The 58,957-nt window shown below is 43.1% G+C and overlaps 1 protein-coding gene across 1 annotated transcript; it reads right to left on the reverse strand.

Annotated features, from left to right (window-relative positions):
- Positions 1-1,326: 1,326 nt before the first annotated feature.
- On the reverse strand, positions 1,327-55,929 carry gle1 (GLE1 RNA export mediator). Its single transcript, XM_078226223.1, has 16 exons — positions 55,805-55,929; positions 54,146-54,358; positions 52,916-53,029; positions 48,607-48,755; positions 42,936-42,996; positions 37,922-38,176; positions 33,463-33,667; positions 31,567-31,679; positions 27,973-28,042; positions 24,163-24,305; positions 21,194-21,384; positions 13,939-14,068; positions 12,576-12,680; positions 7,827-7,909; positions 6,499-6,562; positions 1,327-4,283 (listed from the first exon to the last, which is right to left on the reverse strand). The coding sequence occupies exons 1-16, from the start codon at positions 55,901-55,903 to the stop codon at positions 4,215-4,217; spliced, it is 2,064 nt and encodes a 687-aa protein (XP_078082349.1). The 5' UTR covers positions 55,904-55,929; the 3' UTR covers positions 1,327-4,214.
- Positions 55,930-58,957: the final 3,028 nt, after the last annotated feature.

The following is a 58,957-nucleotide window of genomic DNA, read 5'->3' on the forward strand; positions in this document are numbered from 1 at the left end:
CCCCTTTTAAACAAAGTTACAAGGTTAGCAGTCCTTCAATCCTCCGGCAATACAACCTACCCAGTGAGGATTGGAAAATGTTGGTCAGATCTCCTGCTATTTCCTCCCTAGCTTATTTTATCAGCCTGGAGTACATTTCATCCTGCCCTGGTGATTTACTCACTTGCAAGGATGCAAACTATTGCAATCGTGCATTCAGACACAATGATACCACGTTATTATCCTCTTCAAAAATAACAAATATCTCGAATCTGGAAAATGAAGAATAATTTCAGTTTTAAGCACAAATGTAAATGCTATGGAACAGAGCAAAAGCGGTTCAAACCTTCAATAGTTGGTGATCTTAGCTTCGTCATCACGAAACAGATTAGAAAAAGAAAGAGCAAAACTTACGGAATTATTGTAGCCATCACTGAAAGAACAATCTAGGATGGCTACAAAGAACATCTCATCCTAGAATCATACTGCACAAATCGGGGCCCCATCTTTCCTCAAAGGTGGACATAAAGATTCCAATGGTTGCTGCTTCGATTACCTAGTCATTATCACACTATTTGTGGGAGCATGCAGCATGCAAATTGGCTGCTGCAAAGGTACTTTGCTGGCAGTGCTTTTGGGAATTCAGAGGTTGCGAAAGATGCAACACAGATGCAAGTTGTATTTCAAGAATGCACTTTTGCTATTAATTTCTGCAGAAATATAACATTTATTCATAACCCTTTTTCTCAAGATGGCGCCAGAGCGAGGCGACTTCTTGCAAGCTGTGCCCAGCGTACCTTCTAATTCAATCTTTTACACTCATTCTATGACTGTAATACTACATTCTGCACTCTCGTTTCCTTCTCTGTGAATGGTATGCTTTGTCTGTATAGTGTACAAGAAAAATACTATACTATATGTTAATACCTGTGACAGTAATAAATCAAATCAAATCATAACCTAGAAATGTTTCCTCCATTTACAAATACCTTAACCCTATTGTTTAAACACACAATATTTTAGGAGGGTGACAGAGGGAGGGTAATAGAGCTCATGCCTCTCTAGCTCAGATCAGGTAGTTTTGCAAAAGATGAGGAATTGAAACTGGAAACTAATTCCTATAGCCTGGCTACACATTGTACAATGGGCAAGAAGTAATCAGGGGAATCGGCATCAAACATACCAGGAATCTTGCAATGGAATATTAACTTGTGCATTATTGATAAGCAACCTGCTTTATATTAAAGGTTAATGTTTTAATCCCAACTGCTTGTTCCAGACTCTAACATTGTAGGGCCGTAACCAATCAATCCATGATGTAAAGGAAAACAGAGCACATACATTATATGTAGTATAGGATGCCAAATGTTTTATTCCGCATAAAGTAACAGATTTTAAACATCTTAGAACCAAATACATTAAAAGAAATGGTTTATTGTAATTCAGTAAATACAATGCTGAACTCTGTACATGATTAAATGAAGGAGGTCGCATAAACTTCCACGGGCAATTAACAGAGCAATTCATCATATATTGACACGTACTTTATAGCTATCCCCAAGTAGTGTTTGGCTGGAAACCTCTTGTCCCTAGCCCAGGAAGCCAGAGATCATTTGTAGAGTGCCATCCCTGACCTCGGGGAATCCAGGGATTGAACATACATTGACGTTGCAATGGCCTTTCCTGGTCCGCCGTCCTGGGGAAGGCTGATACACTGAAAGGCAAAGTCCACTACCTTAGAATGAATTCATGATGCATTTGAGTAGTCGATAAAGATGTGCACAGCCAACAGCTCTTTAAAAAGGATCACCCCATAAAATTTAAGGAAGTTTAAATGAATTCAGCAGAAACAAACTTTCTTCACGGAAAAACGCTTCAAATGGTGCTCTTTTCACAGCAAGCTGAGACTACGCATGCCTGGGAAGCAAACATTCATAAATTTTTGCTGGATTTCTCATCACTTTCCCTCCTGAGGTCTTTGGGATTACATCCGCGAGGTTCAGCCAATAACCCAATTTGTTCCCTCCCTGCTTTATGTCACCACTCCAGTAGTCTTGATGGAGAATTGGCCTACACGGGCAAGTCTCAGTCACTGTTACCCAAAGTCAGCAATAACTCCATCGGATTTTCTAGTGCTGGGTCAGTTCAGCCTATTGTCCCTTTTTGAACAGGCTGACCTTCCCCGTCCCACAGTAATCAAGTTCAATACTTCAAAATAAACACTTGTTATAACTTGGTCAAGGTTTCCATTCACAACCTTCAAGGGTGCGACAGCCTTTTCAGCAATTGTTTACAAATAGAATTCTATTTAGTTTGAGAATTTTGTCACAAAAATAAATATTTTTTGGTTACATATACAGCAATTCATCAGATTCATGTCCCATACCTACCTTCAGCTTCTGTAAATCTAATTAATCTCTATTTAAAAAAAACTAAAAAAATAAAATGTGATACCTAAAATTTTCAATTTTGTTTTAGATAAAAATATATTCAATCGCAGTTTCTCCAGGAGAGAAAGGCTGACAGGTGACCTGTTCAAGGTCTTCAAACTTAGAGAGACTTGATAGGGTAAGCGTAGAAAAAATTCCACTTGTGGACAAAGTCAGAATCAGGGGCTACGAACAGAAGATTGTCACAAATCAATCGAGAAAATTTACCCAGAGTGTGGCAAGAACATTGAACTCGCTACCACAGGGAGTGGTTGAGATGAATGATTGGATGCATTTAAGGGGGAAGCTAGATAAATATGAATGAGAAAAGGGATAGAAAGATAAGGTGATTGGATTAGAGTGGGAGGAAGTTTGTGTGATGCATAATTACTGGCATGGACCTGTTGGGCCAAATAGACACAAGAATACAATGCTGGAAAAACTCGGAGTCTGGCATCATCTGTAGGGAGGGAAAACAGAGTTAATGTTGTCTCTCTATGACTCTTCTTCAGAGATCTGAAGAGGTTTCCTCTCCTGACAAATGAGTTTTTCCAGCATTCCCTGTTTTTGCTTCAGATTCCAGCATCCACAGAATTTTGCTTTAGTTTTAGGGTCAACTAGACGTTTCTTTGCTAGAAACGTTAAGTAATTGAGAGGTTCAGTTTGGGCAGTGATTTCTATTAAAGGTGACTCCAAGTGTCTTCAGTTTGCATGAGGGAGAAAGGGACAGACAGATATGTTGACTGGGTTAGAAGGAAATAGAATGGGAGAAGGCCCACTTGGAGCATAAACAGCAGAATATTGGGCCAGGGTGAACATTCCTCCATGTAAATCTTGTGTAAGGGGCCCAGTGAGATGCAAACTGTTGCCCCATGTTACACCAGGGACGGGGCACAGCAACCATACTTCCATTTTCAGCTTTGTTTGAGGTGGCAATGATCTGCACTTTCCCTCGCCTTAAAAAGACAGCGGGGAGGGGTTCCTCAGTGGAGAAGGGCGTGGGAACATCAAAAGGCTGTTCTATTCTCCTGATTCTCCTCCTTACGAGGGGGTTGGTACTGGTGGAAAATGGGAACAGATTCTCAGGCACTCCTCCCATCTATTCATATTGCTTAGCGATGGGATAAACAATACTTTAAAAACAAGTCATGCCTTCAAAATAAAAAGCAACAAGAAAATGAAACAGACCCTTCATTAAGAAAAAAACAGTAAATTATTCTGCAGTTCACACAGAGGTCCATTAATGAGAATATTAATGTGCAATAGAAGGACATACGCAAGATGCCATTATCTCTTCACAAAGTTTAAACGTACACCACCACACAAGGTTTCCTCCAAATTGTTAAACTATGTACAACACAGCTACTCTGACTGGTTCTTGGTTTTCACTGCAATGGGTGTAATTTATAATTAAAGTGGACGGCTTCATGTCATGATCGTCACAAGGTCAATCCCATATTGCGTTATAATATCTAAACAAAGAACAATCAACAACCAAAATGAGACAGGTCAATTCTGATACACAGCATCCCAAATACCCTGCCAGTCATTTTTTTATGGTTCAGAGAATTACACAACTATTTTAACACTGCACAAAACATCATCAGCCCTAAGGACAGAGTGCAAAGCTTAAAGTATAGAATAGCCAAATAATGAAATGAGGTAAAACGGTCCAATGAGTCCAACATTCCCACTTAAGTTGATCGTTACTTTTAATGTTACTATAAAATTAATTTTAAAAAGTGATTTTGACTTGAGCAGCTCTGATTTCCATGGCTTTTTAATGAAATGCATCCTTTGGCTTATTCACGATCTCCAGAATGCAGGATGTAGATAACCCTTCGGGAGGGGAATATCTTTTTGCTTCAAGCATTTCTGAAACAAGAAGAAAGCAGAAATTAAAATAAATTTAAAGGGGAAGGCACTAATTTTTTTGCACATTCAAGCCAAGAGGCTACAAAATTATACTAAGTCTATCCAACGGTCCAATTCTCTTGGTTGAAATTTTGGTTTTTATTTACTCCCATCTCCATCTTAAGGTCTCATAGAAATTAGAAGCAGAAGTAGGCCATTCGGCCCTTCAAGCTTACTCCGCCATTCATTTGGATTGTGGCTGATCATCAAATTCAATATCCTGATCTCCCCTTCCCACCATATCCCTTGAGCCCCAAGAGCTATATCTAACGTTCTCACTGCTCTTTAGCAGCACATCTGTGTTACTGGTCACCAGGAAGATGGACAAATGCTTTTGATGATTTTCCCACAATCTTTATTCTAATGGAAAGAACTGCCCGTTTTTAACAAAAGCAGCTGGGAAATACCTGCCAATGGGCCAAAGATAAGAATAAGAGCATCTTTAACTTTGAAATATGTAGCTTGGACAATATGGAAAACTGAAACACAGCATTTTATAATAGAGAAACTACCATTTGGCCCAACTGGTCCACACCAGTGTACATGCTCCACAGGAACCTCCTTAGATCTCTAATCATATCCTTCTCTTCCTTTCACCCTCATGGTTATCTATGCATCTAAATGTATCTAAGCTACTCGCTTCAACTGGCCCTTGTGCTAGTGAGTTCCAGATTCTTTCTGGTTGTATCACAGCTTGGTATGGCTCCTGCTCTGCCCAAGACCACAAGAAACTACAAAAGGTCATGAATGTAGCGCAATCCATCACACAAACCAGTCTCCCACCCATTGACACTGTCTACACTTCCTGCTGCCTCGGCAAAGCAACCAGCATAATTAAGGGCCCCACGCACCCTGGACATTCTCTCTTTCAAAAGTCGTCTGAGGTCACGTATCAACCGGCAGCTTCTTCCCTGCTGCTGTCAGACTTCTGAATGGACCTACCTCGCATTAAGTTGATCTTTCTCTACACCCTAGCTATGACTGTTACACTACATTTTGCACTCTCTCCTTTCCTTCTCTATGAACGGTATGTAAATTGAGTTTGTGTCTTTATATGCCCTGTTTTGCTGTTTATGAGCAGATCTCCCACTCACCTGACGAAGGAGCAGCGCTCTGAAAGCTAGTGGCGTTTGCTACCAAATAAACCTGCTGGACTTTAACCTGGTGTTGTGAGACTTCTTACCATAAATAGCTGCCAGCTCACTTCAAAATACAAAAATTCTTAGGGTGTGAAATTTGTTATTTACTGCCTGCCCCTCATTAACTGCTTGGTGTGGGACTGGAGTCAAGTTGCTTACAGCAGGACAAGGTTTGCAAGTTCCCACCCCCAACACCGACTGTAACTGCTCCACCATTGGCAGCTGTGCTTTCGGCTGCCTGTGAATCACACATCAATTGTGTTCAATTACATGCAGGTGGGCGGCATCAACTGGAGTTTCACTTGAGCACATATTTTGATTTGATTTATTGTCAAATGTATTAGCATACAGTGAAAAGTATTGTTACTTGCGTGAGATACAGACAAAGCATACCGTTCATAGAGAAGGAAACGAGAGTGTGCAGAATATAGTGTTACAAAATGTGTCCATATAAGTGCTGTCTCATCCGACATGGATCCTGAGCGAACTTGCCAGGATAGGATAGTAAAGTGTCCAAAGGCACTTCACTGATGCAGTAACAAAAGGGAGGCAGTGAAATTTGGGGTGAATGTTTACAAAGTTCACTTCCTGTTAAATGTTATTTAAATGTAAATTTAAATAACATTTATTACAATTAAATGTTATCTAAAGAGACATCTAGTGAGACTATGATGTGGTTGAGTTAGGAGATGTAGGCTTGTAAAGTTTCACTCCGATTTAAAACATTAGACTGAGTAAAGATGGGTTCCAGTACTATCCTTCACTAAGCACCTTTCTAGGATATAACATTCCCCAGGAAGTGAACTTTGTAAACATTCACCTCTAATTCTCACTACCTGCCCTTTTGTTTGATACTGCATCAGTGAAGGGCCTTTGGACACTTTACTATCCTATTCTGGCAAGTTCGTTCAGAGAATCCATGTTGGATGAGACAGCACTTGTTTTATATGGACTCATCCTGAATAGTGATAGGTTTATAATATCTGAAATCACTTGGATGTGGAATTGAAGTTAATCACACAAAGAAGAGGTTGTACCTCCAGGAATTGGCGTAGTCGGATCACAGCCCCAACCTGTCCTGTACCTGTAACCGCTTCAATCCTACAGAAAGAAAGACATCAAACACAAGGTTTTATAAAAAAATGATATATACACTTGCATAGACACATTTTAAATTGCTTTGTAAATAACTAATAAAATGGAACTGAACTGCATAAACACCATTGCCTTTTTGAACTGTTGAAAATGAGTGAAGTCTATTTTTAGCTACTTTGTAGAAACAAAAGAAATAGGAGCAGGAAGAGGCCATTCAGCCTTTCAAGTGCTAGTCAATAAGATCACAGCTGATCTTCAAGCTCAACTCCATTTTCCTGCAATATCCCATATCCCTCAATTCTCTCAATACCCAAAAATCTAACAACCTCTGTCTTGAATATACTCAAAAACAGCATCAACAGCTCTTTGGGCTAGAGAACTCCAGAGATTCACAATCCTTTGATTGAAGGAATTTCGCATTGTAGTCCTAAATTGCTGCTCACAGATAGAGAGACTGTAACTCCTTGTTCTGGACACTGCAGCCAGGAAAAACATCCTCCCAACACCTAGCCTTCCAAGCTGCTTAAGAATTCTATATGTCCCAGTTAGATCATTCTAGGAAACATAGACCAGTCTACTCGATCTATCCTGATTAGATTATTCCCTCATCCCAGGACTCAGTCTAGTGAGCATTCATTGCACTCTCTAGTCAAGAAATCCTTCCTTAACGTAAGGATAGGGAAGCAACTTAAATGCAGTTCGAGGAGATATTGAGCTAATGGAAAGAAAAAGGCTTGCATTTCCATAGCGCCATTCATGGCATCAGGACATGTCAAGGTGCTTCACAGCCAATTATTAAGTGTGAGTTACTATTGCAACATTAAGAAATACAGCAGTAAATTTGCACACACCAAGCTCCTGCAATCAACATGACGATACTGATCAGATAATCTGTTTTTTTTAGTGATCTTGGTTGAGAGATAAATATTGGCCAAAGCACCAGTGATAATTCCCCTGATCTTTCAATCAATTTCAGGCAGCTCAACGTCATGAAAGGATCTACAGACTTGCAAGTCCTTTTTTTCGTATCAGAAACACGATGTCTGCAATTTAAGGCAATGCAGACTTAAAGTGGCAACAGAATAGTTACAGCGCACATTTTTGTACAGCCTTCTGCATATCATAAAGCTGTGGGTAAGGAAGGGACAGACAAGTTTGCCCATCAGTAAAGGGATGAGCTAAATTGCTTTTGCAAAGAGTTGGCATAGATTTGAATGGCATCCTTCTGCACTTTAATCATTCTACAATTCTATGATTAGGAGTTTTTTACCTGGAGAAGTAGTCGTTCTTGATCAGCAAGATCATCTTCCAGAACTGGTTCTGGTACTTTTTCATCAAGGCATTGCCGCAGACCTGTTGAGGAAGGAAATAATGGCAGACGGTGAAATGCTTGTGGTAACATGGTCTCTCGTGTAATCACGCAAGATTACATAGCTCAGATGAAACCATTTGGCCCAGAAAGCCTACGTCAGTTCTTTGACAGCTATCCAATTAGTTCCACAATCCTGTTCTTTTCCCATACCCCTTCAAGTGTATTCTTTTCAAGAATACATCCCATTCCATTATTGAATCGGCTTCCACCGGCCTTTCAGGCAGTGCATTCCAGATCACAATGACTCTCTGCATTAAAAAAAACAATTAACCTCTGGCTCTTTTGTCAAAATATCTGAAACCTGTGCCCTCTGGTTACGGATTGATGATGGAGATATCCACTCCATCTGAAGAAGGAGCAGCGCTCCGAAAGCTAATGGCATTTGCTACCAAATAAACCTGTTGGACTTTAACCTGGTGTTAAAACTCTTACTGTGTTTACAGATTTATCTGCCACTTGAAACATTTTCTCCTTACACTATAGAAATCCCTCATGATTATGAACACCTCTATTAAATCGTCTCTTAACCATCTCTGAAGTTCCTCATCTCTGGTATCATTCCAGGAAAACTCTGCACTCTCCCCAAGGTCTTGACATTTTTCCTAAAGTGCGATGTTCAGAATGGAATACAATAATCTGAGACCTAAAAAGCATTTTATAAAAGTTCAGCATCATCTCCTTGCTTTTGTACATGAGTCACTGCAGATGGATTCCATTTATCAAGACACTATTTTAAGTTTAATTCTTAGTGTCACAAGTAGGCTTACATTAACACTGCAATGAAGTTGCGAAAATCCCCTAGACGCCACACTCTGGCGCCTGTTCAGGTACACTGAGGGAGAATTTAGCATGGCCAATGCACCTAAACAGCAGGTCCTTTGGACTGTGGGAAGAAACTGGAGCACCCGGAGGAAACCCTCGCAGAACATGCAGACTCCGCACAGACAGTCACCCGAAGCAAACCCGGGTCCTTGGCGCTGAGGCAGCAGTGCTAACCACTGTGTCACCGTGCCTTTTCAATCTGATACACTAACCTCGAGTCAACATAGATAAGCTGACAAGAAAAATACACCAGGGATTTTGATGTGCTGGGGTCCGTTTTAAAGAGGAACCAAAATCCTAATTGATGGTCAATCATCCTACATTTTTTTGTTAAACATTTCCCCCAACTTTAAAATTTGATCTGTTTAAATATTTCCTGTGTATTGGACTTTAAAGTCCAGTTATTGAACACGAAATGGTATATAAAATACTGCCTTTTATTAATTGGTATTGCAAACCAAAGTTAAATCGATAACAAATGATAGCATGAGAAAGGAATCAGTCATCTCAATCTGGTTCGTTGCAAACACTTGAATGCAGCCCAATCAGCTCATTATCACTCGCAATGTTTCGGCATCAATACTTGTACCATTGATGTATTTTTTAAAAAATTCATTTGAGGGATGTGAGCTTCATTGGCTTGGCCAGCAATCACTGCCCACCCCCAACTGCCCTCAAGGTGGTGGCGAGCTACCTTCTTGAAACTTGGTAGTCTATGTGGTGTAGGTACACCCACAGTGCTGTTAGGAAGGGAGTTTCAGGATTCTGACCCAACGACAGTGAAGGAACAAACGATATATTTCCAAGTCAGGATGGTGAGTGGATTGGAAGGTGTGAAAGGTGGTTCTGAGTTAATTAGCAGAGCCACAGGCAGATTCTTAGTTTTAGCAACAGCTGGAAAGGAAAGAGTTAAGATGAATACATGAATAGGATGGGAATAGGTCCCCGGAAGGGTAGGGGGTTTTAGTTAAGTCGGGCAGCGTGGTCGGTGCAGGCTTGGAGGGCTGAAGGGCCTGTTCTTGTGCTGTAATTTCTTTTGTATGACTTTCACCTGACAAGATAATGTTAACAGTTTGCTCAAATGTGAACGCTATTAAAAGTGAAGAGATGATTTTAATGTTAAGTATCTATATTCATATATTAAGATCTAATATATTTAAGTTTAATAGAAAATATGTTCACCACAGTCAAAATGCGGGCACTGCAGAGAATATAGGAGTTTAGAAGTTCATAGCTAAAAGCCATTTAGTCAGCAGAAACATAACGAAGTTTCAAACTCAGGACAACTGCTGAAACATTTAATGTCAAAGTGAAAGGCCCTATTGTCTGGGCATAAGAATGTATCTGTCCAGAGGACCCTGGGCTGGTACAGTTGGTTGTCTTGGCAAAGTACCGCTGGGAAAGGTATTCTGATGATAGCGACCTTCGAGAGACATAGCAACAAGTAAACAAACCATGCCAGGGGATGGATATCTGGTTTTTGGGTTAGCAAATGAAAGATTATTAAGTCAAGCAGTGTTTCGCAATTGGCCCGAGGTATCTGTCATGCTTTTGGACTGACACGTTAATGTGAAATGAAATCAAGTCTAAGCTAATTAGAAGGAGTACCTTGGATATTGGCACGGTATAATTGTATTGAATTTTGGCTCAGTGCCTCAGACAGGCCCTTCGGCACAACATCGTGGGCCGAAGGGCCTGTTCTGTGCTGTACTGTTCTATGTTCTATCTTCGGAGGGGTCTTTAGCACCGACACAGAGCTACTTGACCATCTGAAGGCCTCCCACGGCTGAGGTTAATGTTTTGTTTGTCTTGTATGCCTTTTAGGTTTAAATACATTTTTAGTTACGTCTTGAACTGAGACTTCTTGCCTTTGCAAATTTAATTCTTAGTTTTCTTAAGTTTTTAAGAGAATCAGGCCACCCATAAAGAAAACCCCCATTACAGTATTTTTGTGTGGTGGTGTTTCCAGGTATCTGCTGCCTTTGTGGGTTTGGAAGGTGCTGTCTAAGCAGCCTTGGTGAGTTCCTGCAGTGTATCTTGTAGATGAACACAGCTACTGCACATCAGTGGTGGAGGAAATGAATGTTTGTGGGGGGGTGCCTAAAAAAAACCGACTTTGTTTTTATTAATGCTGTTAAGCTCGAGTGCTGTAAGCGCTGTATGCATCAGGCAAGAGGAGAGTATTCCATCAGACTCTTGACTTATCCTTGTAGGTTGTGGACGGGCTTTGGCGAGTGAGATGACTAACGCACCACAGGAATCCCAGCCTCTACCTGCTCTTGTAACCACAGTATTTATATAACAGTCCACCTCACCTCTGGAGTTCAGCTCTTTCAAAAGATTTATTTAAGCATATCACTATGAAAAACATGACCTCCATGCCAAAGAATAAATCTAACTTTGCATAATAATGGCTGAAATAGAACATTCAGTCTAAATACAAGTGGACCCAACACTAATAACGTACTTAAATATAGCATCACAAAACATCCCAGGCTGCTTTACAAAGTAGATGTCAGGAGTTGTACCCAAGCTGAAATTGAAAATAGTTAAGCAAGGTGGATGAAGGGAGAGTCGAACAGTTGAAGTTTTGATTTTGAAGGTGTATTTGGAGGGGGTGCTGTTTTCCTTTCAGTTTGTGCAGGCAAGGCCTCCTAGAATAAAAATCTGTTGTTGTTAGTTTGCATCTAGGTATGCAAACCACAGCTTTTCTTTTTGTTTAAAACTCACAAACCCTCACATGGTTAGAATATTGCACAGAAAGAAAATCAGTGACAAGGATGGGATTTTTTTTTCATCACCCCACGCATTTACCATGGTTAATCCACCCAACCCACACATCTCTGGACACTGAGGGGCAATTTAGCATGGCCAATCCACCTAACCTGCAATCTTTGGACTGAGGGGGGAAACTGGAGCACCCAGAGGAAACCAATGCAGACACAAGGAGAATGTGCAAATTCCACACAGTGACCCAAGGCCAGAATCTAACGCTGTGAGGCAGCAGTGCTAACCACTTTGCCATCCCCATAACCATACATATTCACAACCATATACATTCTTTTCAAATAATAATCCTTTGAATGCCTTGATTGAACCCTTCTTGCACCACTTGCAAAAGATTTTTCTCATGTCTCTTTTGCCAATTACTTTAAATATGCCCTATTGTTCGTGATCCTGTCACAAGCAGAAATAGTTTCTCCCCATCTATCATGTGTGGAGATCACATGGTCTGGAATGGGGGGGTGGGGGTAAGTTAATAGGTTGTAATGAACAAAGCATCGTAGCTGTGAGGGACAGCTCGGTGGATAGGATATTGGTATGTAGATAGGCTGGGAAATTGGGTGGGGATCCTGGATTCAGGATTCAATCCTGGACCGGGGAGCGGCGCGGGCTTGGAGGGCCGAAGGGCCTGTTCCTGTGCTGTATTGTTCTTTGTTCTTTATGTCCAGGCCTCTCATGGTTTTGAATACTTCTTTCCAATCTCTCCTCAGCCTTCCTTTCTCCAAGGAATAATGTCCCAAATTCTCTGATCTATCTCATAACTGAAGTTCCTTAATGAAATCCTTTCTAATGAGTTGTAACTGTAGAGCTGATATTCATTTCTGCATTTGGGACATCCCTTTTAATGTGACTACACTGCATGTCTCCCTCCTCCTCTTCCTTTATCTGTAATTATGAACACTCAAGACTAAGTCAAGCAATACTGGACCCATTCTCATGGATTGTTTCTGCATTCCAGGCAGCACTAACACATGCTGGACGTTGTAGAGAGCCAAACAGAAAATGCTAGCAAACAACATTGCGGTGCAAGCAGCATTATACCTCCAAGAAGTCAAAGAGTAGTGTAGCAGTAATGTCAGCCAGAGGTTCCATGTTCAACATCTGAGCCAGCCAGCGCCAAGCATAATTCAGCCCATGAGGATGCTCCTATGCACAGAAGACACAACAATTAAATACTGCAATTACTTGTCAACTTCAATTCATTGAAAGATTCAGGAAAAGACTGAATAGGCTGGAGCTCCTTGAAATGAGAATCTAAGCTGTGACATAATAGAAAGGGGTTTGACACGGTAGAGAATATCTTTTTAAAAGTAATGAATTTGAAGGAGTTAATGTTCACTGTGCTTGGACAAGGAATGGAAAAAGTTAGCTTCCAGTACAACAAACAAATAGGAAAGCCATGGCCTTTATAGCAAGGGGGTTGAATATAGGAATAAAAATAAGTCCTGCTGCAATTGAACAGGGTTTGGGCAGGACCACATCTGGAGTACCGGATACAGTTTTGGTCTTCACATGTAAGGAAGGATATACTTGCATTGGAGGCGGTACAGCAAAGGTTCACTAAACTGATCCCTGGGTGAGGGGTTGTCCTATAATGAGAGGTTGGGTAATTTGGGCCCATGAGGGCGGCATGGTGGCACAGTGGTTAGCACTGCTGCCTCACAGCACCAGAGACCCGGGTTTGATTCCTGGCTTGGGTCACTGTCTGTGCGGAGTTTGCAAGTTCTCCCCGTGTCTGCGTGGGCTTCCTCCGGGTGCTCCGGTTTCCTCCCACAGGCCGAAAAGACATGCTGGTTAGGTGCATTCGCCATGCTAAATTCTCCTTCAGTCTACCCGAACAGGCACCGGAGCATGGCAACTAGGGGATTTTCATAGTAACTTAATTGCAGTGTTAATATAAGCCTACTTGTGACACAAAACCTAAAACTTTTATTTATTAAAGTTTATTTATTAGTCACAAATAGGCTTACATTCACACTGACATGAAGTTACTGTGAAAATCCCCTAGTCGCCACACCACGGCGCCTCTTCGGGTACACGGAGGGAGAATTTAGCACGGCCAATCCACCTAACCTAGTTTGAGTTTAGAAAAATAAAAAAGTGATCGCATTGAAACATAAAATATTCCGAAGGGGTTTGACAGAGAGATTGTTTCCAGGGAATCTAAAACATGGGGCCATAATCATAGGATCAGGAGTTGATCATTTAGGACTGAGATGAGGAAAGATGACTTCACTCATAGGATTGTGAATCTTAGGAAAGCTCCACTCTACAGGGTTGTTGATGCTCCATTGTTGATTACATTTAAGGCTGGGATAGACAGATGCGTGTCAGGATTGATTCAGATTTGGACATTAATAGCTCATATTTGGGAAACTGTGTAGCATTTGGTTACTGCACATACAGCTTGTTTTGATCCACTCGGCCATCTTAGCAGCATGATGGCTGCATACAGACGGACCATCCCGGATATCCGTTTCAAAAAGTTGTCCTGCTGCTCAACACCAGTGTCCAGTACTCGATACCCCAATAACCTGCAGGAGAAAAAGGTTCAGACTTTAATTGCACTGCGAGTTTGAGAATATACAAATCTTCTGTCCCTCCTCTCTCCACAGCATGATGCACAAATTATCTCCCAAATTCATCCTTCCAATGGAAGGAGAATGACTGGAAACATTGTCTTTCAGGACATATAAACGAGGCAGCTTTGGAGAGGGATACAATTCAGCAAATAGTATGGAGAAGGTTGAGTGAAAAACTGATTCCAAATTATATGAGAATAGGATTAAACAAATTAAATTTAGCAGTGATGTGAAAACATGGGAACTGGGCAAGGCCATTCAGCTCATGAATCATATTCCATCTTAGTTAGATTGTGGTTGATCTGTAAGGAATAAGGAATGGATTTTTGTATAGAGTGGAAGTTGAAATGGTGTGATGGGATACACTTCTAGAAGGCTAGGCCGAAGGAATGGCTTTATTAATCTTGTAATTTTGCAAAGACCGACCAGAAGAGGGCAACAACAAAAAAAAAGCAAAAATATGTTAGGAAAACAAAAGTAGTTATAAGGGATCTATATTTGTAAACATCAGAAATAAGGTGTAGTTTTAGGTGGGTTTGATTTAATGTTTCTGTGTCTGAAAGGGAACTGTAGTTAGATTCATGCTGGTCAAAGGTGTTTATATGTGTGGGGTTGGTTTCAATAGCAAATGGGATCCTGTTGTGCTTAGAGAGTGCTATGGCGTGAAAAATCTAGTTGCAAGTGTTGTTTTGCAACTAGAGGCCCTCGTAAGGGGGGAAAAAAAATCCTTTGTCCATGGTGTAATGTCCTAATTTGGAATTGTGGGTTTTTTAAAAAGGCTGTGGTTTGCATACGTAGATTCAAACACACAACGGGTTTATTTTAAGAGGTCTGGACTGTACAAATGGAAAGTAAAACATCTGCAACACCCTAATGACACCACCATCAAATCATGTGATCAGCTCATAAAACATTCACGCAACTCAATTATATAACACTTCTCATTTACTTCTGTGGTCTTGATAATGAATGACTACGGTGTTATATAGATTAATACTCTAGACAGTACTATGCATCATTAATCATTATACACAGTCAATAGGAAAGTTGATCAGGAGGACGTCTATTCTTCTTTGGTTGTATAGGACATTCTGGAATTTGGTTCTCGTTGACCCTAGAAATAGGATTTGGGACTTCAGTAGACACTTCTTCTCTTGGAATTAATTCTGTATCATTTGCACTTGGTATAGTAGCAGAGAAACAATCAGGCAACTCAGATTCAACTGGGTTTCCCGTAGCAGTATTCACAATACTGAGGACTAAATAAGTTGGTACGTTTGGAGATGATTGGGATAAAATCATTGGTCAGCATGGCGTTTTTCAAACTAGTTTAGTTTGAACTGTGCAAGAAATTGGGCCTATCTTTGCTGAAACTATGGCTGGTACTGATTTCTCATTCATGGCATAATTATACACTGATACTCGATCTCCTGGTTGAAATGAACATTGTTTCACCCTCAATTCTCATCCAGCAACTTGAGATTGTTGTTGATGCTCTACTATTTCTAAAGTTTCTGGAAGTAATATTTGATTTATTGTCACATATTGGTATACAGTGAAAAGTATTGTTTCTTCAATGCTACTCAGACAAAGCAAACCGTACATAGGGAAGGAAAGGAGAGAGTGCAGAATGTAGTGTTACAGTCATAGCTAGGGTGTAGAGAAAGGTCAACTTAATGCGAGGTAGGTCCATTCAAAAGTCTGACAGCAGCAGGGAAGAAGCTGTTCTTGAGTCAGTTGGTACGTGTCCTCAGACTTTTGTATCTTTTTCCTGACGGAAGGTGGAAGAGAGCATGTCCGGGGACCTTGATTACACTGGCTGCTTTTCTGAGGCAGTGGGAAGTGTAGACATTGTCAATGGATGGGAGGCTGGTTCGTGTGATGGACTGGGCTTCGTTTACAACCCTTTGTAGTTTCTTGTGGTCTTGGACAGAGCAGGAGCCATACCAACCTGTGATACAACCAGAAAGAATGCTTTCTATGGCGCATCTGTAAAAGTTGGTGAGAGTAGCAGACATGCCAAATTTAGTCTTCTAGGTAGAAGCGTTGGTGGGTTTTAACTATACTGTCAGCATGGAGGGACCAGGACAGATTGTTGGTGATCCGAACACCTAAAATCGCGAAGCTCTCGACCATTTCTACTTCGTCCCCATTGACATAGGCGGGGCATGCTCTCCACTAAGCTTCCTGAAGTCAGTGACCATCTCCTTCATTTTGTTGACATTGAGGGAAAGATTAATGTCGACGCACCAGTTCACCAGATTCTCTGTGGCTCGTCATTGTGAGATCCAACACACTACGGTGGTGACATCAGCAAACTTGAAATTCGAGTTGGAGAGGAATTTGGTCATACAGTCAGAGGTGGAGAAGGAATATAGTAAGGGACTGAGGTCACAGCCTTGCGGAGCACCGGTGTTGCGGAGGTGTTGTTGTTGCCTATCCTTACTGATTGTGATCTGTGGGTTAGGAAGTCTAGGATCCAGTTGCAAAGGGAGGAGCCGAGCCCCAGGCCATGGAGTTTAGAGACAAGTCTGCTAGGAATAATGGTATTAAAGGCTGAGCTGTAGTCTATGAATAGGAGTCTGACATAGGTGTCTTGGTTATCTAATAACAAATCAAACGTAGTTCTCAACTTTCTCTAAGAGTAATGCAGGTGAACTTTGGGTAATTGCATAAGCAGAGTTTCTATCAGATGCCAAAAAGCTGTTCACAAGATATGAAGCTTCTGGAGCTTTGAAAGAATGTTTTGAGAATTGTACAAATCTTTCAGCTAATCTTTTGGTTGTTGGATAATAAGGTGCAAACTTTATTTAATTTGAAATAATCCTCTGACTCTTGTGGGGCAACATGGTAGCACAGTGGCCAGCAGTGCTGCCTCAGCGTCAGGGACCTGGGTTCAATTCCTGGCTTGGGTCACTGTCTGTGCGGAGTCAGCACGTTCTCCCCGTGTCTGCGTGGGTTTCCTCCGGGTGCTCCGGTTTCCTCCAACAGTCCAAAAGACGTGGCATTGGCCATGCTAAATTCTCTGTGTAACCCGAACAGGCGCTGGAATGTGGTGATTCAGGGATTTTCACAGTAACTTCATTGCAGTGTTAATGTAAACCTAGTTGTGACACTAATAAATAGACTTTAAAAAATAAACTGTGAACAATTATCAAACAAAATTTCGTCAAGTTTGTCAATGGTTTGTTTAGACATCATAGATCTCATGATAACCTCTGGCCACTTATGGCTGAAAAAAATGTAATCCTCAAATGGACCAGCAAAATCTACATGTGATCGTTGCCGTATCATGTTAGGCCACTCTTAAGGATGTAATGGAGACAATATGTGTACTTCTTATTCATGCACAGGATTGACACAACCATTTTTTCTTCAATCTAAGCATCAGACGTGGCCAAAAATAACTGCACGCTAATTCCTTCATTTGGACTATACTAGGATGTCCTTCATGTAGTTGTTCAAGAACTCATCCACACAGATGAGGAGGAATGACGACTCGGATTCCCCATAATAGACACCTGTCTGGGATGGTCAACTCAAAGCTTTTTTGACACATTATTTTAAATCAGGACGAGGCATTCCAGCTTTATTCCTTTCAATAACATACCCATCAGCTTTCCCATCACGGGATCATTTCTGGTCTGTCTCTGAATCTGAGAAGCTATCACAGGCAAATGATCTACTAATGAAAATAAAGAATATTTGCAAAACTAGTTGGTGGCATCTGCTCAGTAGGTAAAGGGAAAGTGTGATGATGCATCAGCATGGCACACTGATTGACAATATCATAAAAACATGCAGATAAGATCAGTGACTATCTTTGCAATTGGCTAGCAGCCAACGGTGGTTTGCCTTTATACAGCCCAAAAATATTAAAGGATATTAACTGATCGATGATCAGTTAATGTGAACTGACAACCACATAAATGATGAAACTTTCGTATGCCAAAGATTATGCTCATTGCTTCTTTTTCTAGCTGAACATAGTTAGATTCAGCACTACAGTCAGATACGCAAAGCAAAAGCTATTGGTTGTTCTTCTCCCAAAGGCATAATGTGTGAAACTACTGCCCCTGTGCCGTAAGGTGAAGGGTCGCAAGCAAGCAGTAATGGTAGCATTGGATTAAAATGAACCAATACTTCAGGCTTCTGCAAAGCATCTTTGACATCCTTGTATGCTTTCTCATGTTTTGTTGTCCAGTCCCATGACTGTTTTCACACACACCAAATTATGCAATGGCTTCAATAATGTAGCTAAGTTAGGAATAATTTACTAATCCTAGAAAAGACCTCAATTACATCACATTCATTGGGGGTGGTGCTTCTAGATCACTCAAAATTTGATTCATTCATCTATCTTTGGAATAATGCTGGTATGGATGTTATTCCAAAAGGCAATCATTTATAACGAAAAATACCTTTATGAGTAACGATGGTAAGCAATGGTTGCAATTCAGCAGCTACATGCATCTGTAAATATGCTTAAGAAAAATCAAGCTTGCAGAATTTCTGCCCACCCGATAACCCAGCAAACAAATCTTCAATTAAAGGAAGTGGATATTTATCAGCACACAACACTGGATTTAAAATCATCTTAAATATAAACTGAACCATCTGGTTTCATGACAGGTACGATAGGGGTAACTCAGTCACTGTAACCAGCTCTAACATACCAGTGTTAACAAATTAACAAGTTAGGGGGATGAGCGGGGTAAATACGTAGGCTTTGAGGGATGGGGCAGGCCTGGATGGGATGCTCTGTGAGACAGTTGGTGCAGACTCGGTGGACCAAATGGCCTCCTTCTGCACTGTTGGGTTTCTATGAAAAATCGTACTAAATCTTCTTCGACCTTGGGATAAATTGCAAATGGCACTACCTGTATTGAGACTTTATGGTTGACATTAGCCTTTATCTTGAGTTTCACTAGGATTCCCTTTATTGAGCCAAGTGTCTCTTCAAATATATGCTTGTGTTTATCCAGAAGATGCTGTAGATCTATTTTGGCACCAATTTGACGACAGCACTTCAGTTAAGCTTTAACTTCTCCAACCATGGTCTGCCAAATAGAGTTGGAAAATTACCACGGACCACAAGAAGAGGTTTGTTTACTCAACTCTACCTTGGACCACGATGTAACCTTTTAACGGCACGATCTCTTCCGCATATGTCCCTAAAATCACATCAGCTGATTTTAAAGGAAGATGCATGTTGATATGTAGTCTCAGGAATTAAAGATACAACAGCACCAGATTCAACCTCCATCCTAATAGATTGTCCATTTAACTTTTGTCATGTGATTCACCCTGTATGGACAAGATGTTCAGCCAGAGTTCTTCATATCTCTGGACATTCTGTTCTTCATAGTCATACTTCTTTTCTTTTATGTTGTAAATTACTTTTGTAGAATGCAACTGGTTCTTCTGGAAAGTACCCAGATTCTTCTGAATATTCTTCTTGGAGGAAGCTGGTCTAGCCCAAAAAACTTTTGCAATGTAATCCCATTTTGCCACAATACTTGCACAGACTATCCTTACTCCAGCATTCACTCACTTTGTCACATCTGTGACATGCTTGTTGCTGTTTTGCTTCTGATCGGCAATTCCTAACTTGTGGATCTTCATTCCTGCACCAAATTGTGAAGCATCTTTAGCAGCCAGTTCCATCGACACTGGTATTTCTACTGCTGTCTTTAAAGTCAAAGCATGTCCAGTAAGCAATCTTCTTTGGAAAGTGTAATTTGAGACCACAAACTAGACAATCTCAGATCATCTTCTAATGGCTCTCAATATTGTGCCAACCTTTTTAAGGCTGCCACAAACCGAGCATTGCTTTCTCCTGCCACTTGATTCCTTCAATGGAATCAGAACCGTCCCACGATGATCAATGGCTTTGGAGAGTAATGCTCTTCAAAGATCTTTGTCAAGTCATCTTAAGTTTTGGTTCCTGGCTGTGCTGGATGAACCAAGCTTTGCAGCATATTGTAGGTTTTACTTCTTATTGTATTGAGAAAAACTGGTACAAGCAACTCACTGGCAATTTTATTCACAAAGTACTGAAAACACACTGTATAGGAACCCCATGATTCATTTTCTTCATCATAAGGCCCATGGATCCTAATTGACCTGCCATTTCTCTTGCAGGCACTAGCTACTCGAGACTGCTCCGTATATTTTTTTTAAAACTATCGTCCCAGTATTCCCCCTTTTAATCTGGAGACTGCTGACTTGAGTATATTCTCTCTTTCAAATGACCCCAGCCATGCAGCAAGTATAGCTTTTTTAAAAAAAAAGCTCGTCTTCCTGCACTGGCACTTCAATGTACTTCGTCATCCGTGTTAATCGTGTATTGATTAAACCAAGGAGTAATGGACTATTGTATTATAATCCAATTTTTTCATGTTTAAATGTTTTGTTGTCAAAACTAATTAGCGGTCCTGTGATTCTGTTTCTCCACATTTGATAAAAGTATAAGTTACATTCTGGGATCTTCCTGTCCAGTTCTGGGATCGTATCAAAGAAGAAACTGGAAGGAGGCTAAAAGTAAATATGGAATGAAATAAACTCCACAGTTATTATAACCAGAAAATCAATGATACAATCTCAGCCACCTACCAACGCTAATTTGCATTCAGGTCCCGACAGCAGAAGGATGAAGGCAAGATTAGGAGTATTAACTTGAAGATTTAAAAAAAGAAAATTAATTCCATAACTTTTCTAAAAGTTAATTAATTTGCCACTAATTTGTTTTCATTTTACAAAATCTACAAATGTTTCCTCTTTATGGCTTCCTGGCAGCGAAGATCACAGATTGCGAATGGCTTTCTAAAATAGGGAACAAAGCAAAATAGTGCCCGAAATAATCGCAACCTGGAAACAGGAGATCCACAGCAAAACCAATATTCCCTTCTCTGAAGTAGAATAACCTTGGAAAGAGATTTACAGCATGAAACTTGCACTTTTACATTTTACATACCAGATTGGTTTCAACTAATAACCACCTAGTAGATAGAAAGCAGATATTAGATCAGTTATGTTTGCAGTTCTGAGGGCGTAATGTTGTTCAGGGAATTCTACCTTTGGTATTCTTCCTTTGGTTGCCCATCTTTCCACGAAGGGAAAAATGGTACTGCGTAGGGGCACTTTCGGTGCAAGTGGGCCAAGAAAAGATCGCCAACCTTCGGATGAGACTCCCAGATCCCTGAAGCAACCACTGCGATTGGAAATGCAGCTTCATGGTGAGATGCGACTTCCTCCTCGCCTTGTTTCTGAAAGTAATCGTGGAGAATTTAGATTTCCCAAAGACATTTGACAAGGTTCAGCATAAGAAACTGGCGCATAAAGTAAAAGCTGACTGAATTGGAGGAAGTGTGTTAGCATGGATTGAAAACTGGCTGTCACACAGAAAACAGACAATTGGAATAAAGTGGCCCTTTTCAGAGTGGAAAGATGTAACTAGTAGAGTGCCGCAAGGATCAGTTCTTGGCCTGCAATTGTTCACTATTTACATTAATGACCTGGAGGAAGGAACAACAGTATACAAGGTTTCCAAATTTGCCGATGAAACGAAGATAGATGGAACACAGGTCATGATGAGGATACTGTGATTCTGCAGCAGGATACAGATAGATTGGGTGACTGGACGAAAACCTGGCAAATGGAGTTTAATGTGGGGAAGTGCGAGGTCATGCACTTTGCAGGAGGAATCAAAAGGCAGATTATCTAAATAGAGAGAGATTGCAGGCGAGTGCAATACAGAGGGATGTGTGTGTTCTAGTGCACAAAAAGCTAGCAGGCAGGTCCAACAAGTAGTTATGAAGTCAAACAGCTTTTTGGCCTTTATTGTAAAGTGGTTGGACTTTAAAAATAGGGAGGCTTTGTTGCAGTTGTACAGGGTGTTGGTGAGGCCTCATCTGGAATACCGCGTACAGTTTTGGTCCCATTAAAAAGGACATTGGAGGCAGTTCAAAGGAGATTCACCAGGCTAACTCCTGGGATGAGAGGGTTGCCCTATCAAGAGTGATTAAATAGTCTGGGTCTTATTCCTTAGAGTTTAGAAGAATGAGGGTGACCTTATTCAAACATAAGATCCTGAGGGGGCTTGACAGGGTAGATGGTGAGATGTTTTCACTCGTGGGAGAGTCTAGAACAAGGGGACATAACTACAAGATAAAGAGCCGGTCATTCAAAACTGAGGTGTGTAGAAATTTATTCTCGAAGAGGGTGGTGAATCTCTGGATTTCTCTGTCCCAAAGGGTAGTGGAGGCTGGATTATTAGAAGTATTTAAAGTGGAGGTGAATAAATATTTGATAGATTGAGGAATAGAGGGCTATGGACGTCACAGTGGTTAGCACTGCTGCCTCACAGCGCCAGGGACCCAGGTTTGATTCCCGTCCTGGGTCACTGTCTGTGTGGAGTTTGCACATTCTCCCCGTGTCTACACAGGTGCTCCAGTTTCCTGCCATGGTCTGAAAGATGTGCTGGTTTGGTGCCTTGACCCAAACAGGCGCCGGAGTGTTACAACTAAGGGAATTTCACAGTAAGTTCATTGCAGTGTTAATGTAAGCCTTATTCATGACTAATAAATAAACTTTACTTTTACTCTATGGGGAACTGGCACACAATAGTAGTTGAGGCCAGCATAGATCAGCCATGATGGTATTGAATGACGAGACAGACTTGAAGGGCTTGATGGCCGACTCCTGCTTCTATTACTTGTCTTGCTAGGCTTGTCTTTCCATTCAAGGCTGAAGACATTTTATACCTGCCCTGGACCCCTTTAGAATGAAAGCTGGGACCCAGTCTCTGTAGTCTTCAGATGGTCAAGTTATCTGAATAAAGTTAACTTCAATATTCATACAGAGTAAGGCATCTGCCCAAATCTGTTGTGATCTGGAACGTACTGCCTGAAAAAGCATTGGAAGCAAATTCACCAGTAACTTGCAAAAGAGAATAAATACTTGAAGGGGAACAACTTACAAGTCAACGGTAAAGAGCAGAGAAGTGAGACAGTTTGGATAGCTCCACTAAAGAGCTGCCACAGGTATGATGGGCTGAATGGCCTTTTCCTGTGACCCAAGGCGGGAATCAAACCTGGGTCCCTGGCGCTGTGAGGCAGCAGTGCTAACCACTGTGCCGCTCATAGCTTTCTATTCCTCAATCTATCAAATATTTATCCACCTCCACTTTAAATACTTCTAATAATCTTATCGGTCATGGATTCAAGTCCCATTCCAAAGACCTGAGCACGTCCCCAGTTCAGTGCGCTGAGGGAGCTGGATGGCACGGTGACACAGTGGTTAGCACTGCTGCCTCACAGCGCTAGAGACCAGAGTTCGATTCCCGGCTTGGGTTACTGTTGTGTGGAGTTTGCACATTCTCCCCGTGTCTGCGTGGGTTTCATCCGGGTGCTCCGGTTTCCTCCCACGGTCTGAAAGACATGCTGGTTAGGTGCACTGACCCGAAAAGGCGCCGGAGAGTGGCGACTAGGGGAATTTCACAGTAACTTGATTGCAGCGTTAATGCAAGCCTGACTGGTGACTAATAAATAAACTTTTACTTTATAGTCCCAACATTGAGTTTAGGCGATCCTTCGAAGGATCATATAGATTCGAAACGTTGGCTCTTTTCTCTCCCCACAGATGCTGTCAGACCTGCTGAGATTTTCCAGCATTTTCTGTTTTTGTTTCAGATTCCAGCATCCGCAGCATTTTGCTTTTATTGGTCATGGATTCTAGTCCCATTCCAAAGACCTGAGCACATCCCCACTTCAGTGCACTGAGGGAGAGCTGTACTGCTGGAGGTGCAGTCTTTCAGCTGAAAGATTAAGGCAGAGGCCTCTCAGGCAGATGGAGAAAATTTCATTGCATTATTCTGAAGAGGAACAGGAGAGTTCTCCCTGATGTCCTGGCCAATATTTATCCCTGGACAAGATAATTGTTGGTCATTTACATTAGCGCTGTTTGTGGAAGCTAGCTGTGCTCAGGCTGGCTTCCATATTTCCTGTGCTACCACAGTGACTGCATCTCAAAAATAATTTACTCACCACAAATTTTTCAGCCAGTTTGTAACAGACAAAGTCCTGCCCTTGTGGGTGCTGGGAAATTGATACCAGCTTCCCACCTGATGATATTTGCTTGCCCAAAAGCAGATTATTGATTTTGTCAAAGATTTCACGGAGATGAGACCCTGGAGAAAAAACAATGGAGAAATCACTTGAATTATCCTTCACAATTCAAGCACTCATACAAGAATTGAGAGATTTCGTATGTGCAGTATTTTCACGAACAGCTTTGATCCCTTTCAATGCAAAAAGCCGCATAAGTGCAAGTCTTCCATTCCTGCTCCTTAGACAGCATGTTTCAGACCCGTGAGCTCGACCATCGACAAGGACAAGGGCAGAAAATGCGTGGCGACACCACCACCAAAGTCCAAAGATGTGCGGGTTAGGTTGATTGGCCATTCCCCTTGGTGTCCTGAGATGTGTAGGTTAGAGGGATTAGTGGGTAAATATGTAGGGATATGGGGGTAGGGCCTGGGTGGGATTGTGGTCGGTGCAGACTCGATGGGCCAAATGGCCTCTTTCTGCACTGTAGGGTATCTATCTATCTGAAAGTTCCCCTCCAAGCCAAAAAATATCCTGGCTTGGAAATATATCACCATTCCTTTGCTGTCACTGGGTCAAAATTGTGGAACTCCCTGCCTCACAGCACTGCAGGTGCTCCTGCAACACACGGACTGCAGCAGTTCATGAAGGCTTCAACCACCACCACCTTCGCAAGGGCAATTAGGGATGGGCAATAAATGCTGGCCCAGACAGCAACGCCCACATCCCATGAACTAGTTAAAGAAAAATTCACATTGTTTAATTAAATCACAAATTTGATAGAATTTTTTGAGGAGGTAACTAAGTGTGTTGATGAAGGTAGGGCAGTTGATGTCATATACATGGATTTTAGTAATCATAGAAATCATAGAAACCCTACAGTGCAGAAGGAGGCCATTCGGCCCATCGAGTCTGCACCGACCACAATCCCACCCAGGCCCTACCCCCACATATTTTACCCGCTAATCCCTTTAACCTACGCATCCCAGGACTCTAAGGGGCAATTTTTAACCTGGCCAATCAACCTAACCCGCACATCTTTGGACTGTGGGAGGAAACCGGAGCACCCGGAGAAAACCCACGCAGACACGAGGAGAATGTGCAAACTCCACACAGACAGTGACCCAAGCCGGGAATCGAACCTGGGACCCTGGAGCTGTGAAGCAGCAGTGCTAACCACTGTGCTACCGTGCCGCCCACGTTTGATAAGGTCCCCCATGGCGTTTGATAAGGTCCCCCATGGTCGGCTTATGATGAAAGTGAGGAGGTGTGGGATAGAGGGAAAGTTGGCCGATTGGATAGGTAACTGGCTGTCTGACCGAAGACAGAGGGTGGTGGTCGATGGAAAATTTTCGGATTGGAGGCAGGTTGCTAGCGGTGTGCCGCAGGGATCAGTGCTTGGTCCTCTGCTCTTTGTGATTTTTATTAATGACTTAGAGGAGGGGGCTGAAGGGTGGATCAGTAAATTTGCTGATGACACCAAGATTGGTGGAGTAGTGGATGAGGTGGAGGGCTGTTGTAGGCTGCAAAGAGACATAGATAGGATGCAAAGCTGGGCTGAAAAATGGCAAATGGAGTTTAACCCTGATAAATGTGAGGTGATTCATTTTGGTAGGACTAATTTAAATGTGGATTACAGGGTCAAAGGTAGGGTTCTGAAGACTGTGGAGGAAGAGAGATCTTGGGGTCCATATCCACAGATCTCCAAAGGTTGCCAGTCAAGTGGATAGAGCTGTGAAGAAGGCCTATAGTGTGTTAGCTTTTATTAACAGGGGGTTGGAGTTTAAGAGCCGTGGGGTTATGCTGCAACTGTACAGGACCTTGGTGAGACCACATTTGGAATATTGTGTGCAGTTCTGGTCACCTCACTATAAGAAGGATGTGGAAGCGCTGGAAAGAGTGCAGAGGAGATTTACCAGGATGCTGCCTGGTTTGGAGGGTAGGTCATATGAGGAAAGGTTGAGGGAGCTAGGGCTGTTCTCTCTGGAGCGGAGGAGGCTGAGGGGAGACTTAATAGAGGTGTATAAAATGATGAAGGGGATAGATAGAGTGAACATTCAAAGACTATTTCCTCGGGTGGATGGAGCTATTACAAGGGGGCATAACTATAGGGTTCGTGGTGGGAGATACAGGACGGATATCAGAGGTAGGTTCTTTACGCAGAGAGTGGTTGGGGTGTGGAATGGACTGCCTGCAGTGATAGTGGAGTCAGACACTTTAGAAACATTTAAGCGGTTATTGGATAGGCACATGGAGCACACCAGGATGATAGGGAGTGGGATAGCTTGATCTTGGTTTCAGATAAAGCTCGGCACAACATCGTGGGCCGAAGGGCCTGTTCTGTGCTGTACTGTTCTATGTTCTATGTTCTATAAATCAGTTTTGCTCCACATATGCAGCCCACTAACATTTTTGATCACCCTCATTTCACAAGGTCAACACAGACGATGAAGGCCAGACCTTCATGTAGATGATCTGGGTGCACAATGGCACAGCGGTTAGCACTGCTGCCTCACAGCGCCAGAGACCCGGGTTCAATTGCAACCTTGGATCACTGTCCGCGTGGAGTTTGCATGCTTGCCTTGTGTCTGTTTCCTCCCACAGTCCAGAGAGGTGCGGGTTAGCTTGATTGGCCACGCTAAGTTGTCCCTTAGTCATGGGGATAAGCATAGTAAATCCGTGGGGTCAAGGGATTAGGGCCTGGGTGTGATTATTGTCGGTGCAGGCTCGATGGGCCAGATGGGCTCCTTTTGCACTGTAGGGATTCTATGATTCTATGACAGATACAGTTCAGTAAAAAAGGATAAATGTAAAATTATTTAACTTCCTGACAGCAGATTTTCACAAGTAATAGCTGAACCACAATGGAGCCGGAAACTCCCAAGTTTAGTCCCCAGTCTTTGAGGTGAGATGATCGCAGCCAGGGTAGGAGTAGGAACCCTATAGCCAGCCACAGGGAAATACCAGGCAGCCATCCCTTCCAACCCACCACCACTCAGCATGGATTCCAGATGCAAGCACCTGGATCAGCCTCAGTTGTCTTTGGAGATCCTGCGCCTTACTCCTTTGAACAGCGACCAAAGATCAATGTTTATGAAGGAAAAATGTCCATTCAAGCATAATCCAGGAGAGCAGCCAGTGCTCTTGGAAACACACGACTCTGGCAAGGAGATGATATCTCCAAGGAAATGGGGAAGCAACAGGAGAAAAAGCAGCTAGAAAACAGATATCAAGTGGACCATAGCAAGGTATAGGCAGTGGCGTAGTGGTGTTGTCACTGGACTAGTAATCCAAAGACCCAGGGTAATGCTCTGGGGATCCAAGTTCAAACCCCACCACACAGATGGTGAAATTTGGATTCAATAAAAAAAATGGAATTAAAAGTCTAATGATGGCCCCAAAACCATTATCAATTGTCGTAAAAACCCATCTGGTTCACTAATGTTCTTTAGGGAAAGAAATCTGCTGTCCTTATCTGGTCTGGTCTACATGTGACTCCAGACCCACAGCAATGTGGTTGACTCTTAACTGCCCTCAGGGATGTGTAATAAATGCTGGCCCAGCCAGCGATGCTCACATCCCATGAATGAATAAAAAATAGGATAAAGAAATCAAACATAGATGCAAGGTGAAAAACAGCGAAACAACTCAAGGGAAGTGACCAGTTGGGGAAGAGGAACAACAATACTAAAGATATAAAGTATGCCATTATTGAATTGACAAAAAGTCTCAGGAACAACCTGCACTCACCTGCAATGGAGGAGATCTGACCAACAGGAATAGTTGCTGTTTTTTGAAGATCCATTTTAATCTTTTTCACCTGGAAATGAACGCATGTGTAATCTGCTTTAGCAACATCTTAATTGTCCCACCATTTAATGCTGGAAGTTTTTTTAGAAGTTATTTTGCCTGACATTTTGAAACCCCTCTCCCCTTGTATGGCAAGTCTCGAACCAGAGCAACTTTAGGTTGCTTTGTGCTGTAAGATGTCTGTGATGCTCACATTATTTAGCTGGCAGGAAGTCCTCCTTTAGGAGCTTCAAGGGTAGAATGAGACATCCTAAAAACCAACTGGACTGTAACCCAACAAAATTGATCAGGGGGAATAGGAAGGAATAGCTTACATTCCAGTTTCATCAGTTACCATCAAGACACCACAAACCTTGTTCAGGTGAAAACTTGCAATCCTGCCTTGCAACCACAATTGGAATTGTTCTTGCAAAAGCCAGACAAAGCAGCTATAAAGAAAACAGCAAGAAAGCTTGAAACCCAACCTCATGACTCTCCCAACACTGTTCCTTGAGCCATAGAGAGAGTTCCATCATACAGCCAGATTGCAGAACCCCTCCTCACAGAACAGAGCATCACTCTGACTTAGCAGCAAGAGTAAAACCCAAAAACACACTTTATGCCACCTCAAGACCATTGTTTCAGCAAATGCTTAGTGATGTTTATATTAGTGCCCAAGACTTCTTGGAATCAAATAACAGGTGGAGCCCATTTTGATCTCACAATATCTCGAGAAATGGGGTAAACACTGGCATTTAAAAAGTTACCAATCTGTCTCAAAAACAAACATCGATTCTACTTCCACCACTGTTTCTATATAGAAAAGAATATAGAATCCTACAGTGCAGAAGGAGGCCATTCAGCCCATCGAGTCTGCACCAACCACAATCCCACCCAGGCCCTATCCCCATAACCCCATGCTTTTACCCTAGCTAGGCCCCCTGACACTAAGGGGCAATTTAGCATGACCAATCAACCTAACCCACACACCTTTGGAGTGTGGGAGGAAACTGGAGCACCCGGAGGAAACCTACACAGACACGGGGAGAATGTGCAGAGTTTGCACAAAAAGTGACCCAAGCCAGGAATCGAACCCGGTTCCCTTGTGCTGAGAGGCAGCAATGCTAACCATTGTGCCGCCATTCCATGCCCCAACAACCTACGTGCAGTGCAGAGTCACTCGATTGATACTGGGAGGTAAAAGTTTAAAATTATGAGAATAGATTGCGTAGACTAGATTTGTATTCCCTTGAATAAATGAGCAGTTTTGGGTCCCGTATCGGAGGAAGGATGTGCTGGCCTTGGAAAGGGTCGAGAGGAGGTTCACAAGAACGATCCCTGCAATGAAGAGCTTGTCGTATGAGGAATAGTTGAAAATTCTGGGTCTGTACTCATTGGAGTTTAGAAGGATGAGGGGGGGATCTTATTGAAACTTACAGGACACTGCGAGGCCTGGATAGAGTGGACGTGGAGAGGATGTTTCCACTAATGGGAAAAACTGGAACCAGAGGGCACAACCTCAGGCTAACGGGACGATCCTTTAAAACAGAGCCGAGGAGGAATTTCTTCAGCCAGAGAGTGGTGAATCTGTGGAACTCTTTGCCGCAGAAGGCTGTGGAGGCCAGGTTATTGAGTGTCTTTAAGACAGAGATAGATAGGTTCTTGATTAATAAGGGGATGACGGGTTATGGGGAAAAGGCAGGAGAATGGGGATGAAAAAAATATCAGCCATGATTGAATGGCGGAGCAGACTCAATGGGTCGTGTGGCCTAATTCTGCTCCTATGTCTTATGGTCTAAATAAGATGAATTGAGCAGTTTAAGCTGATTAAAGGAATTGATAGGGCAGAGAGGGAAAGAAAGTGACTGCTGTGGCAGAAGGGAACAAGAAAAAAGATGGAAAATTATAGGCCAATTAGCCTAACCTCAGTTGTTGGCAAAATTCTAGAATCCATCGTTAAGGATGAGATTTCTAAATTCTTGGAAGTGCAGGGTCGGATTAGGACAAGTCAGCATGGATTTAGTAAGGGGAGGTCGTGCCTGACAAACCTGTTAGAGCTCTTTGAAGAGATAACAAATAGGTTAGACCAAGGAGAGCCAATGGATGTTATCTATCTTGACTTCCAAAAGGCCTTTGACAAGGTGCCTCACGGGAGACTGCTGAGTAAAATAAGGGCCCATGGTATTCGAGGCAAGGTACTAACATGGTTTGACGATTGGCTGTCAGACAGAAGGCAGAGAGTTGGGATAAAAGGTTCTTTCTCAGAATGGCAACCGGTGACAAGTGGTGTCCCGCAGGGTTCAGTGTTGGGGCCACAGCTGTTCTCTTTATATATTAACGATCTAGATGACGGGACTGGGGGCATTCTGGCCAAGTTTGCCGATGATACAAAGATAGGTGGAGGGGCAGGTAGTATTGAGGAGGTGGGGAGGCTGCAGAAAGATTTAGACAGTTTAGGAGAGTGGTCCAAGAAGTGGCTGATGAAATTCAACGTGGGCAAGTGCGAGGTCTTGCACTTTGGAAAAAAGAATAGAGGCATGGACTATTTTCTAAACGGTGACAAAATTCATAATGCTAAAGTGCAAAGGGACTTGGGAGTCCTAGTCCAGGATTCTCTAAAGGTAAACTTGCAGGTTGAGTCCGTAATTAAGAAAGCAAATGTAATGTTGTCATTTATCTCAAGAGGCTTGGAATACAAAAGCAGGGATGTACTTCTGAGGCTTTATAAAGCACTGGTTAGGCCCCATTTGGAGTACTGTGAGCAGCTTTGGGCCCCACACCTCAGGAAGGACATACTGGCACTGGAGCGGGTCCAGCGGAGATTCACACGGATGATCCCAGGAATGGTAGGCCTGACATACGATGAACGTCTGAGGATCGTGGGATTATATTCATTGGAGTTTAGGAGGTTGAGGGGAGATCTAATAGAAACTTACAAGATAATGAACGGCTTAGATAGGATGGACGTAGGGAAGTTGTTTCCATTAGCAGGGGAGACTAGGACGCGGGGGCACAGCCTTAGAATAAAAGGGAGTCACTTTAGAACAGAGATGAGGAGAAATTTCTTCAGCCAGAGAGTGGTAGGTCTGTGGAATTCATTGCCACAGAGGGCTGTGGAGGCCGAGACGTTGAGCGTCTTCAAGACAGAAATTGATAGATTCTTGATTTCTCGAGGAATTAAGGGCTATGGGGAGAGAGCGGGTAAATGGAGTTGAAATCAACCATGATTGAATGGTGGAGTGGACTCGATGGGCCGAATGGCCTTACTTCCGCTCCTATGTCTTATGGGAGTCTAGAACAAAGAGGATAAACTTAAAATTTGAGCTGGGCTGTTCAAGGGTGATATCAGGAAGCACATCTTCAAACAAAGGCTAGTGGAAATCTGGAACTCTGTCCCAAACACTGTTGGGGCATCAGGTGAAAATTTCAAAGTCGAGAATGATACTTCTATTCTTATGGGATCTAAACTTTGATATCAATGTCAACGGAGGGGAGACTGGACATCACAAAAAAACACATTACAATTTAAAACAGAAATACTTAATATTATTTTACCTTGGAATCCTTGCTGTTGTTAAGATCATTAATAGATGCTGCACATTGGTCACAAATATCCTGCAGCTGTTGGTACCACTGCATGGTGCTTGCACCTGCCTTTATCTGCAGCCCTACCATTTAATTAAAAAAAAAAATCACTAAACAGATTGTTCATCTTGAATTTAATCAGAGGTGACAGATTTCAGAGTCAGTTTAAAAAAGAAAAAAAATCAATTTCTGCAGTGATTTCACAACCTCCAGAGGTCTCAAAGCATTATTGAGCCAATGAAGTTCTTCTGAAGAATAGTCACTGTTGTAATGTAGGAAATACAGCAGCCAATACGCAATCTGCCACAAACAGTTTTAAGTTTATTTATTAGTGTCACAAGTAGGCTGACATTAACACTGCAAAAACGTTTGTGAAAATCCTCTAGTTGCCACACTGACGCCTGTTCAGGTACATGGAGGGAGAATTAAGCATGGCCAATGCACCTAACCAGCACTTCTTTAGGACTGAGGGAGGAACCCGGAGGAAACCCACGCAGAGTCAGGGAGAACATGCAGATTCTGCACAGACAGTGACCCAAGCTGGGAATCGAACCCGGGTCCCTGGCGCTGTGAGGCAGCAGTGCTAACCACTGTGCCACCGTGACTATCTGTTTTAGCGATGTTGGTCGAGAGATAAATATTGGGGATAACTCCCCTGCTCTTCTTTGAAACAATGCCATGGGATCTCTTACACCCACCAAAGTAAAAGATGAGGCTTCATAACCCCTCATCCACAGGACACACCTTCCGTGGCAGTTCAGCACCTCCTCGGTATTGCCTAGGGGTGTCAGCCTTGGCCTCTGTACTTAACTCTGGAGTGAGAATTACATCTGGAACGGTTATAGTAGCCACAAAGGATGTGGAGCATCAGCAGAAGATCTCTCTGTGGGCTTGGTGGAGTCCCCTATTGAGTGAGCGGGAGCTTGCGTAATGAGAGACAAGCTGCAGGAGTTTAACATCTGTGCTCTCAACCTAGACCGGAGTATTGTAGCTATGGAGCGGAGGACTGGTGTTGCTGTAAGCCGTGGACACGCCTTATGTTCGTGTTGAATAAAGCAGCATAATGCAGGAAGACCAGCCTGGGCGAGATTATTACGGGAACCTTGTTACTCAGAGGTGAGTGTGGAACTAACCGAGCCACGACTGACACACAATCATTAAAATAAACTTAATGCAAGATAAACCTTAGAGCGATTCTCCTCGTATACAGATATTCAAAATTGAATGCAAATTCAGTCTCCGGATTGTTAGTCCGTCCAGACTATTCTACCAGTTGGCAGGGGCCAATTTACTTTGTAAATTACATTCTAATAATTTCATAGTCACTTTTACTGATGAAAGCACATTGCAGTAAATAACTCAGGCAAGGATCAAGAAACATAAAAATGATTTTCACATTTCAGATTGAAGGCTTAACAAAGAGATGGAGTCCAATGGTGGTGGGGGACAGATCATTTGGTAAGGGAGGCGAGCAAAATGGTTAATTGCTTCCATTTTGGAAGGGCAGCTTCCCTTTTAGGAAGCTGAATTTAAACCTAGCCTGTATATCAGCTAGGCTGAGTCAGGGGCACTATCACTGAAGCATTCTCTTTCTTCCCCCTGTCCTCAGGTTGCGGGATATTGGTGAAGAACACCTAGTGACAGCAGCCTCATTCGACACTGAGCACTTCCCTGGACAGACACACGAAAGTCGGAAAGTAAAGTTGCTGCATCAACAAAATAAGAGCCAAAATAGTATCGTGGCTCCGGTCTCTGAAGACCACGAGGTCCAAAGTTTTCCACTCCTGCCATCTCTGGATTGCCAACATTTAAACCCCCTCTACAATCGATCAGACTTTCACACCAGGGCTGCACCTTGACAGTTACCTTCTTTAGGACTCGTTGTCACTTGTGGGACAGGCTTTACTGTTTCTGCTTCCACTTCCTGCTTTTTCTGAAGCGCTTCCTCCTCTTCCTCCTTTAGCCTCTTTTTCTCAGCAGCAATTTTCTCATGCATCTCAGCTATTAGTTCTCGCATTTGTTGCAAGGCTCGCTCCGCATTCAGAATATCTTCCTGATGTGGCACTCCACCCTACATAGGGGCAAAAGTGATTTATGAATAGATTTGAGTGATTTAAGAATCCAGAATTCACCAGGCCTATAGTCTACACCCGCTCCTATCTCATGTTCTTTGCCTCTCAACTCCCACACCTGCCCCAGTCCCCCCACTCCTCAATTTCCTCCCCTTTTCACACTCTTGGAAATTCTCGCCAAGTGTGGTTCCAAGGGTACTGGCAGCCCTACCACATGCAAATTATTGTCCTTAATCAGCACTCAAACCTCATTTTTATTCCTTCGTGGGATATGGGTGTTGCTGGCTGGCCGGCATTTGTTGCCCGATCCATAGTTGTCCCAGAGCAGTTGAGAATCAACCACATTGCTGTGGCTCTGGAGTCACACGTAGGCCAGACTGGGTAAGGACAGCAGATTTCCTTCCCTAAAGGACATTAGTGAACCAGGTGGGTTTTTCCAACAACTGACAATGGTTTCATGGCCATCATTAGATTTTTAGAAATTCCAGATTTTTTAAAAAATTGAATTCAAATTTAATAAAAATCACACGGCGGGATTAGAACACAGGACCCCAGAACATTAGCTGAGTTTCTGGATTAATAGTTTAGCAATAATACCACTAGGCCATCACCTCCCCATTTCATCAGTGGACTATGTGGCAAACTCAATGGAGCTCTCACCAAAAGTCTATGCACTAGCACTTGCCAGAGTAAGGGTTCATAGAACATAGAAAGCCACAGCACAAACAGGCCCTTCGGCCCACAAGTTGCGCTGATCATATCCCTACCTCTAGGCCTATCTATAGCCCTCAATCCCATTAAATCCCATGTACTCATCCAGAAGTCTCTTAAAAGACCCCAACGAGTTTGCCTCCACCACCACCGACGTCAGCCGATTCCACTCACCCACCACCCTCTGAGTGAAAAACTTACCCCTGACATCTCCTCTGTACCTACCCCCCAGCACCTTAAACCTGTGTCCTCTCGTAGCAACCATTTCAGCCCTTGGAAATAGCCTCTGAGAGTCTACCCTATCCAGACCTCTCAACATCTTGTAAACCTCTATCAGGTCACCTCTCATCCTTCGTCTCTCCAGGGAGAAGGGACCAAGCTCCCTCAACCTATCCTCATAAGGCATGCCCCCCAATCCAGGCAACATCCTTGTAAATCTCCTCTGCACCCTTTCAATGGCTTCAACATCTTTCCTGTAATGAGGTGACCAGAACTGCGCGCAGTACTCCAAGTGGGGTCTAACCAGGGTCCTATAAAGCTGCAGCATTATCTCCCGACTCCTAAACTCAATCCCTCGATTAATGAAGGCTAGTACGCCGTACGCCTTCTTGACCGCATCCTCCACCTGCGAGGCCGATTTAAGAGTCCTATGGACCCGGACCCCAAGGTCCTTCTGATCCTCTACACTGCTAAGAATGGTACCCTTCAAATTATACTGCTGCTTCATCCCATTGGATCTGCCAAAATGGATCACCACACACTTATCCGGGTTGAAGTCCATCTGCCACTTCTCCGCCCAGTCTTGCATTCTATCTATGTCTCGCTGCAACTTCTGACATCCCTCCAAACTATCCACAACACCACCTACCTTGGTGTCGTCAGCAAACTTACCAACCCATCCCTCCACTTCCTCATCCAGGTCATTTATGAAAATGACAAACAGCAAGGGTCCCAGAACAGATCCCTGGGGCACTCCACTGGTCACTGACCTCCAGGCAGAGAAAGACCCCTCCACAGCCCAATTAAGACAGAGGTGAGGAGGAATTTCTTCTTGCAGAAGGGAGTGAAGCTGTGAATTTCTTACCGAGTTAAATATGTTCAAGGCTGAGATAAGACAGACTTTAACCAATTAAAAAGTTGTTTAACTCCTCCTTAAATTTACTCACTGTCCTACCAAAGGAAATAGTTTCTCCCTACTGTCAACTCCTTCAATGATCTTAAAGTCCTCAATGAGGTTATCCCAAAAGCTTCTCTGCACAAGGGAATACAGGCCTAGTCTATGCAAACTGTCCTTAAATTTAATCCCCTTGGCTCCAGTACCATTCAGGTGAATCTGTGCTGCACCCAGCCAACACCTTCTCAGAGGTGCAGCAACCAAACTCAATGCAGTACTCTAAATGGAGGTTAACCATAGCTTTGTACAACTTCCTATTTCCATTTCTTTGTATTCTGTACTAGTGCTTACAGGAGCGTTTGACGTCGGGTGCTGGGAGGTGTCAGTTTAAAGCAGAATTACCTGATTTTATGCTGTTTTCGCCGAGTTGTGATTGGGAGCAGCAATCACAGCCAGCTGCTACCTTAACCTAGAGTAATCAAACCTTGAAGCCTGTTGGCCTGTCATGCCCAGTGATAAACTAACTGTTCCTTTTCATTTCCCTCATTTTTCCATCATTTCCTCAATGGGTTAATACAGATACTTAGAGGGGGGGAGCCTTGTGCATGTTTGAAAAACATATAAACAAATTGTTCCAAGTTTATTTTTGAATAGTAAAATTAAAAGCTAATTGAGCCAAACGAGAGAATGAAAAGCAGGTACTGTACACCTCTGGGTTAGGTTTAATCATTCCCCTTCGCCAAAAGACATGTGTGAGGAGTCAGGCAATTACGGGTTGCAGAATGTGAACAGAAGACAAGATACCAAGAAGTCATGATCAAAATGAATGACACAATAGGTCTGAAGGGCTAAGTGCCTACTCTGTCATTCCTCAAGAGCAGTATAACAATTGGGCGGCACGGTGCCAGTGGTTGGCACTTCTGCCTCACAGCACCAGGGACTCAGGTTCAATTCCCAGCTTGGGTCGCTGTCTGTGCGGCGTCTGCAAGTTCTCCCATGCCCTTTCATTGCAAGGGCCACATCCAGCTCTCTCTTGAACATATCTAACGAACTGGCCCCAACAGCTTTCTGTGGTGGAGAATTCCACAGCTTCACAACTCGGTGAAGAAGTTCTTCCTCATCTCAGTCCCGAGTTTGTTGTCGGTTGTTTATTAGCTCCCTGACCCACCCCAACACAACCCCACTTGGCCATCTGTCCCTTGCTGTTCAGTTTCCCCCATTAACACATTCTGCTTCTCACCTTTTGCCACCATTAGCATTCATTATTCCTTAAAGACACCCATTAACACTCTCCTTTGCCTCATGTCCATGATAAATTTGTCAATATCTTTTGCTCCAACCCATCTCTGGTCGTGTATTCAGCTCCACCTCCTCCGCTGACCTTTCCAATAAGTTAATTCTGTACGTGTCTACCTTTCTTCAGTTCTGTAGGAGGATCATTTAGATTGGAAAAGTTAACTCTGTTTCTCCCTACAGATGCTGCCAGATCTGCTGAGCTTATCCAACGTTTACCATTTTTATTTCAGATTTCCAGCATGTGCAGTATTTTGCTTTAGTATACCCATAACTCTATATGTGGCTCGGTGTCAAGTTGTGTTTTAAGATGCTCCTGTGAAGTGCCTTGGGATGATTAACTATATTAAAGGGCACTATAGAAATGCAAGTCATTGTTGAACCCACAAATGAGCAGAACAAAGCCTTTGAATCAGCTGAGTGCCAGAAGTTGGCCAAGAGGCTTTGAGCCAAGGTACAAAGAAATCTAATTTTCCCCCTCCCATCTCTCAAAGATATTGACTCCATTCTATGTTAGGTTTCCATGGACACTGGGAAGTCTCCAGTAACTATTTTCAACAAAGCCTCAAACACTGAACGTCAACTAGCTACTGCATGGTGGTGGGAAAGGGGTTAAGAAAGAATCACAGTCGAGCCTGATCAACAGTCTGAGAGCACACACACTCATATTCAATAGTGTACCGCTTAGACTGGCTAATTTCACCCACGGCACTGAAATCAATACCTTAATATTGCATCTTTAACAAAGTAAAATGTCCCAAGAAGCTTTACAAGAGTATGATCAAACAAAATTTAACAACAAGCTGCATAAGGAGATATTTAAATGGCTGACCATTAACTTGGTTTTAAGGAACCTCAAAGGTGAAGTCAGCCAAGTGGTTCGGATCCATGCAACTGAAGGCAGATACAGGAATTAAAACCAGAGATGATTAAGAGGCCAGAATTAGAGGTGAGCAGAGATCAATTGGAAATCAGTTAACTCAGTAAAAGCTGGGTCGATATAACCTTGGATCTTCCTGTGCCATGTGGCTTGCATTCACTGCGCCATCAGCGCTCCGCCTTCCCCCATACTATTTGACTCCGATAAGATTTTAACAGTAGCCAGTACCTGGTCTCATTCACACAATGCACACACCTCCGACGTGAGCTTAATAACTCCCGACACCAGGCTGCAGAGCTGATTGCCACGGTTACTGTACCCCGAAAGGTCCAGTCCCACCAGCTCCTTCTGCTTGAAGTGGGGCTCAATTTGCATATTCAGGTGCAGCACTTCCTCCTGGATGCAGTTCAGTCGCCGCACTCGCTCCCGGCTTTCTGCCTGCCTCTGACGTTCGAGCTCCTCCTGTCGCAGTCGCTGCTGCTCAGCTTCCCGAAGTTTCAGATTCAGATTCTGAACGGAATAAAAAAAAAGGATATTGGCTGAGGGAGAAGAGAACACGATTTAAAAAAAAAGTTCACTTTTCGTGACCTCAGGACAAAGTGCTTTGCATCCTACAAAGTGCTTTTGAAATGTTGTCACACTTTTTAAAGTGTGTAATTTAGGAAATGTAGCAGCCTGTGCATGTGCACACAGCAAACTCCCACACACAGTAGTGACGATGATCAGGTAATCTGCTTGAGGGATAAATAGTGACCACTGCACTGGGGAGCCCTCCCCCACTCTTCTTCAAAATAGCAGCAAGGGACCTTTTAAGAACTTTCCCAATGTTTTGCTAGCGTTTCTCCCTGAGCCATAACTAAAAACACAAGAGTAACTTCATTGCAGTGTTAATGCAAGCCTACTTGCGACACTAATAAATAAACTTTATTAACTCACTTATCCCATTACTATTTGCAAACTTTACTGTTTGCAAATGCACCAGGGAGAGCAATTTTCCCACTTTTCTTTAAAATAATGCCATGGGATCTTTTCTATCCACCCGAGGGGGCAGACTGTTTAACATCTCGTTGGAAAGAGGGCACCTCCGACAGTGCAGCACCCACTTTGTACTACACTGCAGTATCAGACTAGATTATGTGCTGAAGTGGGAGGACTTCTGACTCAGAGCTGAGTGTTCGCAATGGAGTGGTGGCTGATTAGATCTGTTCACTCGGTGAGATGAAGTGAGGTGGGAGGAGGCTCATGTGGAGCATTAATGACCTGTTACTGTATTGTAAAATTCTATGCACTAGAAAATATTTAACAGGAAGAAGAAAGTAAATTCCAGAGTAGTAAAGACACGAGAACACCGGGTGAAGGATATGAATGGCAAATTTGTGATAGGCAACAGGAAATATCTTTGTACACAGTGTTCAAAAACCACAACAGCTTGCAGAACAAGACAGAAGTTGAGAAGATTGCACCCCTTTTAAAATGTCCTATCTGCTTCCCATAACCCTCACCTCCCTTGTAGATCAAAAATTCATCTGACATAGCCTCAATGACCAATACCCTGTGGAAGAGAATTCCAAAGACCAACAATGTTCAGAAATAAAATTTCTCTCCATTTCCGTCTTAAATGAGACACTCCAAATTTTTTAAAACCCTGCTTCCTACTTATAGATTTCCCTCTGCAGAGGGGAAACATCCTCTCAGTTAAGCCCCCTCAGAATCTTATATGTTTCAATAAGCTTATCTTTCATTCTTCTAAACTGCGAAGAATATTGGCCTAACCTGCTCACCCTTTCCTCAGAAGACAACCCCTTTGTAACAAGAATCAGTCAAGTAAACTGTGCCTGAACAGTTTCCAATGCAAGTACGTCCATCCTTATGTAAGGAGGCCAAAACTATATAAAGTACTCCAGATGCAGTCTCACCAATTGCCTATACAGTTGAACAAAGAGTTCCCTACGTTTATACACCATCCCCCTTCTGCTCAGCGATTCTGCAGAAACTGGTAGCCAAGTTCCACACATGAGGACGGTCTCAACCGGGATCTTGGGCTCATGTCACACTACATGTAATCCCCATTTGGCCTGGCTTTGCAAAATCCTACTAACTGTCCTGGCTTGAGACAATTCACACCTCTTGAACCTATGATTAGCCCTCTCTCCACTGGCACTGTCTATACCTGAAAAGACTTGCATTCCAACCATTATCTTGCAATTGTCTCTTTGTCTATATATGCCGTGTTTGTAAAACCTACCTCTCCACTCACCTGAAGGAGCAGCGTGAAAGCCCGTGATTTCAAATACATCTGTTGGACTTTAATCTGGTGTTGTGAGACTTAAGAGGTTAAGGTAACTGACCCATTATTCCCTGCTTTCTGCCTCCCTCCTCCTTCTAAACAGAGGTGTTACATCTTCAGCTTTCCAATCCATTGGGATCTTTCCAGATTCTAGGAAATTTTAGAAGATTACAACCAGTGCAGCCACAACAGTATTCACTGTTGAGAAAAGCATGGATGTTTGGGAACTTGGGGAAATAAATAGTGATGTCTTGAGGAGTGTACTTATAACAGGGGAGGTGATGCTGGAGGTCTTAAAGTGCGTCAAAGTAGATAAATCCCCGGGACCTGAAGAAGTGTATCCCAGGACACTGTGGGGGGCTAGGAAGGAAATTGCGGGTCCCCTAGCAGAGATATTTGAATCATTGATAGTCACAGATGAGGTGCCTGAAGACTGGAGGGTGGCAAATGTTGTGCCTTGTTTAAAAAGGCTGCAGGGAAAAGCCTGGGAACTACAGGCTGGTGAGCATCACATCTGTAGTGGGTAAGTTGTACGAAGGTATTTTAAGAGACAGGGTCTGCAGGCATTTAGAGACACAAGGACTGATTAGGGACAGTCAGCATGGCTTTGAGAGTGGAAAATCATGTCTCACAAATTTGATTGAGTTTTTTGAAGGGGTAACCAAGAAGGTAGATGAGGGCAGTGCAGTTGATGTTGTCCACATGGACTTTAGCAAAGCCTTTGACAAGGTACCACATGGTAGGTTGTTGCATAAGGTTAAATCTCACGGAATCCAGGATGAGGTAGCCAAATGGAGACAAAATTGGCTTGATGACAGAAGACAGAGGGTGGTTACAGAGGGTTGTTTTTCAAACTGGAGGCCTGTGACCAGTGGTGTGCCTTAGGGATCGGTGCTGGGTCCAGTTATTTGTCATTTATATTAATGATTTGGATGAGAATTTAGTAGGCATGGTTAGTAAGTTTTCAGATGACACCAAGATTGGTGGCATAGTGGACAGTGAAGAAGGTTATCTAGGATTGCAACGGGATCTTGATCAATTGGGCCAATGGGCTAACGAGTGGCAGATGAAGTTCAATTTAGGTAAATATGAGGTGATGCATTTTAGTAGACTGAACCAGGGCAGGACTTAGTTAATGGTAGGGCGTTGGGGAGAGTTACAGAACAAAGAGATCTAGGGGTACATGTTCATGGCTCCTTGAACGTGGAGTCACAGGTGGACAGAGTGGTGAAGAAGGCATTCAGCATGCTCGGTTTCATTGGTCAGAACATTGAATACAGGAGTTGGGATGTCTTGTTGAAGTTGTACAAGACATTGGTACGGCCACACTTGGAATACTATGTACAGTTCTGGTCAACCTATTATAGAAAGGATATTATTAAACTAGAAAGAGTGCAGAAAAGATTTACTAGGATGCTACCAGGACTTGATGGTTTGAGTTATAAGGAGAGGCTGGATAGAATTGGACTTTTTTCTCTGGAGCGTAGGGGACTGAGAAGTGATCTTATAGAGGTCTATAAAATAATGAGGGGCATAGATCAGCAAGATAGTCAATATATTTTCCCAAAGGTAGGGGAGTCTAAAACTAGAGGGCATAGATTTAAGGTGAGAGGGGAGAGATACAAAAGGGTTCAGAGGGGCAATTTTTTCACACAGAGGGTAGCAAGTGTCTGGAACAGAGGTAGTAGTAGAGGTGGATACAATTTTGTCTTTTAAAAAGTTACATGGGTAAGATGCATATAGAGGGATATGGGCCAAATGTGGCAATTGGGACTAGCTTAGGGGTTGAAAAAAGGGACAGCATTGACAAGTTGGGCCGAAGGGCCTGTTTCTATGCTGTAAACCTCTGACTCTATCTCTTGTAGTCACCTCTTTTAAAACTCTAGGATGTTAGTCATCAGATTCTGATGAATTGTCAGACTTTCATCCCATTAGTTTTCCCAGTACTTTTCCCTCTATCTATGATTTTTTTTATTTTCCTCTCTCCTTTTCGCCTTAGCAAGGACAGATGGAGTTTGCCCCCTGCAGTCAGCCTTGCTCTCAGACATGGGAAATGACTACTTGGGTACAATACTGGAGAGTGAGCAGGCCTCAAATAATACCCCAGCAACCAACATCCAGTAATTATAATTGCAAAAACACATCCCTGCTCTTGTAACTGAAACCTCTCGCAATGAAGGCCAACATGCCATTTGCCTTCTTTACCACCTGCTGCACCTGCATGCTTACCTTCAGGTGACTGGTGCTCAAGGACACCCAGGTCCTGCTGCACACTCCCCTCTCCCAATTTACAGCCATTCAGGTAGTAATCTGTCTTCTTGTTTTTGCTTCCAAAGTGAATAACCTCACACTTATCCAAATTATACTGCATCTGCCATTGGTTAGCCCACTCACCCAACTGTCCAGATTATTCCGAAGGATCTCTGCATCCTCGTCACAGTTCACCCTCCCGCCCAAATTGGTATCATCTGCAAATCTTTTGAGATGTTTGTTCCCTCATCCAAATTAATATATATTGTGAATAGCTGGGGTCCCAACACCGATCCACTAATTACTGCTTGCCAATTTGAAAAGCACCCATTAATTCCTACTCTTTGTTGCCGCTCTGCCAACCAGTTTTCTATCCATCTCAATACACTTCCTCCAATCCCATGTGCTTTAATCTTGCACAATAGTCTCTTATGTGGGACTTTGTCAAACATTTTCGGAAAGTCCAAATATACCACATTGACTGGGTCCCCCCTGTCAACTCTACTAGTTACATCTTCAAAGAATTCCAACAGATTTGTCAAGCATGATTTCCCCTTCATAAATCCATGCTCTGTCTGATCCTGCCGCTACATTCTAAATGCTCTGCTGTAAAGTTCTTGATAATGGATTCGAGAATTTTCCCCACTACCGACGTTAAGCTTACTGGCCGATATTTTCTACAAAAACGGAGCTTACTGCATTAGACTGTGTTCACATTTCATTGCTCTGTACCTTAGCTCTGCGGCGATGCTCTTCCTTTAACTTTTCTTGACGTCCTTGAGCTTCAAGTGATCTGTAAAAGGATTCAGATATCACATTACACATTTATCTCCTTCCCCCAGGTGAAGGGTTTACAAATCTGGCTTGTATTTGTGTGCAACATCAAATAGGAAACATAGGGCTCAGGGAGATTAATTGCACAACTCTTTCAGAGATTCGACACAGGTACTATGGGTGGCATGGCCTTCTTCTGTGCTTTTCATTGTTCATTTACAAGATGTGCATTACTGGCAAGACCAGCATTTATCACCCATCTAAAACTGCCCCGAGAAGGTGGTGGTGAGCCACCTTCTTTAACAGCTCCAATCCGTTATGTTATAGGACGTTGGTCTCCAAATAGTCGATCGGTCAACAGGTCGATTCTGGAGTCGCGAAAACTTGATGGTCATTGGCTGTCGAACCGCTGCAAAAATTGCACGAGAGTCGGGCTTGGGGTGACAAATCAGCTCATTAACTGCCGGAAATGTGCAGGACATGGGCTTCCCATGATGAGCGAATCAGCTCACTGACTGCCGAATCACAGACGCCAAAACGTGGACCAAGTTGGGTGAAGACAAAATGATGAGCAAGAAGCCAGGGAGCTCCAGGAGGGCAGAAACCTACCGTTTCCAGTAGGAATGAGAAAGCGAATTTATTTTTACGCATGTCAAAGGCAAGACCATTTGTTTCTTTTGTCAAGAGCGTAGCCTTGAGTAAGAGGTAATTCGGAACGGCATCACAAGACAATGCATGCAACATTTGAAGAAAATTTCCCTTCAAACAGTGCCATCTGGACAAAATTTGGGGAGTTAAAGGGAATGTTGCAAACTCAACAGTCACTCATTTTATGTGACAAAACAAAAGAAGCTGTTCACCGATGGCGAAGTTACCAAGGAGACGATGACGGCCGCTGCCGACACCTTGTTCAAAGACTTTAAAAACAAAGATGAAATTATGACTTCCTCAAGAGCTTTGCGCTTGGTGCTTCAACAGTAGCTAGAAGGTGGAATTGTTGTCTAAGGATGTGTCTCAACAAATACACCAGGACCTGTCATAGTCATAGAGGTTTACAGCATGGAAACAGGCCCTTCGGCCCAGCTTGTCCATGCCGGCCTTTTTTTTAAACCACTAAGCTAGTCCCAATTGCCCGCATTGGCCCATATCCCTCTATACCTATCTTACCCATGTACTGTCTAAACACTTTTTAAAAGACAAAATTGTACCCGCCTCTACTACTACCTCTGGCAGCTTCTTCCAGACACTCACCACCCTGTGCGTGAAAAAAATTGCCCCTCTGGACACTTTTGTATTTCTCCACTCTCACCTTAAACCTATGCCCTCTAGTTTTAGACTCCCCTACCTTTGGGAAAAGATATTGACTATCTAGCTGATCTGTGCCCCCCCATTATTTTATAGACCTCTATAAGATCACCCCTCAACCTCCTACGCTCCAGAGAAAAAAGTCCCAGTCTATCCAGCCTCTCCTTATATCTCAATCCATCAAATCCCGGTAGCATCCTAGTATATCTTTCCTGCATTCTTTCTAGTTTAATAATATCCTTTCTACGATAGGGTGGCCAGAACTGTACACAGTGCTCCTTCCTAAAGGTGGCTTTAAGTGAATAATTAGCAACTGATTTTATTCAACCAACCGGGAACTTTAACTAAACCAGTTACAATTTTAATTAAAGGATGGTTTGACTGAAATGCTGTTCAAATAAAGATAAGGATCATTTAGTACCAAAACAGTAATAACAGAATCTTAGTCAGTCTCAAAAAAACTAGATACAACCAGGTCTGGTGGCTTGGAAAAGATTTGGAGGTTCTTCTGTAGTTGTCCGCTGTCTGTAAGCGCTATCCGATTGGGTACTTTTCGCTGGTTGAATGGTGAGTTCTCTTAAGACATATCTGAAGCTGGCAGAGTTAAGAACTAACTGTTGATCTAACTGCCTTTAACTGCTTCAGCTAATCTGACCCTGGCTCTGGCTCAAGCGATGTTTAAGCTGTGAATGTTTCTCACTGCAGTTTGATGAGTCAGTAGATATGATGGTTACGGCCCAGCTGATTGAATGCCATGTTAGCGAAAACAAAGATGCAACAGAGGACCTCCTCACTCTTTTGCCACTCAAAGAGACGACTAGAGGCGAGGAAATCTACAACAAATTTGAAAGGAATGTGACTGAGAAAAACATTCTGATCAAAAAACTGGTTTCAATCACAACAGATGATGCACCATCAACACTGGCTGTCAATGCAGGATTCGTTGCACTTTGCAACCTCACCAACGTCCTGTACAACTGCAACATAACTTCCCAACTTCTATACTCAATGCCCTGACTGAAGGCCAGCATACCAAAAGCCTTCTTCCCTGCCCTATTTATCTGTGACTCTACCTTTAGAGAACCATGCATCTGAACTCTAAGGTCCACCATACTCCCTAAGGTCCTACCATTCACCATGAAAGTCCTACCTTGATTTGACTTTCCAAAATGCAACACCTCAAACTTATCTGTATTAAACTCCATTTGCCATTTCTCAGCCCACTTCCCCAGCTGATCAAGATCCTGCTGCAGTTTTTGATAACCTTCCTCACTGTCTACAATACCACCTATTTTATCATCTGCAAACTTACTGATCATGCCTTGTACATTCTCATCCAAATCGTTGACATAGATAACAAACAGCAATAACAGATGATTTCAGGAGTTAGACAAGATAAAGTTCAAGGTTTATTCATTAGTATCACAAGTAGGTTTACATTAACACTGCAATGAAGTTATTGTGAAAATCTTTGGCGCCTGTTCAGGTACATTGAGGGACAACTTAGCACGGCCAATGCACCTAACCAGCACTTCTTTCGGACCATGGGAAGAAACTGGAACACCCGAAGGAAACCCATGCAGACACGGGAAGATCATGCAGACTCCACACAGTGGCCCAAGCCAGGAATCAAACCTAGGTCCTTGGCACTGAGGTAGCAGTGCTAACCACTGTGGGAACAAATCACTGTTTGTTTCAAATCCTTTTCTTCAAGTAGAGGAATGACAGCAAGATTTCAGCAGGAGCTTGAACAAAGCAGTGGACTTGACATGGAAATAATCACCATGCAAAACGACGGAGCTAAAAGCTAGGTCAAGGGACAAAGATTTTTGAGGAGCTGTAAAGAGAGAGAAATACCCTCTTCTGACATTGTCAGCACTCAAGGTGAAGGCCTTTGGTTCCACATACCTCTGTGAGGTGGCTTTTTCTCATCAAGTCCAAGTATCACACTCGTCTCACAGATGCCCATCTAATGGACTGTACGAGACTGGCCATCTCAAACTACGACCCAGACCTCATAGCATTCACAGCAAGTGTGCAAGCACAGGTGTCACAAAGAATAGGTGAGAGTGTTATGCATAAGTACGTTTTGGGGGTTTTAGTAAAGTCAAATTTATAAGAGTAGATCTTGTGCTTAAAAAGGTTGGAGACCATCGTTATAGGTACACCCACAGTTCTGTTGGCTAGGGAGTTCCAGGATTTTGACCTCATGACAGTGAAGGAAAGGTGATATATTTCCAAGCAGGATGTCGTGCGACTTGGAGAAGAGCCTGCAAGTGTCAGTGCTCCTATGTACACCTGCCACCACCGTCCTTCAAGGTGATAGAGATCGTAGGCTTGATTGGTGCTGTTGAAGGGGCCCTAGCAAGTTGCTGCAGCACATCTGGTAGATGGTATCCACTGCGGACCTGTGGTGAAAGTGGTGGCAAGGTGGTATTATCACAGACAAGTAATCGAGAGACCGAGGGTATGCTCTGGGGACCTAGGTTCAAATCCCGCCACAGCAGATGGTGAAACCTGAATGCAATAAAAATCTGGAATTAAAAGTCTAATGATGACCATGAAACCAGTCAATTGTGGTAAAAAAACCCACCTGGTCCTTCAGGGAAGGAAATCTGCCATTCTTGCCTGGTCTGGCTTACATGTCCTTCAGGTTCTCAGCAATGCGGTTGACTATTAAATGCCCCCTGAACAGGCCTAGCAAACCACTCAGTTCAAGGGCAATTAGGGATAGGCAATAAATATTGTCTCAGACAGTGATACCACATCCCCTGAATGAATAAAAATGTTTACGCAGGTGAATGCCAAACAAGCAGGTTGCTTTGTTCCAGATGGTGTTGAATTTTGAGTGTTGGTGAAGCTGCACTTATCTAGGAAAGCGGAGTGTCTTCCATCACACTCCTGACTTATGTGGAGATGCCGGCATTGGATTGGGGTGGGCACACTAAGTAGTTCCACAACACCAGGTTAAAGTTCAGCAGGTTTATTTGGAATTACGAGCTTTCAGAGCGCTGCTCCTTCATCAGGTGAGTGGAGAGGTAGGTTTCACAAACACAGCCATATATAGACAAAGACAATTGCAAGATAATGGTTGGAATGCAGTCTTTTTAGGTAATCAAGTCTTTACAGGTACAGACAGTGCGAGTGGAGAGAGAGACAATCACAGGTTAAAGAGGTGTGAATTGTCTCAAGCCAGGACAGTTAGTAGAATTTTGCAAACCCGGGCCAAATGGTGGGGTTACATTTAGTGTGACATGAACCAAGATCCCGGTAGAGGCTGTCCTCATGCATGCAGAACTTGGCTATCATGACGACTGTCCTGGCTTGAGACAATTCACACGTCTTTAACCTGTGATTATCCTTCTCTCCACTCTCACTGTCTGTACCTGTAAAGACTTGATTACTTGAAAAGACTTGCATCCCAACCATTATCTTGCAACTGTGACTTTGTCTATATATGCCGTGTTAGTGGAACCTACCTCTCCACTCACCTGAAGAAGGAGCGACACTTCGAAAGCTCGTGATTCCAAATAAACCTGTTGCACTTTAACCTGGTGTTGAGAGACTTCTTACTCCTGACTTATGCCTTGTAGATGGAGGAAATGCTTTGGCAAATGAGGAGGTGGAGTTGTGAATCACTTGGAATAATTAGAAAATCACTAAACAACCAGCTGAGAAGCAATTGGGAAGGGAAATTCTGTGATTTATTCAGACTTATTTTTCCTTTTTATAACAAATAAACGGGATAATTATGACTTCAGAAGTGAAAGTTGAACTCAGGGCTATCAGCTATTCTAAATGTCCTCAATAGCATTCAGAGATCAGACCAACTATATCTTGAATACCAAATTGATCATTGTACCAGAGTGAAAGCATTTCCAAAGGAAATTGTCGCTGCAATTATATTCCAACTGTTCCTCTTCTAGCCAACATTCATGTTTTTATCTTGTATACAAAAAGAACTCCGTTTAAACAATGTGTGCATTGAAATATTTTTATGGTTCCAAGACACACATAAAAAGGAAACTTGTAGTTCTATAGTATTTTACATCAACTTAGGACTATTAAAATACTTCAAAGCCAATTAAGTACTTTTGAAGTGTCGCCACAGTTTGTGTAGGAAACAGCATAAATATGAAGCAGAAGCTGTTTAAATATTTCAGTCTTAGTTATATTACAATTACTCTAGATCATCTATAACCAATTCTTGATGTTGACTAATAATGGAGGCTGTTTTCTGTTATTTAACTACAAAGCACAAGAGAAAACATGGACAAAAATCTCCATCACGTCCATTCCTTGAGCCTTCTCACACAGTTCCTACCCTTTCTCCATCATGTCACGCATTTCCTCATATTCCTGCCGTTGCCGGAGCTCCAGGGACTCTTCGAATCGTTTCAATAGTTCAGCCGCTGTGTTGGAGAAACTCTGAGCAGCTTTCTGCTGCAGTTCCCGGCGATGCTTCAGTTCAGCCTGGAGAGAAAGCCAGAAAGAAGCATTGATGTGACAACTGGACACATCCCTGGAAACATGCTTCAAGGTAAATGAATTACTTTTGGAGTGCAGTCTCTGATATTAGTTACTCAGACAATGCAACAGTCAAATACACAGCAAGAATCCACAAACCACTGATAATCATCCCTCAATCAATAGCTGAAAGCAAATTAATCAGTAATTTCATGATGTATATTCTAATCTGAAATTTGAACAATGTCAGTAAATATTTGATGTATTAGTATACAGCGAAAAGTATTGTTTCTTGTGCGCTATACAAAGCATAGCTTTCATAAAGGAGGAAACTACAGAGTGCAGAATGTAGTGTTACAGTCATAGCTAGGGCGTAGAGAAAGATCAACTTAATGCGAGGTAGGTCCATTCAAAAGTTTGATAGCAGCAGAGAAGAAGCTGTTCTTGAGTCGGTATTTATTTTGCGTAATGGAGCTAAATTTTATTATGCCATTAACAATTCAGTCCCATTTGATCCTGTGGTTGCACTTGACATTGTTAGAGTACATGTTACATAAGCTGAGAAAATGAGCACCACCTACAAGATGTACAGCAGCAACCTGCCAAGGATCCTTCGACAGCTTCTTCCACACACACGGCCGTTACCACCTAGAAGGATGGAAGCTGTGTAGGGGAATAGTACCATCTGCGAGAACTATCCCAAGTCAGAAACCATCCTAACTTGCAACTGTATCACCATTCCTTCAATCAAAATTCTGGAAATCCCACCCAAACAGCACGACGAGATCATTGCCACCACACAGACTGCAGTAGGTGCTTGTATTTATTCATTTATGGGATGAGGGCATCACTGGTTAGACTAGCATTTATTGCCCATTCCTAACTGCCCTCAAGGTGGTGGTGGTGGTGAGCCGTTGCCTTACCTCTGCAGTTCATGTGTTGTAGGTATGCCCACCATGCTGTCAGGACAGGAGTTCCAGAATTTTGATCCAGCAACCGTGAAGGAGCAACGATAAAGTTTCCAGTCAGATAGTGTGTGGCTTGGAGGGGATCTTTCAGGTGGTGGTGTTCCCAGGCATCTGCTACCCTTCCCCTTCTAAATGGCAGAGGCTGTGGGTTTGGAAGGAGCCCTGGTGGTACACATTGCTGCCACTGTGCGTGTGGTGGAGGGAGTGAATGTCGAGGCTGGTGGATGGGGTGTCAGTCAAGCAGGCTGCTTTGTCCTGGATGCTGTCGAGCTTCTTCAGTGGTGTTGGAGCTGCGCTAATCAAGGCAAGTGGAGAGTATTCCATCACACTCTTGACCTGTGCCTTGTAGATGTGCATAAGCTTTTTTTTGGGGTGGGGGGGGGGGGGGGGGGCATAGTATTTGTATAGTTGGTTCATGTCAGTTTTTGGTCAACAGTAACCCTCCCAGGATGTTTGTAGTGGGAGATTCAGCGATGGTCATGCCATTGAATGGTGAGAGGAGATGGCTAGATTCTCTCTTGTTGGAGATGGTCATTCCTTGGCACTGGTGCACTGCAAATGTTATTTGTGGCAGCTCACCTTGGCAATTAGGGAGGAACAACAAATGCTGGGAGGAGTGCATGAATAGGTAAAGGATCTTTACCTGTCTGACAGTTTGAATGGATCTTCAAGCATATTAAAAAGGAACCTCAGTTCCCCGACATATTATTACAGTTAAACAATTTAATCACCTGCCTGATATTTTGGGTGGGCAAAGAGGACACCATACCAACAGGACACAAGTAGGGCGGCACAGTGGTTTGCACTGCTGGCTCTCAGCGCCAGGAATCCAGGTTCAATTCCTGGCTTGGGTCACTGTCTGTGTGGAGTTTGCACATTCTCCCCATGTCTGCGTGGGTTTCCTTCGGGTGCTCTGGTTTCCTCCCACAGTCTGAAAGACTTGCTGGTTAGGTGTATTGACCCGAACAGGCACCGGAGTGTGGCGACTAGGGGAATTTCACAGTAACTTCATTGCAGTGTTAATGTAAGCCTTACTTGTGACTAATAAATAAACTTTATACCTGCCTAGGGTAGCAAACTAACTTTAACAAATTTCAAATTAAGTGACTTTGTTTTCACATCTGCTTAAGTGAAACCATAAACACGGACACATGACAGTTAAGTCGAATGGCCTATTTTAAACTATATACAGCAGCTGAAGTAGTTTAGGGTTGGAAGGTAAAGCTTCAGCATTAGAGCCAGACCTTTTTAAATTTTTAAAGTTAGTTCTACACTCAAAGGGTGATAGAAATTTGAGAAAAGGAAGGACGCATGGGGCTACGGGGAGAAGTAGGGGTGAGTGGCTTACGTGAACTGTTCCTTTGACAGTCAGCACGGACACAACAGGCCAAACCACCGGGCTGAAAGATGCTCTTCTGTGCTGTAAACATTCTGTAATTCTCTTCAGCAAATGGTAACTGATGTTCAAATAATTGTTAAATGTAAATTGAAGACTGCTAGATTTTTGGTAACCAAAGCTGCTAAGTTTTACAGGGCAATGGCAGGGACAGGGAGTTAGGTCTAACATTAGCCACAGTGAAACTGAATGACAAGTTAAAAGGCTTGAGAAATTAAATAGTCTCCTCATGTTCCTATGATTGGGAGCTAAGCAAAGGCACCTCACATTACAGGTTCGCGAGAAATGCCTTGTCTTTTCTAATAATCAGCATGTGACATATCACCAAGTTATACAGATCTGGGAGGTTTGCTGAGGCCGCAGATCTCACAGTAAGGGGCCACATCAGGGCAGACAAATACAAAGGTAAAAAGGCTGCAGATGCTGAAAATCTGAAATAAAAACTTAAAATGCTGGAAAAACAGCACATCTGGTGGTATATGTGAAGGGAGAAGCAGGGTTCCGACAAAAGGTCACAGATCTGAAATGTTAAAATTGTTTCTCTCTCTACAAATGCTGCCGGACCTGCTGAGTCTTTGCAAAATTTTCTGTATTTAAATAAAACAGTGGGGCAACTCATTGTATCTTGGGATAATCATAGAATCCTACAGTGGAGGAGGCCATTCAGCCCATCGCATCTGCATCGACCACAATCCCACCTAGGCCCTACCCCCATAAACCCACATATATTTACCCTGTCAGTCCCCTGATACTAGGGTCCATTTAGCATGGCCAATTAACCTAACCGCCCATCTTTGGACTGTGGGAGGAAACCGGAACAGCCGGAGGAAACCCACACAGACACAGGGAGAATGTGCAAACTCCACATAGATAGTGATCCGAGACCAGAATCAAGTCTGGGTCACTGGTGCTGTGAGGCAGCAGTGCTAACCACTGTGCCATCGAGCTGCCCATTGGATGGCAGGAAGCCAGCTATCTACCTTAAGCACTATCTGGTGTTGACTCCTTAAAGCAAGAACAAGGGTGCAATAGGATTCACCACAACAGGCACAATGAATCTGAAGAAGAGCCATATTGGATTTGAAGCGTTAACTCTGCTTCTCTTTCCACAGATGCTGTCAGACCTGCTATGTTTTTCCAGCAATTTCTGCTTTTATTCCTGAGGTTGTTTCTTGCTGTGGATTGACGACCCCCAAGAAACTAAACTGATAAGATTCATTAGGATTGTGAATTTTTGAGTGTCCCTCCCCAGGAGAACTGTGGATGCTCAGTCATCGAGCAGATTCAAGATACAGATCAAATGATTTCTGGTCACTCCGGGAAACCCATCTGGTTCACTAATATCCTTGTCAGGAAATCTATTGTTCTTATGTGGTCTGGTCTACATGTGACTCCAAGTCGACAGCAATGTGGTTGACTCTTAAATGCCCTCTGAAATAGCTTAGCAAGCCACTCAGCTCAAGGGCAATTAGGGATGGGCAATAAATACTGGCCCAGCCAGCAACACCTACACTCCATGAATGAATAGAAAAAAATCTAAAAATCAAGGGATATGGTGGAAAAGTGGAATTGAGGCAGAAGATCAAAGATCCTAATGAATGGCAGAGCAAGCTTGAGGCGCTGTTTGGGCTATTTCTGCTCCTATTTATTTGTCTGATGCTCATACAGGTTGTAAAATGCCTGCAAAAATAGGATGTTTGTGTACTAGCAGGATTCTCAGTGTGAATAGAAAATCAAATGCCATTCCTCCCAAGCCTCCACCATGTTAAAACGCTCATACTATTTTATTTTCAGCTTCTTACCTGGCCCTTGATTCTGTGGACTTCCTCATACTTTTTAACAAAGCCTTCAATCTGGGTGGCTTCAGGTGAAAGCAGCAAGAGTGTGTGTTCTGGATTTAATTCTTGCACTACTTCCTAGTAACAGAAAAATAAATTTAAAAAGTATAAAGTAGAACTCTAAAATAACAATGGCCTCCATTTATACAGCACCTTTAATGTAGTAAAATATTCCAAGATGCTTCACAGGAGTGGTACCTAACAAAACATGACGCCAAGACATATGCCAAATGCATTCAGATGCAAAGCCTTTAGTTTTGTCCTTTTGTAACATCTAGTCTTGAATGTTGGTGTATTCTTTGGATTTTTCTCTCTGTCTCTACCTGTCATTCTTTGACCCTCATTTTCCATATTACTATTTTGCGCTCCTGCCCTGAATTCTATTACTGGATTTGCTACATCTCTCAAGCTTGATTTTTTACCACCAGTTGTTTCGTTGCTTTTGTACTCCATGTTCCTAGTAATAAAACCTAGGGTACCATATCCTTAATTAATCACTCTCACAACTTGTCCTGCAATCTTCAATAACTTATGCATATATACACAAAGGTCCCTCTGCTCCTTTAGAAATTGTACCATTTACTTTGCATAGTCTTTCCGTGTTTTTCCTATCAAAATGAATCACCTCACACTTCTTTGTATTAAAATTTCATTTAACACTTGTCTGCCCAGTCCATCAACCTCTGTCCTTTGGAAGTTCTACACCACACTCCTCACTGTTCACAATGGTCCCAAGTTTCATACCATCTTCAGATTTTGAAATTGTGCCCTGTCGACCAAAGTTTGCATCATTTACATCAGAAAGATTAATGTTCCCAACGCTGACCCCTACGCTCCACTCCAAACCTTCCTTCAATCCAAAAAACATCCATGAATCACCATTCTCCATTTCCATGTCGCTACTGCCCCCTTTATTCCATTAAATAACACCACAGGATCTTTTACATCCACTTGAGCAAGAAGATTGGGCCTTGGTTTAACATGTTATCTAAAAGACAAAAAAAACTTCCAACAGTGCAGTGCCCCTTTGTACTGGACTGTCAGCCTTGACTTTTGTGCTCAAGTCATGGAGTGAAACTTAAACCCAGAACCTTTTGATTCAAGGAGTACATGCTACCAACTGAGCTGATATTGCTACTGGTCCAGCAACACGAACCCCTGTCAGTGTGGTATAGGGGCTAAGTAGGTGAATACCTGCACATTATTATTATCCGTTTCCTCTTCTGTGCTTGGGACCGGAGGAGAAACGGGCGTCTCCTGGAGCTGGTCATCTCTAGTGAGGCCATAGATCAGAGGTGTTAAGTTCTCAGAGGTGCTGGATTGAGTCTCTGGTTGGAAAAAGTGGTCCAGTACCCATGCTGAGTTGACAGAGAGCTTGGGAGAAGATCTGCATTGCTCCAAAACATCCTGGAAGAAGACAGAATAAAGTGAAGCAAAATTTAAGGTTCTTGGCCTAAAGAGAGTCTGGGGAGACAGTTACCCAAATGTACGAGCACTTTTAAGGAATGCCATCATTGTAAATCCCCACAACTTACTCTTAAAAATTGATCTTGCCCTCTCTCCCATTACTGTCTCCTCCATCCCATTGCCCTAACTAATATTTATCCCTCAACCAAAAGCAGAAAAATCAGATTACTTCATTGCTGTTTGTGGGAGCTGGCCATACACAACGTTACTGCGTGATGTTTCCATATCAAATGAGTGACTACACTCCAAAGTACTTCATTGGTTATGAAACTCTTTGGGATGTACTGAGGTTGTGAAAAGTGCTATAAAAATATTATTGCCCTATTTCACATTACCCTGGCATCTTAATCAATGTCCCCATTTTTTTCCTTTTCTGGAAAATATTCACAGTACTGGAAAGAATTGGGTTTATGGTTGGGCATTCCATTCCTATCTAAATGATTATAAAAGGCAACAATTTGCATTTAAACAATTATTTTCACAGAGAACTGCCTAACGACAGAAATGCAAAATGACCCAGAGGAGTTATCAGCAGGGGTCACCAAAAGCTTGATTAAAACAGTTTTTCAAAAATTCATTCGTGGGACATTTATTGTCCATTCCTAGCTGCCCTTGAACTGAGGGGCTTGTTAATGGGTTTTAAGGAGGGATGGATAGGTAGAGATGTGAAGGTGTTCAGGGAAGAGCTTCCAGAGACTGGGGGCCTTGGAAGCTGAAGGCAGGGCCACCGATGGAAGAATAAAGGAAGGATGGTTTGGACAAGATGCCAAAGTCAATGGAACAGAAAGTATTGGGGGGGGGGGGGGGATGCTGAAAGGTTAGAGATAGAGGGATGAGATACAAATAAATGGACGCATTGGGAAACCAACATACAGTGTAGGTTAGTGAGGACAGGGGTAATGGGTGAGCAGGGACTTAGTGAGGGATCAGGTACCAGACAAAGGAGCTTTGGAGGATGGAAGATAGGCTGACATTAGAACTGCGGCTGGGAATGACAAAGGAATGGAGTAGGGGCAGGTGCAGTGTTGGTGATGTTATTTCCTGCAGTTATTCTGACTAATGCTGGCATTCTACACTTGGCACGCTTAAAGGAAAACAAAGGCGACGAGAAACTTCGAGGGAAAAGGGGATGGGGATGAATGAGGAAATTTGAATGGAAGAAAATTGGAGATGAAGAGGAGACATTTGTAAAGCCAGGACATCAAACACTCGGTCTGACCCGGGGTTCTGCCCCCTCAGCCCCTGTTTGTTTATCCTCCTATCGCTCAGTCTGTGAGAGGGAGAAGCAGAGGCCCAGGAGGCGGGAGGCTTGGAGCCGGGGGCTCGGGTACAGGCTCTTTCCCGGGAGGGAGTCACTCAGGCCGCCGGGCCCAGGCCCGCACTCACCTCGTCCTCCTCCAGCCATCTCGAGTCGTACGGCAGCCGCCCCTTCTCCGAGTTGCGCAGCGCCTCCAAAGTCTCCCAGCGCTTATCCTCTGCCGGCATCTTCCCTTCCCGCCCCTCCCCCCTCTGCGAACGCCGGAATCGGAAACTCCGAGCCACAAAACCGCTTCCAGTTCACGCCCCTGCCCCGCCCCGGTCACCATGGAAACCGGGCAGCGCAGGCCTCAGCCCGGGGGGGGGGGGATCATCGGGGCACCTGTTGTCTAGAGTCTGCAGCTTTATTACTTCATGGGGCTGTGAGCATCGCCGGGCCTTTGTTGCCTGTCCCTAATTGCCTTTGAACGGCAGTGCCTCACTCAGCCATTTCAGAGGGCAGTTTAAGTTTATTTATTAGTGTCCCAAGTAGGCTTACATTAACACTGCAATGAAGTTACTGTGAAAATCTCCCTAGTCGCCACACTCCGGCGCCTGTTCGGGTACACTGAGGGAGAATTTAGCACGGCCAATGCACCTAACCAACACGTCTTTTGGACTGTGGGAGGAAACTGGAGCACCCGGAGGAAACCCACGCAGACACGGGGAGAACGTGTAAACTCCGCACAGACAGTGACCCAAGCCGGGAATCGAACCCGGGTCCCCGGCGCTGTGAGGCAACAGTGCGAACCACGGTGAGTCAACTGTGGAATCTTACAGCTTTATTTTCTTTGTAATTATGTGCACTTTCAAACTTTGCCTACTTTACACTATATTCTGCACTCTCTCCTTTCCTTCTCCCCTATTTTGATTTTGATTTGATTTATTGTCACAGATAGGAGTATACAGTGAAAAAGTATTGTTTCTTGCGCGCTACGCAGACAAAGCATACTGAACATAGAGAGGGAAAGGAGAGAGTGCAGAATGTAGTGTTACAGTCATAGCTAGGGTGTGGGATGAACTTAGGGAATGTCCTGGCTTTCCTGGAATGGTAGGATGAACTTAGTGCGAGGTAGGTCCATTCAAAAGTCTGATGGTAGTAGGGAAGAAACTGTTCTTGAGTCAGTTGGTAGGTGACCTCAGACTTTTGTATCTTTTTCCCAACGGAAGAAGGTGGAAGAGAGAATGTCGGGGTCCTTGTTTTGTCTGTATAGAGTGCAAGGAACAATATTTTTCACTGTATCCCAATACATGTGAAAATAATAAATCAAATCAAACAAAAAGCTACTGGTCCCTAACTGGATCGTAACATGCATGTAATGCACCATTAATGGTTGAGTTCTTGTGGCACAATGGGTAACACTCTAAGTCTGAACCAGAATTCCTTGTTTTCTTTTAAACCTGTCAAGTGTAGAATGGCAGTATCACTCAGAATAACTGCAGGAAATAGCATCGTAAGAAGTTTAACAACACCAGGTTAAAGTCCAACAGGTTTATTTGGTAGCAAAAGCCACACAAGCTTTCAGAGCTCTAAGCCCCTTCTTCAGGTGAGTGGGAATTCTGTTCACAAACAGAGCTTATAAAGACACAGACTCAATTTACATGAATAATGGTTGGAATGCGAATACTTACAACTAATCAAGTCTTTAAGAAACGAAACAATGTGAGTGGAGAGAGCATCAAGACAGGCTAAAAAGATGTGTATTGTCTCCAGACAAGACAGCCAGTGAAACTCTGCAGGTCCACGCAACTGTGGGAGTTACAAATAGTGTGACATGAACCCAATAGCATCGCCAACACTGCATCTGCTCCTATTCCATTCCTTTGTCATTTCCAGCCTCAGTTGTCAATGCTAGCCTATCATCCATCTTCCAAAGCTCCTCTGTCTGTATCTGGTCCCACACCAAGCCCCTACTCATTCTTTACCCCATCCTCACTAACCTTGCTGTGGGTCTAGATTCACGTATAGGCCAGACCGGGTAAGGACAGCAGATTTCCTTCCCTAGAGGGGACATTAGTGAACCAGATGGTTTGTGCAACCAATTGATGATAGTTACCGTGGTCACCATTACTGAGCTAGATTCTATCTCAGATTTTATTAACTAAATTCAATTCCTTGCCCTGGAGTGGGACTTGAACCCGGAGCTTCTGGTTCAGAGATGAGGTGCCACCCATTGTGCCACAAGAACTCAGCCAGCAAGTACAAAAGTTATGCTAAATGTTTTGAATCTTTGGTTAGGCTTCAGTGAGAGTATTGCATCCAATTCTGGGGCCTCACTTGAAGGATTGTCATCAGTTGCCCCCTGATTCGAGGATGACATCTACTTAAGAATTGTAGATTTTTGCCGTGGGTCTTCATGTGACTGAAAAGGCCGACTCTTGACCCACAGATCTTTGGACAGGATGCCCCAAGAAGCAATGGGATCTGGTGTGCAGGGTTTGCTTCCTTTCACTAATTTGGCACTACCACTCTGTCTCAACATTAAGACTTTGTGACACAAAAGTGTGATGAAGCTTGAAGGACAAGTTGTCCCCATTTCAACAATTGGTAGCAAGCTCTTCCAGTCATTATTGTGAACGCTGTCATGCTTCAGAGTATCTCTGAAATGTTTCCTCCCCTGGAACATTGACCATTTCAGAGTTGAAAAAAAACAGGACCTGGTTTGGGAGGTGTTTTTTGGTGACTTGGACACAATGTCCAGTCCAACAAAGTTTATTTACTAAATGCTTGTGGCTTTAAGAAGAACATTAGTGTTTGTTTGATGGTCCTCTCATTAAATCCAGAGTATTTCGTGGAGCATTGCAAATGGAATATCTCTAGTGCCTCTTATGTGACACTGTCCAGGTCTCACTGCAGTACAGAAGTCTGATAACAACAACTGCTCTGTATACTGAGGTCTTTGTTGTCAACCACTTTTGTTTTATTCATTCATGGGTATCACTGGCTAGCCCAGCATTTATTGCCCATTCCCAATTTCCCTCGAGAAGGTGGTGCCTTCTTGAACTACTGCAGTCCATGTGGTGTAGGAATACCCACAATGCTGTTAGGAATGGAATTCCAGCATTTTGACCCAGAGAAGGAAGGGTGATATATTTCTAAGCCAGGATGCTTTGTGGCGTGGAGGGGAACTTACAAGGGGTGGTACTCCCATGCATCTGTTGCCCTTGTCCTTCTAAGGTGGTAGAGGTTTGGAAGATGCTGTTGAAGGAGTCTTGGTGAGTTGCTGCAGTGCATCTTATGGA

This window comes from Mustelus asterias, chromosome 13 (genome assembly GCF_964213995.1).
Source record: "Mustelus asterias chromosome 13, sMusAst1.hap1.1, whole genome shotgun sequence".
Lineage (NCBI taxonomy): Eukaryota > Metazoa > Chordata > Chondrichthyes > Carcharhiniformes > Triakidae > Mustelus > Mustelus asterias.

Excerpts from the sequence above, each read along its gene's own strand:
- gle1 (XM_078226223.1), bottom strand. The coding sequence starts at position 55,903 with ATGCCGGCAGAGGATAAGCGCTGGGAGACTTTGGAGGCGCTGCGCAAC. Across the intron at positions 21,385-24,162 it reads AACTGGCTGAAAAATTTGTG|AAACAAGGCGAGGAGGAAGT; the intron begins GTGAGTAAATTA and ends GATTACTTTCAG. Across the intron at positions 7,910-12,575 it reads TACTCTTTGACTTCTTGGAG|GTCTGCGGCAATGCCTTGAT; the intron begins GTATAATGCTGC and ends CTTCCTCAACAG.